This window comes from Nicotiana tabacum, chromosome 8 (assembly GCF_000715075.1).
Source record: "Nicotiana tabacum cultivar K326 chromosome 8, ASM71507v2, whole genome shotgun sequence".
In the NCBI taxonomy this organism is placed as follows: Eukaryota; Viridiplantae; Streptophyta; class Magnoliopsida; order Solanales; family Solanaceae; genus Nicotiana; species Nicotiana tabacum.
This window is the reverse complement of record NC_134087.1, coordinates 190,952,611-191,024,699: the sequence shown is the minus strand read 5'-3', so window position 1 is coordinate 191,024,699 and position 72,089 is coordinate 190,952,611. Positions and strand designations below refer to the sequence as shown.

The window sequence follows — 72,089 nt, the reverse complement described above, 5'->3', positions numbered from 1 at the left end:
TCTCGCCAACCTAAAGAAAGGAATGGCATTTTAAAGTTGTTGTTGAAGTCAGGAGCCCCCCTGAAGAACAGAATGGCGATTTATTGGTTGAAGTCAGGAGCCCCCCTGAAGAATAGAATGGCGATTTATTGGTTGAAGTCAGGAGCGCCCCTGAAGAACAGAAGTTGAAGTATCGCCAATCAGGAGCCCACCTGGAGAATAAGGGAATACAATTCAAATTTTAAGAAGTCAGGAACCCGCCTGAAGAAAGGAAAGACGTTTTATTTTTAAAAGTTGTTGAAATCTCGCCAACCTAAAGAAAGGAATGACATTTTTAAAGTTGTTGTTGAAGTCAGGAGCCCCCCTGAAGAACAGAATGGCGATTTATTGGTTGAAGTCAGGAGCCCCCCTGAAGAACAGAATGACGATTTATTGGTTGAAGTCAGGAGCCCCCCTGAAGAACAGAATGGCGATTTATTGGTTGAAGTCAGGAGCCCGCCTGAAGAAAGGAAATAGCAATCAGGCGTCCACCTAGAGAACAAGGATGAAGAATTGAAATGGAAGTCAGGCGCCCACCTGGAGAATAAGGGATACATTTCAGTCTTTATATTTCAAGCATTGAAGTTGGGAGCCCGCCCAGATAACAGAGACATACATTTCAGTCTTTACATTTCAAGCATTGAAGTTGGGAGCCCGCCCAGATAACAGAGGCATACATTTCAGTCTTTATATTTCAAGCGTTGAAGTTGGGAGCCCACCCAGATAACAGAGGCATACATTTCAGTCTTTAATTTTCAAGTATTGAAGTTGGGAGCCCGCCCATACAACAGAGGCATACATTTCAAGATCAAGTCAGAGGACAATAAAACAGAGGGTTACAATAGGAATCCCCAGCAGGAAACAATAAAAATCCCCAGCACCGGGAAGCAGAAGGTTGCAACAAGAGGTCCCAGCACAAACTCAAGTGCATGTGTCAAAAAGAAGAAAAACACCAGAAAAAATGCAAGCAGACAAGAAAGCAAGGCAACAAGAACAAATTGCAGTCTAGACTAGCTTCTTATTTTCTTTTAAGCACGGTGTAACAAGGAGATCGGTAAGCAGTGGTAATAGCATGCAACAATAGTAACATTGCAGTCCCACGGTAGTCCCAACTACCAAAACTTCCCAAACTACATTGACCTGATTCCTGTTTAGCCCAGGATATGTAGGAAACCTTTGAAGCAAAGGTTCGGTCAAATCTTTTACAAAAAAATGCTTCACATGTAGTACTCGGATGGGCAAAAATCGCTCGCTTTATCTTTGCACGAAAACCCTTCGTGTCTTCGCGCAAAGAGGGGCAGCTGTAAGCACGTGATTTTTGCCCTATATGAGAATTACTCCCAAAAAATTCAAAAATAAAATAATTTTTTTTGGTGTGCAATTTTGTGATATTTTTGAATAATTATTTGTATTTATCTGTGCATGTTTATTTGTTAAATTAATAAAAATATAAAAATATGTCGCATTTTGCATGTAGGATTTAATTCTACAATTGTTATTAATTAAGTTTGTTTTACAAAAAATAAAAATTACAAAAATAGGCATCGTTTGCATTTTTAGCATTTAATGTCCAAATATACAATTTTATGCTTAATTATTACTTAATTGTGCGTTAATTGTTATTGGGAGTTAATTTGCGCTTTAATAACTTAATTTAGTTCTTAATAATAAGTTAAGTATTTTTATAATTTAGTTTTAGAAAAATAAAAGAAGAAAAGAGAGCAAAAATATAAAGAAAGTCAGAATTGGGCCTCTTCTTCGATTTCAAGCCACAGGCCCAAAAAATGACCCAATCTTCCCAAACGACCCAGTCCATTTCGAACTGGGTCGACCCAGTCCAATACCAACAACCCAACTCCCCCTCTTCATTTTTATTTTTCATTTTTACAAAAAAAAAAAACAAAACAAAAAAAAGAAGATGAAGAAAACCCTAGACTTAAGCCATCTGCCCCCACCCCCCCTCCTATCTTCTTCTTCTTCTTCCTCAAGCTTCTCCACCTCCCATGGCTGCCCTTCCTCACGCCTCCACCACCTCAACACACACACACACACACACGACATTCTCCATCGTCCCATCGACCCCAACACGAGCATCCATGGCTGCCCCCCCCCCCCCCCCGTTTCCCGTTGTCGAAACCAAACGACCATTGGAGTAGCTTCACGTCCGCCATTGTTGCTGCATTTTCTTCCAGTCGTTGCAGCTGCTACTGCTGTTCCTTCGTCATCCATGGAGGTTCTTCTGCTTCCATCTTCTCAACCTCAAGTCCAAACGACCAAGCTGCTCCGTTCTCCAAAACGCAGCAATGAGAGCTGCTCGAAACCAGCCCAAAAACGAGCTCACATCGCTGCCTTGTCGCTGCTGCCTTCCTCCTCGCGTCCAGCCATTGCTTCTACTGTTCACGCAGCTGTGCCTGCATCGTCACTTCATCTTCTGCGCGAAAACCCTCCCAAATGCACCCCATCTATTCTGTCTCATCGTTCAGCTGCGTCAACTGCGTATGCTTCAGCTTTCTGCTTCATACTCCTTCATCTTCTTCGTGCTTCGTCGTTGTTTTGAACCGGTTAGTTGGTTTTGAGTCTATTTCATTTTTATATTTTTCGAAGTAAAAGTCGATAAATGTTCGATCCTTGCTTTGTTCATGTCTATCGTTTGAATTAATTTTTAGTTTGTTCATGTGTTTTGATTGAATTAATTTTCAGATTTCAAATGGAAAGTTAATTAGTGGTTTTTCATGTTTATTTCATGTTTGTTTTATTGTTTAGGTAAGATTTTGTTAGTTTGATGTTTGTTAGATTCGAATTGAAATTTAATTGATTATTTCTTCAATTTGTTTCATGTTGTTATATATTTTCCAGAAATTATTAATGTTGTTTGAGTCATTTAATCTGTCATGTTTGTTGTTTTAAAAAATGGATTCATTCGTGTTCATACTTTGTTTGGTTGATCTTGAATCCGAAATTTGTATAGTTTGATTTCTTGTTTATCATTTATGATTATTTCTTGAATTTGTCTCATAATCTTGTTTAAGTTTAATATAGGAATTGTTGGTTGTAATGTTGTTAGAGTTAATTTTAAGTTCAATATTATTGAATTTAGAAATCTAAATATATTTGTTTGTTGTTATTATTGTTGAATCTGAAAATAGGTTGTTTGTTGCTAAAAATATTGTTCAATCAAATTTTATTTGTTGTTGAAATGTTGTTGAAATCATGTTCATGTGATTTGTTGTTGAAATGTTGAAGAAATCATGTTCATGAAATTTATTGTTTGAACATTGTTAGAAATTAATCATATTGTCTATATTTTGGTTAAGTTTGATTAATTATTTGTTATAGCTGATGGGGTAGTTTGGTAATTTGTAGTACGTTCAGGGGTAAAATAGTAATTGCAATAAGGTCGGAGGGGTAGTTTGGTAATTGAACATTTTGTAATTCTTTATGTTAAGCATGTGGGACAAAATATAATGGGGTGAGTTTTTGATATAGTTGTTTAATATAAAGGGGGGACAAGACAAAATTTAGTGGGGAGGAATCTTGTATTTGTTTAGTGAAGCATGGGGGACAAAAGATAATGGGGTGGTGATGATATATTTATTTAATGTAATGGGGATGAGTGGGAAGAATAATGGGTTTGGTAGGAAAAAGTATTGATTTTAATTGATTGAAAGATTTATGGGATGGGATATATATAGAAGTCTTGAATCTGATTTAAAAAAGACACAGACAGAGAATAAGAACGAGAGAGAGAAACGAATCTGAAAATAAGAGAGAGAAAAAGGGCTGAACATTTAAGAGAGAGAAAATTCCGAAAAATATTTAAACTTTCAAAAAAAAAACTAAAAAAAATCTTCTGCTTTCTTTCATTGTTTGAAATCAGAATTAATTGTTGTTTCATCAAAGCTTGAAGCTTTTGTTTTTTTTTTTTGGGATTACTGCTCCACTGGTTTGCAAACTCTGTTCCTGGGTTGTTATTGTTACTGGGCTCTTGTTGCTGTGTGGTACTTTTATTACTGCTGCTGATTCTCATTTTCATTTTCTTTTGCTTCCAATATCAGGTACACAACTGAAAAGCTGGTTATTGTAATCCGAATATGAAGCATGAATACGAAAAATGAAGAGTTGAAATTCTGAATTAGCTTTAATTATATTCTAATTTTTTATTTGTATGTACAAATTATTTAGCTTGCAAAAAATCAGAATCATGTAGCTATTTAATACATATAGTGGAACATTCGACGATAGCTTAACAGTTGAACTATTTGCATATATTGCTTAAATAAATAAATGGTGTAGTAACTTCGTCAAGTCAAAAATCAAACGAATAGGCCATCTAGTAGGAACTTGGTAGAAATATTGTTTAGATTAAATATTATTAGTTAATTTCAGCATGTAAATAAATTAAGACATTTTTTTTATTTTATTTTTGTAGAGACAGATTTAATAGAAAATAATGTAGGCATTTTAGGATTATCTTTTAAAAATAAATGAGATGAGCCTCGCCCAATAAAATGCACCAATTGCGGGGCCCTCAATAAATGTTTAATTGAGTATTTAGAATTCGGGATGGACTGTTTAGTGAATTCCACGGTCTTACCCATAAATAATAATACGTTAATCGCTTTAGGCACGATGTTAATAATAATACATTCTTAAACACGGGTGCACATTTTTGCGACCCAAATCCAAATCCCAAAACATTGAGTAAAATGTGTTCCGGATTGCGGGTGCATTTCATGTGACGTAATCCAAAGACATGTTTTAAACAATGTTCACATTCTTGTAAAAAATAATAATAATAATTATGAAAGCGGTAAGAAGATAAAACTTGCACATGAGTTCATATTTGTATAAAATCAGATAATCAAGCCAAAAATAACAGTTGAGCGACCGTGCAAGAACCACGGAACTCGGGAATGCCTAATACCTTCTCCCAGGTTAACAGAATTCCTTATCCGGATTTCTGGTTCGCGGACTGTAATACAGAGTCATTCTTTTCCTCGATTCGGGATTAAAATAGGTGACTTGGGATGCCCTAAACCTCCCAAGTGGCGACTCTGAAATAAATAAATAAATCCCGTTTCGATTGTCCTTTAATTGGAAAAACTCCCTTGCACCCCTCTCGGGGGCGGAAAAAGGAGGTGTGACAATTGTTAAAGCACAATGGGTGATGCCGTGTATGATATTTGTGGGAGAGTGTTAATGCGCGCACCACACGATGTACCATTCTGTGCCTTTATATGAGTGAAAATGCACGAAGGATCATTCCGTGTCATAATTATGTGAGGTAAAAACACGAAGGTTGATGTCATGTCGTTTATATTGATTTTATAGTGAGGACGAGAGTAAAAGCATGAAGGGTGATGCCGTGCACTTGTCTTTGATTTCCTGACTTTCACTGATAGTTGGGTTATGGTGTTCTTTACATTTAACTGTTGTTTCCAGTTGTTACCGGTTATTTCCCTGCAGCATGATCTCCCCTTCCTATCTTTAATTGTATAATTTTGCCTTTATTTTCCGCTGTATTTGATTTAACTACATAGGTTTATTTGGTAGTCTGGTCCTAGCCTCGTCACTACTTCACCGAGGTTAGGCTAGGCACTTACCAGCACATGGGGTCGGTTGTGTTGATACTACACTCTGCACTGTGTGCAGATACCGGTACTGGAGCATACAGACCATAGCTTTGGGTTGCTACCTTCAGTCCATTCGGAGATCCGAGGTAGTCCTGCAGGCGTCCGCAGGCCTAGGCGTCTCGTTTTATCCTTTCATTCTGTTTCTTTTATGTATTTCACAGACAGTGTTGTAATAAATCTTTCAGACCTTTATCTGTAGTATTCCTAGACAGTCTATGGAATTGTAGAAACCTGTTCTAGGTAGTTTATGTATGGATTGGTATTGGCATCTTTATTAAAATATTACATTTCAGTCTTCCGCTTACTAAATTCTGCTGTTTTATTTAATGTTGGTTATTAATTGTTCAAGGATTAAAATGGGAAAAAGGTAAATAATTCAAATGGTTAGCTTGCCTAGCTTCCACTAGTAGGTGCCATCACGACTCCCGAGGATGGAAAAACCGGGTCGTGACATGAAAAGTTGAAAGTAAATCCCTTTATCCAGGAGGGTCCTGAGAACTTGAAATTAAATCCCACTATCTAGGAGGGTCCTAAAAACTTTGAAATTAGATCCCATTGTCCAGAAGGGTCCTGAAAACTTTGAAATTAGATCCCAATATCTAGGAGGGTCCTGAGAACTTTGAAATTAAATCCCGTTATCCAGGAGGGTCCTGAAAACTTTAAAACTAAATCCCATTATCCAGGAGGGTCCTGAAAACTTGAAATTAAATTCCATTTCCAGGAGGGTCTTGAGAACTTGAAATTAAATCCCATTATCCAGGAAGATCCTGAAAACTTTGAAATTAAATCCTATTATCCAGGAGGGTCCTGAAAACTTTAAAACTAAATCCCATTATCTAGGAGGGTCCTGGAAACTTGAAATTAAATCCCATTATCCAGGAGGGTCGTGAAAATTTGAAATTAAATCCCATTATCCAGGAGGGTCCTGAAAACTTGAACTTAAATTCCATTATCCAGGAGGGTCCTGAAAGCTTAAATACAAACTTATTTGTAACATGCCTTCCTTAGGAAGGATTCATGCGGAGCAAACAGAATTTCGTGCCCCTATTTCAATCAAAGAAAATCTTGTCAGTTTGAAAGTGTGGTTAGTTTGTTGCATCCTTGCTGAAGGTGTCTGCTTTTGCCATTGCCATGCTTCATTCCAATTAGCTGCTTTGGACTATCAAAGAATTGTTTGACCTTCTGATCGAACCTTAACCACAAAACCCGGAATGACCCGAGTAGCTTACACTCAACTTGTTGTAGGACAACTCTATACTGACAATTGTTGAACCTTTGTATTTCCTAAAAATTCACGAATCACTTGACTACTTGAACTCCCATTAACACTTATTGCTCATTCTGAATCATGCCACTTGTGATGTGCTCTGGCCGAACTTTGCTTTGTGCAACTAAAAGCTGGTAATAGGCTTTGAAATCCTTTCTTTCTTGCTTAACAAGGCTAACATTGAAAAAGACTTAGAGAAGTAGACCTAAAAGACACGAAGCAAAGTGACTTCGAAAATTAGGTATAAAGAGGAAAATTTTGAACAAAGATGACAATTTGAAGATGAATGGAAAAGAGACTTATCTGAGTGAAGCGGCTGGCTCCAATGAACATGACATGCATTTCGGATTGATCAGCCCAAACCATTCAACTAATTATATTTCAGTTTATGCCCCGCCTTCATACTTCAAAAACCGGGATTTTCATAATCCAATCTCTATACAAAGTCACGAACCTCATTCGGCTTGTAGTGCCCCGAAGGGTTTTCACCAGCAAACCTCTCTCATTTGTTCATCTCGCAACTCACCGTCACCTTGCGGTGCCCGCGAGGGTTTTTACCAATAAGACTATCTTATTTTAATTTTTTTCTCAACTTTCCATCGCCTTACGGTGCCCGTGAGGGTTTTCACCAATAAGACTCTCTCATTTTATTCATCTTTCCTTGTGCTTATGAACAAAGTGTTACCCTGATGTGAATCATACATCTATCTCTCTTGACTTGTCACTCCTCAAATATTGATCGGAAGGTCTTTCTTTGGATCGTAGTGTAGGCTTTTTAACAGGGTTAGAAAGAAAAAGCGGCATGCAGGCTCAAAACAACTTAAAATAAAAAGGTACAAAATTACAACTTTTGAAATAAGATCTTTTACAAAACCAAAACTTCTGCCCCCATTTCTTTGGGTCTGGGGAATTTTGAATTTTTATTTTAATAGGACCGAACTGTGTAAGACTACCTGCGTATACTTAAAAGGAATCAGGTCAAACGTAGTTCAAGGAATAAGAGTTGATTTGTTTTTGTTACTTTTTCTTTTGCTTTTCTTTTTCTTCTTCTTTTCTTTTCTCTTTTCTTCCTTTTTCTTTTTTTTTCTTTTCTTTTCTTTTTTTATTTCCAAACTCTACTTCTGATTCTAAAAGAGGGGTATAAAAGAAAATAAATAAGGCTCAAAAAGGTTAACAAAGGATAAAAGTGTTTAGATAGCAGAATAAAATGCCTTCGTCATTCCAATCTTTGAAACATGCCAAATACAAATAATGCAATTGAAGACAAACAAAGAAATCATACATAATATCTCTTAACTGCATCAGAATTTATAGTCATATCTATACATTTGCCTTCTATATCTGCTAAATATAAAGCACCATTGGGCAACATTCTTGTCACAATGAACGGCTCCTGCCAGTTTGGGGCAAACTTGCCTTTAGCTTCAGCCTGATGTGGAAGGATGCGTTTCAACACCTACTGACCCACTTCAAATTTCCGGGGACTCACCTTCTTGTTGTATTCTCTTGCCATTCTCTTCTGATACAATTGCCTATGACATACTGCTGCCAATCGTTTCTTATCAGTCAAACTCAACTGCTCTAATCGGGTTTTGACCCATTCATCATCATCAATTTCAGCTTCAGCAACGATCTGAAGGGATGAAATCTCAACTTCCGCAGGTATAATTGCCTCAGTTCCATATACCAGCAAATAAGAAGTTGCACCTACTGAAGTGCGAACAGTAGTGCGATAACCCAATAAAGCAAAAGGCAACTTTTCATGCCATTGCCGAGAACCTTGCACCATCTTATGAAGTATCTTCTTTATGTTGTTTTAGCCGCCTCAACAACTTCAATTTCTTTGGAGCGATATGGAGTGGAATTTCGATGCATAATCTTGAACTGTTGGCATACCTCTTTCATCAAATGATTGTTGAGATTAGCAGCATTGTCTGTGATGATTAGCTTGGGGATTCTGAACCGGTAAATGATATTTGAATGAACAAAATTCACCACTGCCTTCTTAGTCACAGATTTGAAAGTTATAGGTTCGACCCACTTGGTGAAATAATCAATGGCCACCAGAATAAACCTATGCATGTTCGATGCTGTTGGCTCAATTGGTTCAATGACATCCATGCCCCAAGCAACAAAGGGCCAAGGTGCAGACATTGTGTGAACTTAGATGGCGGAGAATAAATTAAATTACCATGCACCTGGCATTGATGACATTTGCGGACAAAGCGTATGCAATCTTGTTCCATGGTGAGCCAATAATAACCTACTCGAAGAATTTTCTTTGCCAAGACATATCCGCTCATATGTAGCCTGCAAACTCCGAAATGCACTTCGGCCATGATAGTCGAAGCTTGTTTAGCATCTATGTACCTTAGTAGTCCAAGATCTGGAGTTCTCATATATAAAATTCCACGCTCAAGAAAAATACACTAGCCAGACGTTGAATTGTTCTCTTTTAATCACCTGTGGCATGTACCGGATATACCCCCAACTTGATGTACTCCTTGATACCATGGAACCGAGGTTCACTATCAAGTTCCTCTTCAACCACATTGCAATAGGTATGTTGATCACGAACTTGAATATGCAAAGGGTCGACATAAGTCTTATCCGGATGGTTAGCATTGATTCCAGAGTAGCCAAGGTGCCAGCAACCTCATTATGGATCCTAGGAATATACGTGAATTCTACTGATCAGAATCATTGACAAAGATCATGCAGACATTGTCGATATGGTATTAACTTCAAATCCCGTGTCTCCCATTCTCCCTGAATCTGGTGAACCAACAGATCCGAATCTCAATATTTCCTGAACTCTCATGTCTACAGCTAGACTAAAACCCAGAATGTATGCCTCGTACTCAGCCATGTTGTTGGTGCAATAAAATCGAAGCTGAGCTGTTATGGGGAAGTGATGCCCTGTTTCAGAAATGAGTATAGCCCATATTCCAACACCTTTCATGTTAGCAGCTGCGTCAAAGAAGAGTTTCCAACTTGGCTTCTCATCCACCGGATTCTCGGCCAAGTGACCAGCCAAGGCTTGGGCTTTCATCGCGGTCCGAGTCACATAGATGATGTCAAACTCTATGAGTAAAATCTGCCACTTTGCAAGTCTTCCTGTGGGAATAAGCTTTTGAAAGATATATTTTAGAGGATCCATGCGAGAAATGAGTTAAGTAGTGTAGGACGGCAGATAATGCTTCAACTTTTGTGCTACCCAAGTCACGGCGCAACATGTCCTTTCTAGAAGAGTATACTTAACCTCAAGTGAACTTCTTGCTGATATAATAAATGGCTTGCTCCTTCTTGCACGTGATGTCATGTTGGCCCAACACACAACCAAATAAATTATCCAAGACCGTCAAATAAAGAATTAGAGGTCTCCCAGGTTCCGGCGGGACCAGTAGAGGTGGGTTTGACAAGTGCCTCTTGATCTTATCAAATGCTTCTTGACACTCATCAATCCACTTGACCGCATCATTCTTCTTCAGCAACTTAAAAATGGGCTCACAAGTTGTCATGAGTTGAGCAATAAACCTGCTAATGTAGTTTAACCGTCCGAGCATGCTCATCACCTTAGTTTTATTCTTTGGCGGTGGAAATACTTGGATGGCTTTGATCTTTGACGGATCCAGCTCAATACCTCATCGACTGACTATGAATCCCAACAATTTTCAAGACGGGACACCAAATGCATATTTTGCAGGGTTGAGCTTGAGGTTGTATGTGCGGAGCCTTTAGAAAAACTTTCTCAAGTCTTCCACATGGTTGGAATGCTTTCTTGACTTTATAATCACATCATCTACATAAACCACAATCTCATTGTGTATCATATCATGAAATATGGTAGTCATTGCCCTCATGTAAGTTGCCCATCGTTCTTCAAACCAAATAACATTACCCGGTAGCAATATGTTCCCCACAACGTGATGAATGCTATCTTTTCTGCATTTTCCTCATCCATCAGGACCTGGTGATAGCCCGCGTAACAATCCACAAAAGACCTGATCTCGTGCTTGGCACAATTGTCAATCAGAATATGGATGTTCGGCAATGGAAAGTTATCCTTTGGACTTGCCTTGTTGAGATCACGATAATCAACACATACCCTGGTCTTACCATCCTTCTTTGGTACTAGCACAATATTAGCTAACCAAGTGGGATATTGAGTGACCCGAATGACTTTTGCCCCAAGTTGCTTTGTGATTTCTTCTTTAATCTTCACACTCATGTCAGTCTTGAACTTTCTTAACTTTTGTTTGATATGAGGGAATGGGAGATCAATTGGCAATTTATGAATGACCAAATTAGTGCTCAATCCCGGCATAGCATCATACGACCATGCAAAAACATCTTTGTAATCAAACAGTGCTTTGATTATTTCTTCTTTGATATGCATTCCAGATGCACACTTATCTTGGTTCCCTGACATTATCCTCGTCTCCTAAATTGATTGTTTCAGTTTCAGTCAAATTAGGCTTGGGTTTCTCTTTAAAGTGTTTTAGTTCTTTACTAATTTCCTCAAATGTCGTTTCTTCATCATATTTTGTTTCATCATCGCACTCTACTTCTTGGATTATTATTTCAGAGTTAGATTGGCTTTTAAGACTTGGCTGAAAATTCCTCATGCATGTCATGTCATTGAAACTAGCATAAAAAGAATTGTACAAAGAAAAACAAAAATGAGACACTATTAGGAATAAAGGAAAATGGGTAATTGTATTTCATTGAAAATAAAGGATAGAAGGGTTTGTACATCAAAACAAGCAGAAAATAAAAATTTAGATTACAACCCTGGAATAACCCAAATAACAGAAAGAAAAACAAAGCAAACTACCAAAACTCCTTCCAGGTGGGGAGAAGAGTAGCTTTCCAATTGCTAAGCTTCACATTTGGCCCAACAAGCTGCACATCTATGTTACTGGAAAGTTCTCCAATTTCTACCATATTAACCTCATCAAATAAACTTTGGAACCTCTTAATCAACTCTTCATCAAAGTCGACCATAGGTTTTGGGACCGCTGATATTGGGCGCTTTACGACCCCTAGCTTGACAAAGGACCTGGAGATGTATGGAACAGGCTTAGGGAATGACCATGCCTTCCTTTTCAACCTTTTATCCCTCTTCACATACTCCCATATGGGCTTGAATCCCAGATCAAATTTACCAAGACTTTAATGTAGACACACTAGATGCACGATACCTTGTAGAGATGAACCCAGACCTTTGCCCAATACAAAACTATTCTTCAGTATTTCATTTGCTACCATGACAGATGCGGAGGTTAGCTTTGGACCTGGAATGCATTCCCCCTCTAGAATCTTCTCAACTGACATAGTTTCGAATGTTTGGTAGACCCAAGGCCCTTTATCATCTTCAGCTTCAATAAATAGGATGCATGCATCATTGTAAGCACAAAAGTTCTCGTCACCGTGCACAACTATTTCCTTCCTGTCCCACTCGAATTTTACCATTTGGTGCAGAGAAGACGGGACTGCTTTGGCAGCATATATCCAGGGCCTACCTAATAATAAATTGTAGGAGACGGTCAGATCTAATACTTGGAACTCCATAGTGAATTCAACTGGTCCTACTATCAATTCAAGCACTATATCGCCAACAGAATCCTTCCCCTTTCCGTCAAAACCTCAAAAACATATACTGTTCATGTGGATCCTTTCAGTACCGATTTTCAACTTTTGCAGAGTGGAAAGAGGGCAAATATTTGCACTAGAATAATTATCAACTAGTACCCTCGAGACCACAGAATCCTCGCATTTCACTGTGAGATAAAGAGCTAGATTGTGTTCTGTACCCTCTAGGGAAAGTTTGTCATCCAAGAAAGTAATCCTGTTTGACTCAAATATCTTATTAGCAATATTCTCCAAATGGTTCACTGTGATATTATCAGGGACATGGGCCTCACTCAAAATCTTCATGAGGGTCTGGCGGTGTTCGTCTGAATGTATTAGTAATGATAAAAGAGAAATTTGAGTTGGTGTTTTCCTTAACTGTTCCATGATGGAGTAGTCCTGCACCTTTATTTTTCTCAAGAATTCTTCCGCCTCCTCTTCGGTAACTGGCTTCTTTACTAGTATTGGGCTATCTTTGAACGACTTCGCTTTCCTCAATTCTTCTGGGGTAAAGCATCTCCCCGAACGAGTCAGCCCTCCGGTTTCATTAACTTCCTCCTCCCCTTCTTTCCCTTTATAAGTTATTATCACTTGCTTGTAATTCCACGGAACAACCTTGATATTATCTACTGGCAGCTGAGTCACTGGTTTAATAATAACAGGGGCAATGCGAGCCCCTTTCACGATTATGATAGGCTTACTTGCTACTCCTGGCATGACCACTCTTGGCTTTTCTTGCTTTGATCTAACATCATCCGGGAACCCTTTCACGAATAATACAAGCGGCTTAATATTGGGAGTGTTTAGCTTATATGTTAACACTTCAGCTGTCGAGGGTGTTGCATTTGTAGAAACTGGAGTTTTAACTGAAGTACTTTCGCTGGCACGAATCATCATGACAGACTTTGAAGACTTCTCGGGCTCCCCATCCTTATGCGCTATTTCAATCATATGTATCTCGGCATGGGCCGACAAAGGATTTTGGTTGATATTTGGCGCCTCTGGGCTCTAGACCTTAATTTGATTTGTATCAATAAGCTTTTGGATTTCTATCTTCAAATTCCAACACTCTTTTGTGTCATGCCCTAGGGCATCAGAATAATATGCGCATCTGAGGGAATAACCGAGGTTATTTGGAGGGGGATTTGGTAACTTTAACTCAATCGGCCTCAATACGTCTAACTACCTCAACCTTTGAAACAAACTGGTATAGGACTCTCTAAGCAGGGTGAACATTTGTTTCTGCTGCCTTTCATTTCTATACTCTAGCCTCGGTCTAAATCTTAGACTAGTTGGGTTTCAGTATGGTTGTGGGGGTGGATAAGGATTTTGTGGAGTTGGAGCATGCCATTGCGGGTAAGGAGGGGGTTGAGCATATGACTGTGCATGGTGGACATGATATTGGGGTGGTCTGACTGAATATTGAGATTCTTGTGGTCAGAAATAGTGTTGGGGTGGATTATATGAAGCTTGGGTGTAGGCTTAAGGTTGGGGTCGAGGCTGGGTGTACTAGTGAGGTGAACCCCTTGGGACATGCTATGATCCTGAGACAACCATAGCGACATCCTCTTTCTTCTTTTTGCCTAACACGCCTCCGGTGCCACCTTGGATCGCCTGTGTGGTTGGTTTTATGGCGGAGTAACTCATGATCTTGCTTGATTTGAGTCCTTCTTCCACCATTCCTCCCATCTTTACCACTTCATTGAAAGACTTACCTATAGTCGCGATCAAATGGCCAAAGTAAGTAGGCTCCAGGGCTTGAAGAAAAAACTCTATTATTTCATCTTCTTCCATTTGAGGGTTGACCCGTGTAGCCCTCTCCATCGGACACCATACTCTCTGAAGCTCTCACTGGGCTTTTTCTCTATCTTGGTCAAGGATAGGCGATCTAGAACAATGTCTACGTTGTACTAAAAATATCGAGCAAAAGCCTGAGCCAAGTCATCCCAAGTGTACCACCTACTACTGTCCTGGAAGATGTACCATTCCAACACTGCACCACTCATGCTTTGACTAAAATATGTCATCAACAACTCATCTTTCCCACCAGCACCCCTCATCTTGCTACAAAACCCTCTTAAGTGGGCCACGGGATCTCCATGCCCATCATTCAAGTCAAATTTGGGAATCTTGAACCCAGTGGGCAATTGGACATCAGGAAACAAGCACAAATCCTTATAAGCCATGCTCACTTGGCTTCCTAACCTTTGCATATTCCTCAATGACTGTTCCAGACTCTTTACTTTTATAAATATCTCCTCTTGCTCTGCGTTCTTGGGTGGTTTCTCAGCTTCAACATGAGGCTCAAAGTAAGGAGTGTAGGAATAAGGATACAAAACTTTGAAAGTGGGTTCTGGAGCATAAAATTAGGTTTTTAGAGCTTGGAATGCCGGTTCACTAGAAGATCAATGGAGGGTAGCTCACGGAGGGGCTACAAAATAGGAGTAGATGTCAGAGTGGGGTATGCGATTGTTTTAGCTAGTGGATCATGGAAATTTTGGGTTGAAGTGCCGGGGTAGTGGTGGTAAGGGGTAAAGCCCGGTGCATGCTGAGGGGAAAGATCAACGATAATGGGATCTTGGGCTTGTGACAGTAGTTGGATGAAAGCAGGATTTTCTGTATAGTTGGCAGGGAATGACGGCGGAGGATGCCCCCTGATCCATGCTTGATACATTTCTGTCATCTGATGCTTCAACCTATGGACCTCTTTTTTCAACCCAGACCCAGATTCCACCATCTCTCTCGGTGGGTTAACAACACTTGTGTCCAATTCTTTTCTAGCCATGAGTGCCTTGCATTTTGACCTGGTGTTATATGGATGACTTTCCAGAATTCCAAACAAACTAACCACCTTCCTAAGCTAAAGCAGCAGCAAACGTGTTAGTTTCAAGAGTTTAACAGATAGGAAATCGCACGTTTGGGATGCAATGCACCTAAATAGTTAAACGCTTCTATCATGTGTTTGAACGGTTGCATGTTTCATCCCGGCCTTAACTAATCCTTTTCACTTTGCACTTATTTCCTTTCGCTCCTGCCTCCCTTTAATCACTCTTGATTTCTCGCTTTGTTCTTTTGTTTTGCTACTCTTTTTTTTCCAGTCAATTCTCTTTTCTCTCTTTTATTTTATTTTATGGCTATGATCGAATCCTATGGGGATTGTCTACGTATCATGACGTTGCATGAATCAAATCATTACGTAGTTCAAGAGATAAATGCGAAATAAAAGAAAGAAAATTTTTGGGTTTTCAATATTTCATTAAATAAAATCTTTTTGGGTTTTTCTATTACAAGGACTCTAGCATACATACTTAAAAAATAGAAAAACAAAACAAACTTGGAAAAAACTACAAACTAGGAATAATAAAATACAGACTCAAAAGCAAAAGAAAGTCAAGAATACATAAGAGCCTCTAATACCTACTTCAGGGGCTTGCAGGACATTAGTCGGTCTCGACGCGGGCCTGTGTGCAATATCTTCTTGGAGATGGTCTAAGCCATCCATCACCTGACGGACAAAGGTCATCACAGCAGCGAAGAACATGGACATGATCATATCATCGCATTCATGGCACTTCATTATGACAGAATCATCAATTTCTTTAATCATCCTTCTAATGACACCTTTTTCTTGGAGTAGGCATCCAATTTGCTGAGACCGGGCCTCCAACACCTATGTGGCCGTATGTTTTGCTCTTGCAATCACTGCATGTATTCTTCCAGTCGGGAAACCAACATATAGCAATGCTCTCTTTCTGCATTGAAATTCTTTGTTTGCTGGGCCATTTCATTTTCAAGAGTAGTCAGTTTCTTCTTTAAAAATGTGACTCCTCTGTCATACTTTTCCCTTAGCTGCTGAGCAAACCTCGTCCGTTCTTCTACATTCTTTGCCAACTTTGACCGGGCTTTTGCCAATTCATCCTCGACCTTTTCCAAGTCAGCTCCATAATCACACACTTTTCGTCTAAGACTGTTTATGAGTTTTTCATCTTTTCTGCTTCTGGCCGGGTTTTCAGCAGTTATTTTCATCTTCTAGATCTGAGCTCAGAGGGCTTCATTTTCTCAAGCCAACCTTTTCTTTTCTCCTTCATCCTCGGCAACCTGCAAACCACTATCAGATTTGATGTTTCTCATTGCCCTTCTAGTTTGCTAATGGTAGCCCTATAGTCATTCTCTTTGGCTAACCAAGCCCATTGTTCATGCGATGCGTCGACAAATTCTTGGATATGATCCCTTTTAGTCATCCTTTTAGATTCATCATTCGTTGTGACTCTCTTTCCGTACCAAGCAAGTTAACCGGGAAAAACCTCGCCCCTGGATAAATCGCGTACTCGAGTGTTTGCCCCCAAATACTAGCATTCACTCCAGATTTGGCAAACCACTGCTTCAGGAAATTAGCCATCGGAGCGGATCTCGCCTACATAAATACTAAGATCTACATTTCTAGGAACTATCTGGCATCTCCCAAGTTGTCAAAACTCGGTACGGGGCATAGGGCTAGATGCTTCGGAGACCCATTAGAAGGAAGTAGGGTGTCACGACCCGGATTTCCCACCATCGGGAGTCGTGATGGCGCCTACTCGTAGAAGCTAGGCAAGCCATGAACTTAGAAATCATTAACTCCTTTATTTTAAAACTTCTTACCAATTATAATAACAAGGAAATAAATCGTTAAATAATAGCGGAGTATGAATTTAGCGAAAGTCTTAAATAAATAGAAAATGAAAATGTCTCAAAGACCATCACGTGCCTCTAACCAGAACCTGGTGTCACAACATCCACGGACTACTAAGAGTACTAAATACAACCGTTTGAAAGAAATATAACAGTGTTTGTCTCGAATACATGAGATAACAGAATATGAAATAAGATAGAGGAGACGCTGGGCCTGCGGACACCTGCAAGGCTACCTCGGTGTCTCGGTGGACTGAAGGCTGGCTCCCGAGCTACTGCTACTGACCAAAGGCTACTCCGATATCTGCACAAAGTGCAGAGTGTAGTATCAGCACAACCGACCCTATATGCTGGTAAGTGCCTCGCCTAACCCCGATGAGGTAGTGACGAGGCTAGGACCAGACTCCAGATAAACCTATGCAGTTATATAATATACAATGAAAATATAAATAGGTAATAACGGTTTAAAAGGGAGGGGGAAACATGCTTCGGGGAAGCATACCAATTCTATCAGAAACTTAATAAAGTATGAAAGAACACTCGATGTCTACAATCAATACGATAACAATACTGTTGCGGCATGCAACTCGATCCCTTATCATTTAACATTGTTGTGGCATGCAACCCAATCCACATAAATAACTATTGCGACGTGCAACCCGATCCAATATAATATCGGTTGTGGCGTGCAACCTGATCCACGTATATAACTATTGCAACATGCAACTCGATCGAATATAAAATCTGTTACGGCATGCAACCCGATCCACAAATATAACTGTTGCGGCGTGCAACCCGATCCATTATATACAGTCAACAATAATCATAACTAACCGTCCCGGCAAGGGAGAAACAGCCATAACCAAAACTTGTTCCAACATCTAACTATCTCCACTATAACTCAACTAGTTTCAACATCTAACACGAAGAATCATCAACTTAAGTGTCCGTAATATCAATTCAGAACACAATGCAAGGGAACCTCAACTCAACAATAGCCCGACAAGGGAGCAAAAAAAAAATCTCTTCTCTTTCTCACGTTTACTTCACAATTCACTGCACAACTCGAGCCAATGCTCTAAGGTTTCGATTATCACTTATACTTTCACAATTCGTTATACAACCGGAGCCAACGCTCCTCAATGTTCATAGGTCACAATTCTTTCCACAACTTTACACAATAAATAGAAATCTTCACCAAGGCATGAATAATACAACGAGATCATGATAATCACAAGATAAGACTCACAGTCATATTTGACACCAACGTATAGATACTTGTCACCATGCCTATACGTCGTACTCCACAAGAAGAAAATAGCAAATAGGACACAACTCCTAATCCCTCAATCTAAGGTTAGACCAAACACTTATCTCGATGCCACGAACACAACTCAAGCTTCAATTATAGCTTCACCCCTCAATTCCTCCGCCAATTCGCTCGTACATAGCTACAAGTTACTTAATTACATCAATAAACGCTAAATGAATCAATTTGAATGCATGAAAATGAGTTTTCCAAAGTTTTATCCAAAAAGTCAAAATCGCCCCCGACCTACGTGGTCAAAACCCAAGTTTCGAACCAAAACCCGATTACCCATTCCCCCACGAGCCCAAATATGTAATTTATTTTGAAATCGGACATCAAATAGAGGTCCAAATCTCCAATTTTTTAAAACCCTAGGTTCTACCCAAAACACCCAATTTCCCCCATGAAAATCATGGATTTGCAGTTCAAAGCATGTTAAAATATGTTAATAATTGAAGAAAACTAGTTTAAAACGGCTTACAATTGATTTGGAGAAGTAAGTTTGTTTGAAAAATCGCCTCTTATGTTTTAGGGTTTTTTAAAGTGAAAAATAACTGGAAAGTCCGTTTAAATATACTCCTCTCAGGCCCTCTCCGCGGACCGCAAAAAAAGGACTGCGGGCGCGGAGCACCACCGTGGACCGCATAAAAAGGACTGCGGCTGCGGAGCTCCACCACGGACCATAAGAAATCGAGCGCGACCGCGAAGGCTTGGCCTTTCTCACCGCAGACCGCACAATTCCCACCGCGGTTGCAGAGCCCCCACCGCGGCGGCGAAGCTTCCACCATGGACCGCGAAGCCTGGCTTCAGAGACCTGCAACTTCTCTGAATCTGCAATTTGTTTTCCTAAGTGTAAAAACATCCCGAAACTCACCCGAGCCCTCGGGGCTCCAAACTAAATTTCATACTAACTAAAAAAATATCATATGGACTTACTCGTGTATCAAATCATCAAAATAACCTCATGAACATCAAATTAAATCTCGAGATCGATGAAATTTTCTCTAAACTTCTTTAAACATAAATTTTGCAATTTAAGTCCGAATCACGTCACATGACATCCATTTTTCACCAAATTCCACAGAAATATCTTAAATCCTATATAAGACCTGTACTGGGCGCCGGAACCAAAATACGGGCCCGATACCATCATGTTCTAATCAAATTTCATTTCAAATTTCTTTAAACAGTTTCAGAAAACAATTTTCTTTGAAAATTCATTTCTCGGGCTTGGGACCTCGGAATTCGATTTCGGGCATACGCCCAAGTCCCATATTTTCCTACGGACCCTCTAGGACCGTCAAATCACGGGTTCGGGTCCGTTTACCCAAAACGTTGACCGAAGTCAAATTAGCTCATTTTATAATCAAAACTTATCATTTTCACAGATTATCATATTTAAGCTTTCCGGCTATGTGCCAGAACTGCGCACACAAATCAAGGTGACTCTAAATGAGGTTTTGAAGGCCTCGGAACATGGAAGTTTCATTTTAAAACAAGTGATGACCTTTTGGGTCATCACATTCTCCACCTCTAAAACAACCATTCGTCCTCGAACGGATAGAAGAAGGAAGTACCTGAGTCGGGGAAAAGATGGGGATAACGGCTCCGCATATCGGACTCGAACTCCCAGGTCAATGCCTCAGGAGGCTGACCTCTTCACTGAACACGAACAGAAGGAAAACTCTTCGACCTCAACTGATGAACTTGCCGGTCTAGAATTGCTACCGGCTCCTCCTCATAAGACAAGTCCTTGTCCAACTGGACAGTGCTGAAATCTAACATGTGTGATGGATCGTTGTGATATTTCCGAAGCATGGACACATGAAATACTGGATGCACGGCTGATAAGCTTGGCGGCAATGCAAGTCTATAGGCCACCTCTCCCACTCGATCAAGAATTTCAAACGGACCAATGAACCTAGGGCTAAGCTTGCCCTTCTTCCTAAATCGCATCACACCCTTCATAGGCAACACTCAGAGCAACACCTGCTCACCAACCATAAAAGCCACATCTAGAACCTTGCGGTCTGCATAACGTTTTTGCCTGGACTGAGCTGTACGAAGTCTATCCTGAATAATCCTAACCTCGTCCAAGTCCTCCTGAACCAGATCCGTACCCAATAACCGAGCCTCCCCCGGTTCAAACCATCCAACCGGAGATCGACATCGCCTACCATATAAAGCCTCATAAGGAGCCATCTGGATACTCAATTGGTAGCTATTGTTGTAGGCAAACTTTGCTAAAGGCAAGAACTGATCCCACGAACCTCCAAAATCGATGACACAAGCTCAGAGCATATCCTCCAAAATCTGAATAGTTCGCTCGGACTGCCCGTCCGTTTGAGGATGAAATGTTGTACTCAACTCAACCTAGGTTCCCAACTCTCCTGAACTGCTCTCCAGAAATGCGAGGTAAACTACGTACCTTGGTCCGAAATGATATATACAGGCACACCATGAAGACGAACAATCTCCCGGATATAGATCACAGCTAACCTCTCGGATGAATAGGAGACTGCTACAGGAATGAAATGCGCTGACTTGGTCAGCCCATCAACAATGACCAATATTGCATTGAACTTCCTCCGAGTCTGCGGGAGTCCAACAACAAAATCCATAGTGATCCGCTCCCACTTCCACTTGGGAAGCTCAATCCTCTGAAATAAACCACAGGCCTCTGATGCTCATACTTAACCTGCTAAAAATTCAAACACTAAGCTACATATGCAATGATATCCTTCTTCATTCTCGACCACCAATAATGCTGCCGCAAATCCTGATACATCTTCGCGACGCCCGGATAAATAGAGTACCAGAACTATGGGCCTCCTCTAAAATCAACTCTCGTAGCCCATCCATATTTGGCACACACACTCGACCCTGCAATCTCAAAACTCCATCATCATCTAGGGTAACCTGCTTGGCACCCCCGCGCTGCACCGTGTCTCTAAGTCTCTAAGGATGCACAAATGGGGATCATCATACTGCCAATCACGGATATGCTCCAATAAATAAGAACGAGCAACCGTCCAAGCTAATAACCGACTAGGCTCAGAAATATCCAACCTCACGAACCGATTGGCCAAGGCCTGAACATCCAAAGCAAGCGGCCTCTCACCGACCGGAATGTAAGCAAGACTACCCATACTGGCTGACTTCCTACTCAAGGCATCGACCACCACATTGGCTTTTCTTGGGTGATATAAGATAGTGATATCATAATCCTTCAACAACTCCAACCACCTCCTCTGCCTCAAATTCAGCTCCTTTTGGTTGAACAAATACTGAAGACTCTTGTGATCCGTGTACACCTCACATGCCACGCCATACAGATAATGCCTCCAAACCTTCAATGCGTGAACTATGGCTGCCAACTCTAAATCATAAACTGCATAGTTCTTCTCATGAATTTTCAACTGCCGCAAAGCATAGGCAATGACCTTACCATCCTGCATCAACACTGCACCAAGCCCAACACAAGAAGCATAACAATAAACTGTATAAGGCCCTGAACATGTGGGCAAAACCAACACCCGTGCCGTAGTTAGAGCTGTCTTGAGCTTCTGAAAGCTCGCCTCACACTCGTCCGACCATCTGAACTAGGCACCCTTCTGGGTCAACCTGGTCATCGGGGCTGTGATAGATGAAAATCCCTCCACCAACGGGCGATAGTAACCTACCAATCCCAAGAAACTCCAAATCTTTGTAGCTGATGTTGGTCTAGGCCAGTTCTTGACTGCCTCAATCTTCTTTGGATCCACCTAAATACCCTCTACTGATACAACATGACCCAGGAATGCAACTGAACTCAACCAGAACTCACACTTCGAGAATTTAGCATATAACTGACTATCCCTCAAGGTCTGAAGAACTACTCTAAGATGCTGCTCGTGCTCCTCCCGGCTGTGGGAATATACCAAAATATCATCAATAAAGACCATCACGAACGAATCCAAATAAGGTTTGAACACCTAGTTCATCAAATCCATAAAAGTTGTTGGAGCATTTGTCAACCCGAACGACATAACCAATAACTCATAATGCCTGTACCAAGTGCGGAAAGCTGTCTTAGGGACATCGGATGCCCTAATCCTTAACTGATGGTAGCTAGATCTCAAATCAATCTTTGAAAACACCTTGGCACCCTGAAGCTGATCAAACAAATCATCAATCCTCGGCAATGGATACTTATTCTTGTTTGTAACCTTGTTCAGCTACAGGTAATCAATACACATTCTCATCGATCCGTCCTTCTTCTTAACAAACAACACCGGCGCACCCCAAGGCGAAACACTAGGCCTAATGAATCCCTTCTCAAACAAGTTTTGCAACTGCTCCATCAACTATTTCAACTCAGGCGGGGCCATACGGTACGGTGGGATAGAAATGGGCTGAGTGACAGGAGCCAAATCAATGCAAAAATCAATATCCCTGTCGGGTGGCATACCCGACAAGTTTGAAGAGAATACCTCAGGAAACTCACGAACAATGGGCACAGAATCAATAGAGGGAACCTCAGTACTAGAATCACAAACATATGCCAAATAGGCCAAACACCCCTTCTTGACCATGCACCGAGCCTTCACGTAAGAGATAACACTACGGGTAGAATAACCAGGAGGACCTCTCCACTCTAAAACAAGGCATACCCGGTAAAGCTAAGGTCACAATCTTGGCGTGAGAGTCCAAGATAGCGTGGTAAGGTGATAGCTAGTCCATCCTCAATATGACATCAAAATCGACCATGTCTAAAAGCAACAAATCTGCACGAGTCTCAAGACCCCCAATCACCACAATACAAGAACGATGGACTCGATCAACTACAATAGAATCACCCACCGGTGTAGATACATAGACTGGAACACTCAATGAATCACTAGGCATAACCAGATACGGTGCAAAATAAGATGACACAAACGAGTAGGTGGACCCTGGATCAAATAACACTGAAGCATCTCTATCACAAACTAGAACTGTACCTGTAATAACTGCATCTGAAGCCTCAGCCTCGAGCCTGGCTGGAAGAGACTAACATTGGGGTTGGGCCCCACCACCCTAGGCTCCATCTCTGGGATGGCCTGCAGCTGGCTGGCCTCCACCTTTAGCGGCCTAAGCTCCACCTCTAAATCCTCTACCTTCACCTCTAGCACCTCTACCCCCACCCCTAGCTGGCTGGGCGGTCTGTGGAACACCCGGTGCTTGGACCATAGCACGAGAACCCTGCTGCTGCGACTGAGTACCCACCAACCTCGGACAAGTCCTCCTGATATGACCATACTTACCATACTCAAAACACCCACCTGAGTGCTGTGGCTGAGGAAACTGAGACTGACTCTGGCGACCCGAATGACCACCCCGAAAACTCTAGAGCGGCGGTGAACTGATAGGAGCTGGTAGTGCACTATAGGACTGCTGATCGAAATACCACATCTGTAGTCCACGGCTACCCGAAGCGTCGTGGGAGACCGGAAAAGCTGACTGAAAGGGCCTAGAAGGATGACCTCTACCATATGAATCCCTACCTCCAAATGAGACACCACTGAATCTACCTGAATGATGGGGCCTCTTATCCAACCCATGACCACCTCCCTACGATATGACCATCTCCACTCTACGGGCCACATTGGTCGCCTCTTGAAAAGTGATCTCACTCCCAGCCTCCCTCGCCATCTAAAGGCGAATCGGCTGAATAAGACCATCAATAAACCTCCTCACCCTCTCTTTCGGTAGGAAGTATGACAAGAGCATGGCGAGCTAAGTCGATGAACCTGGTCTCATACTGGGTAACTGTCATGGAACCCTGCTGGAGGCACTCAAACTGCCTCCAATAAGCCTCTCGCTGAGTAATTGGGAGAAACTTCTCCAGAAATAGCTGTGTGAACTGCTCCCAAGTCAAGGCTGGCGATCCGTCTGGTCTAGCTAAGCAATAATCCCTCAACCAAGTCTTGGCAGATCCAGACAGGCGAAATGTAGCAAAATCGACCCCATTGGTCTCGACAATACCCATGTTCCTAAGAGCCTCGTGACAGCTGTCTAGATAATCCTGGGGATCCTCAGTATATACTATCACACCTCCTTTTTACTTTACACCCCAGAGAAGGGTATAAAATATAAGGGAGTTTTTCCAATTAAAGGACAATCAAAACGAGATTATTTACATTAAATTCAGAGTCGCCACTTGGGAGATTTAGGGTGTCCCAAGTCACCGGTTTCAAATCCCGAATCGAGGAACGGTTGACTCTGTAATACAGTCCGCGAACCAGAAATCCGGATAAAGAATTCTGTTAACCAAGGAGAAGGTGTTAGGCACTCCCGAATTCCGTGGTTCTAGCAAGGTCGCTTAACAATTTATACTTGGCTTAAATTATTTAATTACCGATGATTGATTTATTAAGATAATACCTAAAAGCATACTATCAATTTGGTTTTGATGTAAATATGTGAAAGCAAGATTTTCATGGATCAACAGTGAGCTTTTCTCATTCTCGCATTTTAGGATTAAAATTTCAAAACATTAACTACTTGCATTCTTAAGAACTATGTTAATAGAAAACAAAATATTACCACACAAAGCAATAAATTTTGCTAATATAGAAAATTGAGCAAAACAAAAAAAATGAAACTTTATAGTCTTTTGATATTAAAACAAAACTCCAAACAAGCTACCTAAAATACTTTATGAATTATATATCTTAAGCACACAATCTTTCTCCAGAACATAATCTTTCTTCTCCCCTTTTTTTTTAAAAATAAAATATTCCTACCAAATTAATACTTAGAAATTTCCAACTTTCATGGCTAGGCAGTTAATAATTATAAACGTTTATTCAGAGAAAAAAAAACTTTTCTTTATGCAAAAGAAACTTACTATAATCTTATAAAGAAAATTTATTATAGTGTATGGTCTATTCACAAGAATGATTAGAAAAAAAAAACCGATTTATGACTTAGGGATACTATATAATTATTTTGTCCATTAACGATGCTCTATTATTATGAAAGTTTAACCGAAGTTACGCGAATGTATACTCTGATTTATTTTTAAAGAAATCATAATCGTGTCACGCGGACGTGCCCACAATCACGATAATATTTTAAACGGCCTTAAAGGTTTCTCTACGAATATTTATTTTATATCTACATTAATACGAGGGCCATCGGAATTCGCTAAGTGGCGCGCCTCGATTTCCAAAGAATTAAGATTCATCAAATGATGGCCATAGGTTATATGATTCAAATGTGTGAATGGCATGCCTCAAAACTATTCAACTAGAAGAATTAAGGAGATACGTAATTAAAACTAATTTGAAATTAAATATCACAACCACACCGCGAAAATAGTACCCTTGATTTAATTATGTGCCTAAAGCTTGATCACCATTCCATAAGTTGTTTGTTCTCTTCCTATGCTTGAGACTAATTGTATGTGTTTAAAACTTGCAAAATAATTTATGCGTAAAGTTGGGAGAAACTTTAGCTGATATGCATACCATTTGTTTTATGAAATAACCATCACTCCACCCAGAGCAAACTCAACTTTGTATACCAGGCTAGAAGTATTGAAACTGATTCAACAAGAGGAAATTCTGATTTTTTATATAATTAGACACCTACATGATTTCTGATTCAACCAGTCCTTCACTTATCAAATTCAAAATTAATTTTCGCATATTTTCCCATGAACCTTAACCTTAAAATCAGGTGGGGTCGCACTTACATTTTTATTTGCCAACAAAAACTAAAATCACAAGCAAGCCTGAAGAATTCATGCTCATACAGACCATCTAGATAGTAACTTCTGATTAATTATCACAGTACAAATCCTAACTGTATAATAGACAGTGCTTCACCGTAGAAACTTCTAATTTTAGGTTACAGAAAAACCAATCAATATACTGAAACAATCTATCCTTACAGCATGTTTTAAATAGTCCATTCATGCAACTAGAGTCCAAACAATATTGTAACACCCAATATTCTGAAATTATACATTGAATCTAAGCAAACTAAATGAACCAGCACTGAACACAAACCAAAAATTATACCAAACGAAATGATACACCTAATTGTACATAATGGTAAAGATTAACAGTAACTACATCAGAAATTTAAGATGTCTTATTCAAATTTCGACTTGAACTTCTAAATCTTCATACATGCTAGTAAATACTCAATTCCATGACAAGTTTCGACAATGTACCTGGAGTAAGGAGAAACAAAAGAGATGAGGAAGCATTAATCCATAGCAAAAGTAGCAACAACACAACCCAGATTTAGTAAACGAAACCAGAAAATCGATTCAAAATCTAATGGAACAATGGTCTTCAACACAGCTTGATAAAAAAAAACCTTCCAAAAAACTAATATAAAACCAATTCAAATCCCTTTACTGAACACTATTGTTTGCAGAACTTAAACGAATCAAGAATTATTGAAGTAATGGAATAGCAGAGGATATCTATTTTTTTTTTTGTATTTTTCTGGACTCTATCTCTACAACTCTCTTTCTGTATCTATTTCTGTCTGTTTTTCAGTCTGTTCAGCTCTTTTAAATAGACAATTAGCTTAGTGCCTTCTCCATTACCAATTCACTTTTTCATTTCTTAATTGTCCACTGATTCAGTGCTTTTAATTAATTCGGTAATGCAATTTCTATCCTACCACTATTAGAAGTTTCTCAATTAGTGACCACTTGCATAAATCAGTCAATTATTATACACATTTAACCAAACTCAAGATAATCTTTAATTTAACCGACTAAGTTATTAGACGAGATATAATTTCCAGATTCTAAACAAACTGACCACACAAACCTATGAAACCTAAGAACAAATTCACCAACATTCTGAAAAACAAAACAACGAACAGAAGATAGTTTATGCTAGAAGATTGGTCGAGTTTTCAATTGAAATCGACCAGAGAAAAGAAAAAGAGATGAGGAAAGACGAACATCAGAATAATACCAATTAAACTATAAATATAGAAAATAGGACAGAATAACTCACTGGTCAGTAGTAACTGAAGAAAACCTTCGAATCTTCAATTTTTAAACCAAATTTTGACTTTAACTGTGTGTTCTTATCAAGAATACACAGATAAAGTCAAAATTAGCTTAGATGTTCGATGAATCTTGACTTTGCAGTTTTAGGTTTGAAGCTTAGATTCATTATTCGACAAGTTCTGGTTTGATTCGAATGTAACGGATCGTGGATTAGGGAAGATGAGGTTGTGGTGGTCAAGGGGTGTTAGTTTGGGGTTGATTGGAGGTGGCGCCGCCATCGGAAGGCGAGGGTAAATGGTGGCGGCTACTAGGGTTCATAGCCTAAAATCAAGATTCAAACCGTTTTAAGGGTGTTCGAAGTAAACTAACTATGGATTATGAAAGAGGGGATCAAGGGGGTTCTGGGGTGTGAGTTTGGTGGCGAACGGAACTGGCGCCGCCGGCGACAACCGGTGGAAATTTGGGCGACGGGTCTATAGGGTTTGGGGAATTTGAGAGAGACGAGGGTGATTGAGGGGGGGTCTGAGGGGTTTGGGTATATTACAAATGGGATTATTAATTTGAGCCGTTGGATGATTGAAATCCAACGGCTGGTATTGAATCCTTAATCGAAACGGGGTCATTTTAATTAAGGGGGGCTGGACCGGATCGGTTCTGGAAGCGGGTCGGGGTCGGGTAATGGTTAAGAATCTGGACCGTTCGATGTAGATGAATGGATGGGTGAAATTTGTTGAAATCGAAATGATGTACTTCTGTCCCTATACTACGTCGTTTTGATGATCTCAGAGACTGGAAGTTTGGACCGGGTATGGGGCGTGTTTTTGGGCCTGGAAATTTGGGTTTAAAGAACAGTCCAAACTTTGATTTTTATTTTTTTACTTTTCAAATTAATTCCTTCTTTTCCTTATTTATTTTTTTCAAAATTAAAATCCTAAATTAAGTTATAACATCAAAATTAATATTAAAAATACTAATCCTCTCTAAATTATAATTATCATGAATAATTAAATATTAAATTAAAAGAAAAGCACACAATTTGACTAAAAATGTGTTATTATATATTTTCTTCTTCTTCTTCTTTTTCATTTTTGTAAAACACCTAATTATTAATTTATCCAAAAATGTAAGATGAAATCCTAAATGCAAATGCTATATTTTTGTATTTTTAATGCATTAATAAAATTAAACATGCACACAAATATATGCAAACAATCAGGAAAATCACACAATAATTCCTAAAATAACACATAATTAAAGCCAAGACCTAATTTTGGGAATTATTTTGGAGTAATTCGTATGAGGCAAAAATCACGTGCTCACAGCTGCCCCTCTTTGTCCGGAAACACGAAAAGTTTTCGTGCAAAGATAAAGTGAGCGGATACGAGTGATTTTTGCCTATTTGAACACTCTGTGGGAAGCATTTTTGAAAGATTTGACCGAACCTCTGCTTCAAAGGTTTCCTACATATGCTTGGCTATAAAGGAATCAGGTCAATGTAGTTCGAGAAGTTTTGGTAGTTGGGACTACCATGAAGCTGCGGTTTTACTGTTACTGTTGTTGCTGCTGCTGATACTGCCTACTGACCTCCTTATTACCCCATGACAAAAATGAAGAAGCTAGACTAAGCTATAATCTATGCTTTACAAAGATTTATTTTCAAACTTGATCTTGTGACTGATGTTGCCTCGTTGACTTGTATTTTCCTCAGAAGTTCCTTTGTGGCTGACTTGAATGGTATTCTTTGAAATGCTTTCCCTTCTTCTCCAGGCGGGCACCTGATTGCTGACCCTTTAAATGTCTTCCTTTGACTATTGTTTCCTTTCTTCTGTTCTTCATGCGGTCTCCTGATTATTCGAAATTTGAATTGCTTCTTCCCTTCGTTCTCCAGGCGGGCTCCTGACTACTTGAAATTTGAATTGTATTCTGATCATGCCCAACTATGCCATATAAAAAGGACCCTGCGGACGTTGCAAATATAACCTGAGTATTCTGCCCAGAGTTGAATCCACAGAGAGTTAACCTATCAATCACTATCTTTAGACCCACTAAACTCTTGAGAACCAATTTCCCCAAACGTTTGAATCGCAGTTGATGGTGTCTTTAATAACTAAAATTGCAAGTAAATAAACAGTTGTAAACTAAGGATGCTAAGGTTGTAAACAGTAATGAGAAAACGCTAAGGTAATGACTTCCCCTATTGATGGAATCCCTTCTGTTTATGCTTCATACAAATTGACCAACACCTTTCTATCAATCATGAACACTCATCTTACCGTAAATCTCTCCCGAGTAATCACAGTAATATACTCAATGCACTCTCCCGAGATACACTAGCTAGCTCCAATTAACACGGTTCACTTTAGATTGCACTCAAGGCTTCGTTATCCCTAGTCCCGCCTTTAAACCCGCAGTTATAGATCCCTCTTATACTTTGGGAGTGGTGTTGTTCAACAATAACCTAAATATGCACTCTTTCCCGAGTTATGCACACTAAATAGGCACGCTAATTGAGGATCCTGTCAATTAACTATAGCATGCACAAAGTTGAACAAAAAAAGATTGAGACTAGCAATTTGTATTTACATAAACAAGAAGTTCATCCCCCAATAGGTTCCATCAAAACCTTAGACAAAAGATTTAGCTACTCATAACTATGGGTAAACAAACTAAAACAATATTCATCATAAAACTTGCAAGAAAAATAAAAGAAAAGAAGAAAGATGTTTTGGGTGATCTCTCACAATTGTTTTTCCTTGCCAAAATACTCTCCAAATCAATACACGCCTCTCTTGGGCGAAGTCTAGTGTTTAAAATAGGGTTTTGGGCTAAAAATCCCGTGTTTTGCACTTTAGTCCCTGAAGTTCTCCGCCTCCGTCGCGGTTCTGCCGTGGTCGCGGTCAAATCGCGGCCAAACATGCTCTGTGATTCTCACTTTGTTTGCAGCCATCTTCTACCGCGGTTCTGCCGCGGTTGCTGTGGAACAGTGGCAGTACTCTTTCAGTTCTGACTTAAGCTATTTCGCGTGGTTTACTTGACAGAATTTTACGATCGGCCTCTTTTTCTCCATATTTGATCCCAAAAGTACTCCATAGCCTTCTCTGGTCATATATAACCTACAAAGCATGAAAAACACTAATAAGAGCATTTTTTAATCACTTTTATCATCCAAACTATACAAGAAAGTGGTTATTTAGGGCCTAATTATAGTTAAATTCACCTATTATCAACACCCCACATTTAAACCTTTGCTCGTCCTCGAGCAAGTTAAACCACACTTCTAGGCCTAATCGTTCGATGCATTACCCAATTTTTTTATGCCACACCCGCCATTATGAAGGAACAACCTAAGCAGTGCAACAGTCACGCCTCAGATGAAAACTCTAACACCATGACACACTCATGCTCACTCTAGTTACTCTAACAGAGGTGAAAACTCACTTTTTCTTCATGAGTCACATGCCCTCACATCATAATTATGAGAGAAGTTCCACACACACAAAATTCAAGCAACAAGGAACCAAAGATAGGCAGAATTCACTCACTCTCAGCAAAGAACATTCACATGCCACACAAACACACCATAAGCTTGCCCCTAGTGTAGTACTCTACTAATCGAGCTATTCAGTCAAAGCTCAAGAGGTCTTTATTTGGTTGTAATGTAGGCTAAGAGACGGGTAGGATATATTTGAATATAGTGACTAACCTCCCTAAGCACTTTTAATACACACTTCCTTTTATTTCAATTTCCATGCTCAGCCCACTCGTTCTTCCATATTTTAGTTCATAGGTGACCCCCACTTTTCTTTAGGTGCAACTGTTTTGTTTTCTTCATTTTTTTCTTTTTTTTTCTTTCTTTTACAAATCCATTGCACCATTCGAGTATTTCTTTCCTGATTCCCCTTTTTCCTACTTCCTCACCACCCCACACATTGACTTTTGTATGTTCTTTAGTAATTCAAGTACTTCTAGGAGGTACAGGTTCAAACGGTCAAACTATTCAAACACAGGGATATAGGTCATTATATGGTTATCAAAGAACAGGCTTCAGGCTCAAAGGGGTTAACTATGACAATATATACAGGTGGATTCACAAATATACAGGCTACACAAAGAAATGCCTCAATCATCTCTAAAACCAAACAACTTCTATTTTGCTTTGCAAACACACAGGGCAAGTTCTAGGTATCACATGCAAGCACAGAACACAAGTAATAGCTCACACACACTTGGCATGTAACTCATTCCGAATCAGTTTATCAACACACTCATACGAGCGTTCAAGCAAGATAGGATGTGCAAAATTAAGGCATAGATTTACGAGTCTACAAACGAGCCTAAACGTCACACCCTCATGTTTGTTTTTGTTATTCTCAGGTGTGTACATCAAGGGTTGCATTCTAGCCTTCACCCATTTTGGTCCTAAAACTACAAACGAAAAATCTACCTAACCCGGTTCAAGAAAAGCCCTTGGAAAAGAACCGTGATCAAAAGAAAAACCAAGGGAAAATTACTACACTACCTAAAAAAGAAAAAATAAAATAAAATAAAGAAACTACATGGACTACTTCCCTCAAGAGTACTGTCCTAGTGGTCCGTCCTCAGGAAGAGTCTTCTATATTTTTTTTAAATCCGACTTTGACCCTCAAGAGACCCGTCGACAAGTGTCCGTCGTTGGGCCAAGTCAGTTACTTCTAATGTGAGTACAGTCAATTATACACAACAACACCAATCAAATACTACAACATACACCATGTCTATATACACTACAATACATTACCCGAGCAAGTCTCCCACCCACACTTAAAAATTATGGCATGTCCCCATGTCATATAAAAAATAATGAGTAGAAGGGTAAGAAGACTTCCCTGAGCCTCAATCAGAGTCGGAGACGGTGTTGGGGTCCACATGGCAAGCTCTCCCCAAAGAATGGAACCCGGACATAAACCGGCTCTCAGACCTGCATGCCGCTGAGACACGCATCCATACGCGTGTGTAGGCCCTCCACCAAGGTGCGAAGATCCGTGACCTCTTCCTCCATAGTACGCAACATAGGCTGGGTGGACTGTGATCTGGATAAGCCTGCCCCAGCATGGGGGCACCCAGAGGGTCTGGCACCGTCATAGGATCTCCTGGATGGTGCCATGGGAACCGGGTCATCATCCTCATCATCGTTCTGAATGGTGGTGCGTGTACCCCTGCCCAATCTGATGCCTGAAGCTTTGAAAGCTGCTTTAGGGGGCAACTCTCTATCAATAGGATTGGTGGGGACATTCTTCAGCAGGCACAATGTAGTCACCACGTCAAGAGGGCTCTTTGGAAGTTCACGTCAGTCATGTTGCCTGAGGGCAAGAACCGGATGCAAATGACAGTGAGCCAACACTTAGCCAAATGGGTGAATGAATTGGAGTTCAGGATGATATGGTCACGTATCCAGATTGGTTTTCCCCCCTGCGCAGAGTGCATCAGTCATAATATCCCAAGTGACGCCTGGTGCGTCCTGGTAATACTCGACGTCACCAGTAAACCGGGCCAGCCGCAATACCTGTTGAATAGTTTCAACTGAGGCATCTACCCATTTTCCCCGCACAGTCACCTCCCGCAACGTTTGTGATGGGCAGTTCGCATAGAACTCTCTTACAAGCATCATGTTCACCGTTTCAGGTTCATCAAATAAGAACTCCATTTCTCTCCATCGGATTTCCTCATACATCTCCTACTTTTCTGCACGGAGGGCTGCTCTGTCAATCGGAATCTCAGGGATGAAGCTTTCTGAGGCCTTGGCATGAAAGTTGCCCTCTGCCAATTCTGATTAGAACCTTGAGGCATCATATGTAGGTTGTTGGGATGTGCCTGCCGATCTCTTTTGCTTCTTACGAGCCATATGACCTGCAAAGAATACAACCATCAAATATATCCTACATGTGCCAGCCGGAAGGTTACTCAGACTTCACCACCTGATGGCACCAAATAATATCCCCCATTTATTCCATGCATACACTATGCCAAACTAGTGAGGTGTTCCAGGTTACAACCTCCACAATGGCCCCACAACTTTCTTACAAATGCTGGCATACAACACCCCACACTTACTCCCTCAAGTGATTCACGTGAAATATAACACCACCATTCACCAAATACAACACCACCACAACCTAGGATAGGCACAGAATGCCTCAAAATAGCACCACAAGCCCCAAATTTTCGGCCAAAAAGGGCTCTCCACCAAACTACACCGCAAAAATTATTTCTAGGTCTCCAAATCATCTAAACAACCCCCACAATCGAAGTATAAGAAAGACCAACCATTTTAGCACCAAACAAATCCACAAGAAGCAAATACAACAATAAAAAACAGAGAAGAAGCAAAAATTGAAAGAAAATCTACACTATTCCTACCTAGGGTTTAACTAAACTAGTTTAGACTAAATTACACTAATTAGAAGAAGAAATAGTATAAAAAAGAAGAGAACACTTACTTGATGAAGGTTGGAAAGGGTGGGTAGTGGTGAGAGGAGGTGTGGAGAAGATGACAATAGCGGTTTTTGAGAGTGAGGGAGGGATTTGAGAGAGAAAGAGAAGAGAGGATTTGGGTTTTTTTTTTTGGGGGGGGGGGGGGGGTTCTATTTTTGAATAGGGAGGGGGAATAATTGTGTTGGGGTGGGTGCAGGGTTAGGTGAATTAGAAAGGGGGGTGAATTAAAAAATTTTTGCATACTTGGGCCCGACGGGGTCTGCCGCGGTTCTGCCGCGGTCGTGGTTGAACCGCGGTAGACGAAGTTCAGAGAGGGGTTCCCACCGCGGTTCTACTGCGGTCGCGGTGGAAACGCGGTGAACGAAGTTCAGAGGGGTTCTCTGACCGCAATTTGACCACGGTCGCGGTGGAACCGCAGTCTGGGCAGTTGTCTGATTTTTTTGATTTTTTTTCATATAATGTGTTACACTTACAACAGTTTCGTCTGATTTCTGATTTAACATCGCGGCACAACGCAGGATGAGCGCATTTAAGGCTCGCTCAACCTCTGTGGTTCAGTTAGGTGCAGCTCAGACACTTCCTTTTTATCGCTCATGCCCACATATGGCTTCAATCTTTGACCATTGACTCTGAATGTATGAGAGTCATTCTCTGTGGCAATCTCAACAGCTCCTGAAGGGAAAACTTCAACTACTCGAAATGGTCCAGACCATCGTGACTTAAGTTTACCTGCGAACAGACGTAGTCTTGAGTTGTATAGCAATACCATGTCCCCGGGTTTGAAATTTCTCTCATCAATGTTCTGGTCGTGCAACCTCTTCATTCTCTTCTTGTACAATTTTGTGCTCTCAAAAGCAAGATATCTGAACTCCTCGAGCTCATGCAATTCAGTGACTCTTGACGTGCCCGCAACTTCCATGTCTAAGTTCAGCTGTTTCAATGCCCACCACGCTTTATGTTCAAGTTCCACTGGCAGGTGGCAGGCCTTCCCAAACACCAACTTGTATGGTGACATACCAATTGGAGTTTTGAAGGCAGTTCTGTAAGCCCAGAGTGCATCATCTAGCTTCCTCGCCTAATTAGTTCTTGTGGCGTTCACAGTTTTGGTTAACACACTCTTGATTTCTCTATTGGACACTTCAACCTGTCCACTAGTTTGCGGGTGGTAAGGAGTAGCCACCTTGTGGCGCACATCGTACTTAGCAAGAAACTTTTCAAAGGCCCTGTTGCAGAAATGAGTGCCTCCATCACTGATAATTACTCGTGGTGTCCCAAAGCGGGTGAATATGTTCTTCTTTAGAAATCCCACCACCACTTTTGCATCATTGGTGGGTAACGCCGCAGCTTCCACCCATTTGGACACATAGTCTACAGCAACAATAATGTACTTATTGCCATAGGAGCTGACGAAGGGACCCATGAAGTCAATTCCCCAGACGTCAAACACTTCCACCTCTTGAATTGGGTTCATGGGCATCTCGTGGCGTCGGGAAATGTTCCCGGTCCGCTGAAATTCTTTGCTTCCCTTCACCCAAAGGTGTGCATCTTTAAACACTGTCGGCTAGAAGAATCCAGCCTCTAGCACCTTTGTTGCTATCCTAACCCCTCCAAAGTGTCCACCATATGCCGATGCGTGACAAGCCTGCAAAACATAAAATTTCTCTATCTCGGGGACGCATCTCCGTATCATATTATCAAGGCATATTGTAAACAGATAAGGTTCATCCCAGTAATACTGGCGGCTTTCACGAAAAAATCTTTTCCTTTGAACCGATGAAAGGTCGTGAGGAACTATACCACTGGCCAGGTAATTAGCAAAGTCTGCATACCATGGCGCTTCTTGATGAGTGGTGGCGAGCAGCTGCTTGTATGGAAAAGTTTCCAGTATTTCCTCAACCTCAACTACATTTTCAGCTCCCTCAAGTCGTGATATATGATCAGCGACTTGATTCTCAGTGCCCTTACGGTCACGAATCTCAAGATCGAACTCTTGCAATAGCAACACCCAACGAATCCGGTGTGGCTTAGATTCTTTCTTTTCTATTAAGTACCTGAGAGCTGCATGGTCAGTATATACAATTACCTTGGACCCTATCAGGTAGGATCGGAACTTGTCAAACGCAAACACTACAGCCAACATCTCCTTTTCAGTCACAGTGTAGTTCAACTGGGCTCCACTCAGCGTTATACTAGCATAGTAGATTGGGTGCATCAGTTTGTCTACCCGCTGGCCCAGCACTGCTCCCACTGCATAGTCACTGGCATCACACATTAGTTCGAACGGTTGCTCCCAGTTGGGGGCAACAATGATGGGTGTTGTGACCAGTCTCTTTTTCAACTCCTCAAATGCTACCCTGCAATCATCAGAAAACAAAAACGTGTGATCTTTTTCTAACAACTTACAGAGAGGGTTGGCGATTTTGGAGAAATCTTTTATGAACCTCCGGTAAAAACCAACATGTCCAAGGAAGCTTTTGATGGCTTTGACTGAAGTTGGTGGAGGTAGCTTTGATATTACATCAACTTTCACGCGATCCACCTCTACTCCCTTGCTTGACACCCGGTTCCCCAAGACTATGCCTTCTTGTACCATGAAATGGCACTTCTCCCAGTTCAGAACCAAGCTAGTCTCGATGCACCGTTTCAGCACACGCGTCTGATTTATCAGGCACTCATCAAATGAATTCCCCACCACTGAGAAGTCATCCATGAAAACCTCTATTATGTCCTCACCCATGTTAGTGAATATGGCCATCATGCACCATTGGAATGTGGCAGGTGCGTTGCATAAGCCAAAGGGCATCCGTCTAAAGGCATAAATGTCATACGGGCATGTGAAGGAGGTCTTCTCTTTGTCCTCCGGTGTAATGGAGATTTGATTGTACCCTGAGTACCCATCCAGAAAACAGAAGTGTGACCTCCCTGCCAATCTGTCCAACATCTGATCAATGAAGGGAAGTGGGAAGTGGTCTTTCCGGGTGGCTAGATTCAACTTTCGATAGTCCATACAAATTCTCCAGCCTGTGACGGTTCTTGTTGAGATCAATTCATTGTTGTCATTTGTCACAACCGTCATGCCACCCTTTTTAGGAACACATTGCACTGGGCTCACCCAGCTGCTGTCAGAGATTGGGAAAATAATTCCCGCATCCAACCACTTTATCACCTCCTTCTTCACCACTTCCTTCATGTTGGGGTTCAGCCTCCTCTGATGTTCCCTGGAAGGTTTGTGCCCCTCTTCCAGCAGAATCTTGTGCATGCAGTAGGCGGGGCTGATCCCCCTGATGTCTGCCATGGTCCACCCCATGGCAGTTTTGCACTCCTTTAGTACCTGTAAAAGGTTTTGAACCTGCACATCTAACAAACTAGATGAGATAATAACAGGTAATGTGGAGTCAGGTCCCAGAAATTCATACCTGAGGTGGGCTGGCAATGGCTTTAACTCCAGCTTTGGTGGTTCTTTAATGGATGGCTTAGCTGGAGGAGTTTCTCTCTTTTCTAAGTGCAAGGGCTCAAACTCTAGATTTCTCTCCCAGAACCCTCTACCTTCCAATGCCAACACCCATTCCGCCAAATCCTCCCCATTCACTTCATCTAAGTTCATCAAACATGCAGCAAGGGGGTCCTCAATTGTCAACATCTCATCATCAGACTCTACAATTACATCCACGGCATCAATAAGAGAGCAATTGACGAACTCACTTGGTCGCCTCACAGACTTCTGCACATTGAATGTTATTTCCTCATCATTGAGTCTCATTTTGAGCTCCCCAGTCTCACAGTCAATCAGAGCTCTCCCCGTGGCCAAGATTGGTCTTCCTAAGATTATAGGAATCTCTTCATCCACTTTGCAATCCAAGATCACAAAATCTGCAGGGAACACAAATTCCCCACCTGAATAAGCACATCATCAAGGATACCGAATGGACGCTTCACAGTCCTGTCGGCCAGCTGCAACAACATGGAGGTGGGTCTATCTCTCCCAATGCCCAACCTCTTATAGATAGCCAGGGGCATAAGATTAATGCTGGCCCCTGAATCACAGAGCGCCTTAGCAAAGGCAAAATTCCCAATAATGCATAGAATTGTAAAGCTACCTGGATCAGACAGTTTTTCAGCAATAGGTCTCGTCACCACTGCACTACAGGTCTGAGTAAGTGTAACCGAAGCCAAGTCTTGAAAATCAAATTTCCGGGACATCAAGTCCTTCATCATTTTTGCATACCCAGGCATCTCCTTTAAAGCTTCAATTAGTGGAATATTTACCTGGATTTGTTTGAGCATTTCAAAGAACTTTTTATACTGCTCCTCCTTTTGATGTTTGGCCAGCCTCTGTGGAAAGGGTGCAGGAGGTCTCTTCTTCCCAATCACTTGGGACTTATCTTTATTAGCTACTATTTCAACTACTGGCTCTTCAACTGGCTCAGCTAGTTTCTCGGTCTCCTGCTGAATGTTCTTTTCTTCCTGAGCAGGCTAGACTGTCACCTCTATTAGTATCGTAGACTCATCCAGCTCAATGGGCACCGGAATGAATGTCTCAGCCTGTATATTTTCTCGAGCTCTCTCTTGTTCTACATCTAGATCCCTGCCATTACGGAGACTCACCGCCATCAACTGCTTTGGGCCCTGATCTTTTGGATTAATCTGGGTATCTGCAGGTAATGTCCCCTGAGGACGATTGTTCAGAGACATTGAAATTTGGCCCAATTGCAATTTGATATTTTTGATTGCTGCGTCATGTGCATCTACTCTTTCATTTATTTTTGCATTGGACCTAATAACCTGCTGCATCATTGCTTCAAGTCTCGTGAACCCATCTTCTTGCCTTCCACCATGCTATTGCTGAGGTAGGGGATACCCTTGCTGCTGATTGTTGTACCCCTGTGGCCTTGGATAAGGTTCCATATTGTTGGGAGGTCTCATACCCCCCATGCTTCCAGCGTTGTACTGTGGCTGAGGTGGTCTGTATGGCTACTGAGTTTGCTGACCCCAGTTCTGATTGCCCTCTCTCTGGCCTCCATAGTTTGACACATAGTTCATGTCTTCAGGGTGCTGATGATGATGATCATGTTCTGCATTCCAAGGATTACCAACTGGCTGACTAATGCAAGATGTGCACAAGCCCCCATTGGTAGTATCTACAATGTGCACTTGTTGTTTCTGCCCTGATTCCTCCACCTTTTTGGTGAGTATGCTCATCTCTGTCAAGAGGGTCGCCATATTTTCAGCCATGGAATTTGATGGGTCAAAAGGCACTGAGTGCACCACTAGAGTGATAGGTGAATTCCTCGTCGTCCACCCCGAATTCTGAGACATTTTGTCAAGCAGACTCTGACCTTCTCTCCAAGTTTTGCTCAAAAATGCCCCACCAGCTGAGGCATCTACAATGTTCTTCATGCTATCTGACAGTCCCATGTAAAACCGTTGTCCCAACATCTGATCTGGAATACCATGGTGTGGACATATAACCAACATTCCTTTAAACCGGCTCCATGTCTCATGCAGTGTCTCCATTGGTTTTTGTTTAAAGCTCACGATCTCATCAATTTGTTGAGCTATTTTGTTGGGGGGGTGGAACTTGATGTGAAATTGCTTGACTAACTCATCCCAAGTTTCTATAGAGTTTATGGGGAGTGAGTTTAACCAGACCTGAGCAGCTCCTGTCACCGAGAATGGAAATAATAACAGCCTGATTGCTTCCAGAGTTACGTTGGGTTGCCTTTGAGTTTTGCAAATCGACAGGAAGTTCTTCAAGTGCTGCTGAGGATCTTCGGCTGGTGTCCCAGAAAATAGTCCCTTATTTTGCAACAAGTGCAGCATGTTGTTCGTGATCTGGAATGATTCAGCTTGTATCGCGAGCACAACAATGGCAGTGGATAGATTGTCAGCTGTGGGTTGTGCCCAGTCATATAGTGCAGCCTCAGGCATAGGAGGTGCCATATCTCTGACATTTTCGTTGACGTTGTCTACGTTACCCATGTTAATTTCGAGTTTGTGTGTTTGATGAGGTTGTTGAAGTCTTTTGTTGGCACGGTTCAATATCCGAAATGTTTTCTCGGGGTCTGAGAGTCCTTCAAGTAGTTCTCCAGTCCTCGTAGAGTTTCTAGGCATACACCTGTGCAACTACGTCAACACCCGTAAAAAATTTCAATCAAAAATTTGGTGTAGAGAAAACTGACTACACTAAGAATTTTTGTATTTCTATCAATGGTAATTGATAATTCCGTTAACTCCCCGGCAACGGCGCCAAAATTTGATCACGCCCAACTATGCCTTATAAAAAGGACCCTGCGGACGTTGCAAATATAACCTGAGTATTCTGCCCAAAGTCGAATCCACAGAGAGTTAACCTATCAATCACTATCTTTAGACCCACTAAACTCTTGAGAACCAATTTCCCCAAACGTTTGAATCACAGTTGATGGTCTCTTTAATAATTAAAATTGCAAGTAAATAAACAGCTGTAAACTAAGGATGCTAAGGTTGTAAACAATAATGAGAAAACGCTAAAGTAATAACTTCCCCTATTTATGGAATCCCTTCTGTTTATGCTTCATACAAATTGGCCAACACATCTCTATCAATCATGAACACTCATCTTACCGTAAATCTCTCCCAAGTAATCATAGTAATATACTCAATGCACTCTCCCGAGATACACTAGCTAGCTCCAATTAACACGGTTCACTTTAGATTGCACTCAAGGCTTCGTTATCCCTAATACCGCCTTTAAACCCGCAGTTATACATCCCTCTTATATTTTGGGAGTGGTGTTGTTCAACAATAACATAAATAGACACTCTCTCCCGAGTTATGCACACTAAATAGGCATAACTAATTGAGGATCCTGTCAAATAACTATAACATGCACAAAGTTGAACAAATAAAGATTGAGACTAGCAATTTCTATTCACATAAACAAGAAGTTCATCCCCCAATAGGTTCCATCAAAACCTTAGACAAAGGATTTAACTACTCATAACTATGGGTAAATAAACTAAAACAATATTCATCATAAAACTTGCAAGAAAAATCAAAGAAAAGAAGAAAGATGTTTTGGGTGATCTCTCACAATTGTTTTTCCTTGCCAAAATACTCTCCAAATCAATACATGCCTCTCTTGGGCGAAGTCTAGTGTTTAAAATAGGGTTTTGGGCTAAAAATCCCGTGTTTTGCACTTTAGTCCCTGAAGTTCTCTGCCTCCGTCGCGGTTCTGCCATGGTCGCGGTCAAACCGCGGCCAAACATGCTCTCTGATTCTCACTTTGTCTGCAACCATCTTCTACCACGGTTCTGCCGTGGTCGTGGTGGAACCGCGGCAGTACTCTTTCAGTTCTGACTTGAGCTGTTTCGCGTGGTTTACTTGACGAAATTTTACGATCGGCCTCTTTTTCTCCATATTTGGTCCCAAAAGTAGTCCATAGCCTTCTCTGGTCATATATAACCTGCAAAGCATGAAAAACACTAATAAGAGCATTTTGTTATCACTTTTATCATCCAAACTATACAAGAAGGTGGTTATTTAGGGCCTAATTATTGTTAAATTCACCTATTATCATATTTTCTTGTTCTCCGGGTGGGCTCCTGATTGCTGAGACTCGAATTGTATTCCCTTGTTCTCCAGGTGGGCTCCTAATTACTGAATCTTCAACAGCTTTTCCTTGTTCTCCAGGTGGATGCCTGATTGCTGATACTTCATCTGTTCTTCCTTGTTCTCCAGGTGGACGCCTGACTTCAACAAAAATAGATAAAACAAATGAAACTTTTCTGTCCCAGTTTGGTAGCTGGGCACATCTGTGAGTGTTAAACTGAAGCATATTACCAAATATTAATAAGAATTTGAAAGCTAGGTCCGATTATCCAGGGGGTCCTGACAACTCTTAACTAAACGACAATTTTAAATCTAAGCTATATCTTTTAAAGGAATGACTTCTGCTAAATCTTGTTATCTAAACCAGTTTTAAACTATGTCCCATTATCCAGGAGGGTCCTGACAACTCTTATGCGAACTTTGAAACCAACTTATATTCCTTGGGGTACATTTATGCTAGATTTTGCTACTTATGATTGTTTCGAATACGATCAAACATGCATGGTACTTGCTTCCCTCACAGGGTGCTTCCTGAAACAAATGCCATCTTTGCCTCTGTTTTCAACTCAAAGAAAATCTTGTCAGTTTAAAACGTGCTAGTTAGTTGTGGCATTCTTGCTGGGGAGGGTTCTCTTTGCCCTACTTTGCTTCAACAGACTGAATTGAACCGGTCGAAAGGATTGTTTTGACCTCATGATTGATCCATAACTGCAGGATCCACAACTGTTGTTTTTCACTTCCGACCCTTTTATTCGTAACCATACATCTCTCATGACATTACTGAACCATTCCACCGATTTAACCTTTGCTTACACCCTAGGTCCCACTTTTCATCATATTATCTCCAGCATGTCCTAGCCGTATTTTGCTTTGTGCAATTTTGAATCTTGGTAGTATACTTTGACATTCCTTCTTATTTGTTGGAACAAGGCTAACCTTGGAAGAGCTTTAGAGGAGTAAAAATTAACAGCAATGAAATGCGACGATTTTGAGAATTAAGAATAAAGAAGAAAATCCAGATTTGGATGACTGATGGAGATAGGAAAAAGGAACTTATCTGAGTGGAGTCACTGGTACCAATGATCATAGTATGCATTTTGGATTAATCAGCCCAGTCTATTTAATCAATCTCCTTTCCAATTGCTTTACTTTGTTCTCCAAGATTTCCACAACCCAATTTTACTTTCCGCCAACTTATGGACCTTGATCGACTTGCAGTGCCCTGAAGGGTTTTCACCGACAAACCTCTCTCATTTGTTTGTTCCTCAATTCTTTGTCGCCTTATGGTGACCGCGAAGGTTTTCACCGATAAAACTCTCTCATTTTTACTTTCTCTCAGCTTTCGTCGCCTCATGGTGCCTATGGAGGTTTTCACCAATAAGACTCTCTCATTTTTACTTTCTCTCAGCTTTTGTCGCCTCATGGTGCCCATGAGGGTTTTCACCAATAAGACTCTCTCATTTTTACTCTCTCAGCTTTTGTCGCCTCATGGTGCCCATGAGGGTTTTCACCGATAAGACTCTCCCATTTTTACTTTCTCACAGCTTTCGTCGCCTCATGGTGCCCATGAGGGTTTTTACTAATAAGATTTTCTCATTTTCATTACTTTTCCTGCTTGGACCAGAGTGTTATCCTGGTATGAATCAACTCTATTTGCTCAACTTGGCATCTCTCGAAAACTGATCGGAAGGTCTTTCTTTGGACCGTAATATGGGCTTTGGATGGGGTTAGAAAGAAAGGGTATCAAAGGCTCAAAATAATTTGACATGGGTTTAAAATTACAACTCTTGTAATCATATTTCTTATTACAAGTACAACTTCTACCCCAATTTCTTGCTTGGGGATCTTTTGATATTTTATTTTACTATGACCGAGCCGTGAGGCTGCCTACGTATCCTTAACAGGAATCAGGTCAAACGTAGTTCACACCTGAATTTCCTTGTTGCTATACTTTCTCTTTTCACTTCTTTTCTTTTCTCTTTTCTCTTTTTCTTTCTTTTCTCTCTTTTTCGTTATTGATTCCAAAAGAGGGGTATGAAAGAAATAGATAAAGCTCAAAAAAGGGGAAACAAAGGGTAAAGTGTTTAGATAGCAGAACAAATTGCCTTCATCATTTCAATCTTCGAAATAATGTCAAATACAAACAATCAACAATTATACCAAAGAAATCATACATAATATCTCTTTACTGCATCAGAATTGATAGTCATGTCTATGCATTTTCCTTCGATATTTGTCAAACATAAAGCACCATTGGACAATACTCTGGTGACAATAAATGGATCTTTCCAATTTGGGACGAACTTGCCTTTTTGCTTCAACCTGATGTGGAAGGATACGTTTCAGCACTTGCTGACCCACTTCAAACTTTCGGGGATGCACCCTTTTGTTGTATGCTCTTGCCATTCTCTTTTGATATAACTGGCCATGACATATTGCTGCCAATCTTTTTTCGTCAATCAAGTTCAATTGCTCCAAATGGGTTTTGACCCACTCATCATCATTAATCTTAGCCTTAGCGACAATCTGAATGGAAGAGATTTCAACTTCTACAGGTATTACTGCTTCAGTGCCATATACCAACAAATAAGGAGTTGCACCTACCGAAGTACGGACAGTAGTGCGATATCCCAACAACACAAATGGTAATTTTTCGTGCCATTGCCTCGAACCTTCTATCATTTTCTGAAGTATCTTCTTTATGTTTTTGTTGGCTGCCTCGACTGCTCCATTCGCCTTGGGACGATATGGGGTAGAATTGCGATGTGTAATCTTAAACTGTTGACATACCTCTTCCATCAAGTTACTGTTAAGATTGGCACCATTATATGTGACGATCACCTTTGGGATTCCGAATCTACAAATGATATTTGAGTGAACAAAATCGACCACTGCTTTCTTGGTCACTGATTTGAAAGTTTTGGCCTCAACCCACTTGGTGAAATAATCAATTGCTACCAGAATGAACCTGTGCCCGTTGGATGCTGCTGGTCAATTGGTCCAATGACATCCATGCCCCAAGCAACGAAGGGCCATGGTGCAGACATTGTGTGCAATTCTGATGGTGGAGAATGAATCAAATCTCCGTGTATCTGGCACTGATGGCATTTGCGCACAAAATTGATACAATCTCGCTCCATGGTAAGCCAATAATAGCCTGCTCGGAGAATTTTCTTTGCCAACACATATCCGCTCATATGTGGTCCGAAGACTCCTGAATGTACTTCGGACATGACAGCCGTAGCTTGTCTGGCATCTATGTATCTTAATAATCCAAGGTCTGGTGTTCTCTTATACAAAACTCTTCTACTTAAGAAGAATCCATTTGCCAACCGTCGAATCATTCTCTTTTGATCCCCCGTGGCTTGCACTGGATATATTCCCATTCTGATGTACTCTTTGATATCGTAGAACCATGGTTCGCCATCAAGTTCTTCTTCAAGCATGTTACAGTAAGCATGCTGATCTTGGATTGAATATGCAGTGGATCGACATAAGCTTTGTTCGGATGGTGCAACATTGATGCCAGGGTAGCCAAAGCATCGACGACCTCATTATGGACCCTTGGAATATGCTTGAACTTCACTAATCGAAACCGTTGACAAAGATCATGTAAACATTGTCGGTACGGTATGAGTTTCAAATCTCGCGTTTCCCATTCTCATTGAATTTGATGTACCAGAAGATCCGAGTCTCCCAAGACCAAGACTTCCTGGATATCCATGTCTGCAGCTAGCCTTAGACCCAAAATACAGGCTTCATACTCAGCCATATTGTTGGTGCAATAAAACCGAAGCTGAGCCATAACAGGATAGTGATGCCCTGTTTCAAAAATAAGCACAGCTCCTATTCCGACTCCTTTCATGTTGGCAGTCCATTCAAAGAAGAGTTTCCAGCCTGTTTTTTTAATTTGCTCCAGTTCATCGATATGCATCACTTCTTCATCGGGAAAATAAGTTCTCAATGGCTCGTAATCTTTATCGACCGGGTTTTCGGCCAATGTTTGGGCTTTCATCGTAGTCCGAGTGACATAGATGATGTCAAACTCTGTGAGCAATATCTGCCACTTCGCATGTCTCCCTGTCGGTATAGGCTTTTGAAAGATATACTTCAACGGATCCAAACGCGAAATGAGGTAAGTAGTGTAGGATGACAAATAATATTTCAATTTCTGAGCCACCCAAGTTAGGGCACAAGATGTCCTTTCCAGATGAGTGTACTTAACCTCATAAGCCGTGAACTTCTTGATAAGATAGTAGATGGACTGTTCCTTTCTGCCGGTGATGTCATGCTGCCCCAGTACACAACCAAATTAATTTTCCAAGACTGTCAAGTAAAGAATCAAAGGTCTTCCTGGTTCTGGCGGAACCAGTACAGGTGGGTTTGACAAGAATCCTTTTATCTTATCAAATGCTTCTTGACACTCATCAGTCCACTTGACCACAACATCCTTCTTCAGCAATTTGAAAATAGGCTCGCAAGTTGTCGTGAGCTGAGCAATAAACCTACGGATGTAGTTCAACCTCCCTAACAAACTCATCACTTCAGTCTTGTTCCTCGGAGGTGGCAATTCTTGGATGGCTCTGATCTTTGATGGGTCCAACTCGATGCCTCACCAGCTGACTATGAATCCTAACAGCTTTCCGGATGAACACCAAATACGCACTTGGTAGGGTTAAGCTTGAGGTTGTACCTGCGAAGTTTCAAGAAGATTTTCCTCAAATCCCCAACGTGGTCAGCCTAATGCTTTGATTTTATGATTACATCATCCACGTATACCTCAATCTCCTTATGTATTATATCATGAAACACCGTAGTCATTGCTCTCATGTAAGTTGCCCGGCGTTCTTCAAACCAAATGGCATTACCCGGTAGCAATAAATTCCCCACGGCGTGATGAATGTCGTCTTTTCTGCATCTTCTTCATCCATTAGAATCTGATGATACCCGGCATAGTAATCCACAAAAGATCCTATCTCATGCTTGGAAAAATTATCGATCAAAATATGGATATTGGGTAATGGGAAGTTATCCTTCGGACTTGCTTTGTTGAGATTGCGGTAATCGACGCATACTCTGATCTTGCCGTCGTTCTTTGGCACAGGCACGACATTAGCCAATCAAACAGGATATTGAGTGACCCGAATGACCTTTGCATCCAACTGTTTGGTGATTTCTTCTTTAATTTTCACACTCATATCAGTTTTGAATTTCCTCAACTTTTGCTTGACGGGAGGAACCCTTGAATCAGTGGGCAATTTGTGGACCGCTAAATCAGTGCTCAAACCCGGCATGTCGTCATATGACCATGCAAAAACATCTTTGAATTCGATGAGTGCTTTAATTAACTCTTCCCAGATCTTTGGCTCGAGGTGGACACTTATTTTAGTCTCTCGAATATTATCTGTGTCTCCTAAATTGACGACTTCTGTATCATTCAGGTTGGGTTTGGGTTTTTCTTCGAAGTGAATTAACTCCATACTAATCTCTTTGAAGGCCTCATCCTCATCGTATTCTGATTCGTAATCACAATCTACTTCTTGAACTATTATTTCGGAATTAGATTGATTTTTAAGACTGGGCTGAGGATTGCTTATGCATGCTATATCACTAGAGCCAGCGTAAAAAGAACTGTACAGAAAAGAAAAGAAAAACAAAAGAAAAACTATCAGGAATGATAAAGAAAGGGAAATTGCATTTCATTGAATGATGAAAGATAACAAGGTTTGCACACTTCAAACAGACTGAAAGATAAAAATCTGGATTACAACCCTAGAATAACCCAAACAAACTGAAGGAAAATCAAAATAAACTACCAAGACTTCTTTCGAATGGGGAGAGGAGTGGCTTTCCAATTATTAAGCTTTGTTTCTGGCCCAACGAATTGAATTTCTGCGTTGCTAGGACCTTCACCATTTTCCACCATGTTCACACCGCCAAACAACTTTTCAAATCTTTCAATTAACTCCTCGTCAGGATTAATCATAGAATTAGGAATTGTTGTTAATGGGAGACTTTTGGTACCAAACTTGACAAAAGATTTGGAAAGACGTGGGACTGGCTTTGGAAGGACCCATGCCTTCTGTTTTAGCTTTCTGGCCTTTCTTATGTCTGCGGTAGTGGGCTTGAATCCCAAACCAAATGTTCCCAAGTTTTCGTGAAGAGACACCGGCTGTATGATGCCTTGCAAAGATGAGCCCAATCCTTTACCGAGTACAAAACCATTCTTCAACATCTCATAGGCTACCATGACTGATGCGGCGGTTATCTTTGGATTTGGAATGTATTTCCCCTCCGGAACTTTCTCTACCAACATCGTGTCAGAAACCTAGTAGACCCATGGTCCCTGGTCATCTTCCACCCCAATGACTGGTACAATGGCATTGCTGCGAGCACATAAACTGTCTTCCCCATGCACAACTATTTCTTGTCTATCCCATTCAAATTTGACTACCTGGTGTAGTGTTAATGGGACTGCTTTAGCGGCATGGATCCAGGGTCGACCCAACAGTAAGTTATAGGAAACAGCTATATCCAGCTCTTGAAACTCCATTGTGAACTCGACTGGCCCTATCATCAGCTCCAGCACTATGTCCCCAACTGAATATTTACCTCCGCCGTTAAATCCCCGCACGCAAATACTATTCTTATAGATCTTCTCATCTTCTATTTTCAACTTGCTTAGAGTGGAGAGAGGACAGATGTTTGCGCTTGATCCATTGTCAATCAATACCTGGGTCACCACAGAGTTCTCACATTTTAATGTGAGGTAAAGAGCTTTGTTGTGCTCAGTACCTTCTATAGGCAATTCATCATCGGAAAATGTGACTTTGTTTACTTCGAAGATTTTGTTGGCTATTTTTTCCAAGTGGTTCACGGAGATCTTATCGGGAACGTGCGCCTCATTCAAGATCTTCATTAAGGCTTGACGGTGCTCATCCGAATGGATCAATAATGACAATAGGAAAATTTGAGCATGCGTCTTTCTTAATTGTTCCACGATAGAGTAGTCATGCAGCTTCATTTTCCTCAAGAATTCTTCTGCTTCTTCTTCAGTTACGGCTTTCTTTATTAGTGCTAGATTATTTTTAGCTCTTCTTAACTCCTCGGGAATAAAACACCATCCCGAGCGAGTTAAACCCTGTACTTCACAGATTTCTTCTTTGACTTCCTTCCCTTTGTACATCACCGTTACCCGTTCGTAATTCCATGGAATAGCCTTGCTATTGATTGTTGGTAATTGGGTTACTGGCTTGATAATAACCCGATCTGCGCGGGTTACTTCTATTATTATGATGGGTTTGCTGGACGCTCCTGGTACAATCACCTTTACCCCTTCCTGTTTCGTTGCAACTCTGCTTAAAGACCCCTTTTCTACTGCCATAGATGGCTCAACACTCTTTTTGCTCTAATTGAGCACCAACTTCTCATCTGCTGATTGGTCATCTGTCTTGAATCCACTGGACTGAATCATCATGACGGTCTGTGATGGCTTCTTGGGTTCCCCCTCCGCATGCACTATTTCAATCATATTTGCCTCCTGATGTGCTGGCATCGAATTCCTGTTGATATTGGGTGCTTCGGGAGCTTGAATTTCAATTCTATTGGTATTAATAAGCTCATGTATCGCACTTTTCAAGTGCCAGCACTTTTCTGTATCATAATTCGGAGTACCAGAACAATACTCACAACTAACAGTATAGTCAAGATTCTTTGGAGGAGGATTTGGCAGTTTGGACTGTATCGGCCTTAGCATATCTAGCTGTTTTAGCATGTGGAACAGACTGGTGTATGATTTTCCCAATGGAGTAAAGCCTTGTTGTTGATTGTTGATAATTGGGTTATTGGCATAATAACCAGATCTACACGGGCTCCTTCCATGATTATGATGGGTTTGTTGGACGCTCCTAGTACAATCACCTTTACCCCTTCCTGTTTCATTGCAACTCTGCTTAAAGACCCCTTCTCTACTGCCATAGATGGCTCAACACTCTTTTTGCTCTGATTGAGCACCAACTTCTCATCTGCTGATTGTTCATCTGTCTTGACTCCACTGGACCGAATCATCATGACGGTCTGTGATGGCTTCTTAGGTTCCCCCTCCGCATGCACTATTTCGATCATATTTTCCTCCTGATGGGCTGGCATCAGATTCCTGTTGATATTGGGTGCTTCGGGAGCTTGAACTTCAATTCTATTGGTATCAATAAGCTCTTATATCGCACTTTTCAAGTGCCAGCACTTTTTTGTATCATGACCCGGAGTACCAGAACAATACCCATAGCTGACAGTATAAACAAGATTCTTTGGAGGAGGATTTGGCAGTTTGGACTGTATCGGCCTTATCATATCTAGCTGTTTTAGCCTGTGGAACAGACTGGTGTATGATTCTCCCAACGGAGTAAAGGTTTTTTTTTCTACAACCTTTCACCCTTGAGTGCTTGACTAGGCCTGAAACTTGGTCCGGGAGTGTTTTGATAGGCTCGTGGATGTGGATAAGTATTTGGTAGGACAGGAGCACGCCATTGAGCATGGGCAGGAGGTTGGTTGTATGCTTGTGCATGGTGGACGGAAAAATGAGATTCTGGTGGGGGATAGTAGTGTTGGGGTGGATTGTGGTGATAAGTTTGTTGGTGGGGTCGAGGTTGATTGTAGTGATAAGGTGAACCTCTGGATCCGGACCATGTTCCTGAATCAACCATTGCTGCTTCCTCTCTTTTCTTCTTCCCAATCCCTCCTATGCCGCCCTGAATAGCCTGAGTAGTCGCTTTGATAGCCGAATAGCTCATGATTTTATTCGACTTGAGGCCTTCTTCTACCATGCCCCCCATCTTTACTACTTCGTTGAATGACTTTCCCATAGCTGAGACCAAATGGCCATAGTAAGTAGGTTCCAAAGCCTGTAGGAAGTAATCTACCATCTCACTTTCCTTCATTAGGGGATCTACTCTTGTTGCTTGCCCCTCCATCGGAAACTATATTCTCTAAAGCTTTCACTGTGCTTCTTCTCAAGTTTAGTCAAGGACAGTCGATCTGGAATGATCTCAAGATTGTATTGGAAGTGACAAGCAAATGCTTGCGCCATATCATCCCATGTGTACCATCTCCTATGGTCTTGGCGGGTGTACCATTCCAGTGCTGATCCACTCAAACTCTGACTGAAGTAAGCCATTAACAATTCATTATTTTCCTCCAGCTCCCCTCATCTTGCTGCAAAAACCCCTCAAGTGGGCTATAGGATCGCCGTGCCCATTGTATAGATCGAACTTGGGCATCTTGAAACCTGCCAGTAATTGCACATTTGGGAACAGACATAGGTCCTTGTAGGCCACGCTGACTTTCCCTCTTAACCCCGCATGTCTCTGAATGATTGTTCTAAGCTTTTAACTTTCCTGAACATCTCCTCCTGTTCGGCATTTTTGACTGGTTTATCAGCTTCTATGAGGAGGTCAAAGTGAGGAGTATAGGAATGGGTTTCTGGAGCTTTGAAAGTGGGTTTCGAGGGGTAGTATTGGTTATCCTGGGCCTGGAACATAGGCTCGCTAGGAGATTTGTGGAGTGTAGCTGGTGGAGGTGTTACGAAGACAGGAGTTATTGGTGGAGAAGGGTATGGAATTGGTTTAGGGGGTGGAGATTGTGGTGTATGAGAAGTGGTGCCCCGGTAGTGTTGGTAAATGGGAAAGCTCGGGGATAGATCGATGGCAGAATGATCCTGAGTTTGAGCCGGTGGTCGGGTGAAAGCAGGGTTAGCAGGGTAAGCTGGGGGTGATTGTCCTTTAGACCAGGCCTGATACATCTCGGTCATCTGTTGCTTAAGTTTGAGCATCTCCTCTTTCATTTTACTGACGTCCAACTCCTTTACCTCAACACTTGTGTCGACATCCGGGATAGACATGATTTCTGGTATTGGTCCTTTTGATCTGGTTTGGTAATGATAATGTGCCAGTATGCTCTAGATAAACTAACTGCTTGAATTCTGGAAAACAACAAACTTGTTAGTTTTTAGAGTTTAACACATATGCAATTACAGGTTGGGATGCAATGCACCTAGGCAATTAACCATTTTCTATCATGTATTGCTCAGTTTCTCGTGTCATCCCAGCTTTTCCTGACCTTTCCCTTTTATTGTCACTCATGCCTATCTTTTATTTCCCTCCCCTTTTCATTTTATTCTTTTCTTTTGGTCGTGGTTGAATCTTATGAAGATTTCTTACGTATATGACCCTGCATGAATCAGACCGAGCGTAGTTCTGGTGGAAACAATTATTAATACTCTTATTTATTTTAACAAACGAAACAATACAAAGACAGAAATGACATTACATTTGGACAACACTTTAAGAAAATGGTTTAAAAGACTCAACATGGACGTAAACTAAAACATGACTATTATATGAAAAGTTCCAACAACTATGACTACGCTTCACTCCACAATCTTTTGCTTTTAATCACTGGAACATCTGCTCACGGTGGGGCTTGACCCGGCTGACCTCCTAGTGTACGGTACATCCTCTCTAACTCTATTGCAAGATGACGGGCAAAAGTAGGTGCATGCTCTAGAAACCTTTCATAATCCATCCCTTGGCAGTTTACGTAACTTTGAGAAGTATAAACAGCCAAATCATGGATTTGTGCTCTGAAATCTTGGAGATTTTGGTCTTGGTTTTGCAATCGTTGTTGGCGAGTGGTAGCTATATCTCTTATGTGGTCTTCGCGATCTAAAGCTGACTCCAATTGAGCTCGAAGTCTGGCCTGATCGAGTCTTGTCTGTGCTCTCTCCCTATCAATATCTGCGTGCTGATGTTCTCTATTGTACCTTCTCATTTCTTCCAACTGTGCATGGAGTTGAGCTTCTGAATGTATCTAATGGTCCTTCTCTCTGTTGAATTGAGCCATTTCTTCTTCACATCTCATTACTTGGCGTTCCTTACTAGATTTGGCCTCCTCATTAACTGTATGATTTTTTCCTTAGCTTTGTCTAACGCCTTCTCAGTCTTTGTCAAGGGGAGTCATAATCTTGCATTTTTTCCATCAGATTGGCAATGATTTTCTGATCTTTCCAACTTCTCACTAGCGCTTCAGAGGCTTTCTTCATCTGTTGAAACTGAGCGCGGAGAGTTTTATTCTCGCTAATCAGACTCTTCTTTTCACCTTCTGCTTCTTCTGCTTGTAAGTCTCTCTCCAAATTGAGGTTCCTCAGGTTTTCTTCTAAGGCATGAATAGTTGCTTTGTACCCCTTTTCCTTTTCTCCCCAAGCCAACCGTTCTTGGATTTTGTCATCAAACGCTTCAACATGCGGTCTTTTTATAGGCCTTCTAGGATCAGGTTCTGGTGCATCATCCACGCGGGATCTTTTCTCAAACCTCCTTGCATAACCCGGATTTATCTCGCCTTTTGAAGGATCTGGAATTTGGGTATCATCTTTTAAGTATCGATAACCATTCCAAATTTGCTGGATTAAAGCCTCAGGGAGAGGGGCTTCGGGGTATAGCTCAATTACTTGCACACTCAAATCTTCATCCTCAGGCACCACTTGGTATCTCCCTAGCTGTCTTAGAACTCTCTGTGGCGCATACAGCTGGACGCTTCTTAAACCCAACAGCAGCAAATAACTCTTCAAGGTTGACATGTGTATCACTTCTCTTACCGGGAGCCATCCTAAAGTCCACTCAATTTGACTCGCCATTAAAGATCTTAAATGGGATATCCAGGCTTCCACCCCATCTAGAGATTTATAGTCTTTTATTCTTTCTTCATAACTCTCAATGAAATTGTCCTTGCTTGGGCCATACTGCATGAACTTGGGGTGATGTCGGAGATGTTCAGTCAACCACATTTGCAACAAAATATTGCAACCTTCGAAGAATTTTGCCCCGGATTTACACAAAGTCAACGCCCGATAAATGTCTGAGAGAATGATCGGGGCAAGAGTGTGATGTTCTTTGGTAGTGAGGACTTGTACGACTCTGGCTATGCGAATATCAATCGTCCGCTCTTTGTTTGGGAAGACCATGATTCCTAGAAAAGCTACCATGAAAGCGAAGCGTCGGTGAATCTGTCAGGTGTCCTTGTTTTGTTTGTTAGTAAGGCCCTTTTCATAAATTTCAAATCCATCCGGCTTTTCAAACCTTGAATATAGGAAGATGAAAGAACAACACCCTTCGATAACATTGCTTTTTCTGATTTGATTACTGATATTCAGAGAATCGGTGTACCGAGGGAGCCATTGGAAAATAAGATTCTGGTTTCTCAAATCTCTGTCAAAACCAGAATATCCAGCTATTTCTTCTAATGTGGGAGTAAGCTCGAAATCATAGAAGCGAAAGACATTGTGAACAGGGCCCCAAAAAGTCACTAGTGCCGTAATCAAATCATCGCGTGGTTTAACATTCATAATATCTGTGAGAGCTCCCAAATACTTAATGACCCATTTCTGACCATCTCCTCCTAACTTACGCCACCACATCTGAAGCCGAAATACAAATCATCTGCATCTATGAACGGTAGGTTTTGGACGATGCTCAATTTGTACCTGTGAGTGATTTTAATTTAAAAAAACCAAAATCAAGACTCATTTTGAAAAAAAATATTAAAAAAACACTTTGATGAAGAAGATTTAAAGATTTTGTTTGATAACCAGCAAAAAAAAACGACCAAAAGCGGCTGTTCTTGCAAAAACAGCCTTCTGGCGCCCTTTTGGGGACATTCCGCATATTTTGGACAAGAATGACATCGCCTTACTTATGACATCACAATGACATTTATGTACCCACATTTTAAATTACTTATTATCTATTTATTATTTTTTTATTTTTGTTTAATAGTTGGGCCCGATGTGGGTTGCCTACGTATCTCACATCCGGCGAGAATCAAACTTACGTAGTTCGTAATAATAAAACAATTTTTTAAAAGAAACACAACATTTTCTTCTTTCAAAATTTCGACAGAATTTCAAAATATTTTGGAAATTATTATTTTTTTCCGAAAAACAACCAATTTTCTTTCTCGGTTCTCACATTGATTTTCCTTTTCTAACTTTTTCCTATAAGCTGGTCAACATGCAAATCCGAAGTCAAATGCACATCATGCAAACAAAAGTTCCTACTAGGGATCCGGCATGAAGCTGAGTTATTCTAAGTGTAAAACCTGGGGTATACTGTTCTAGACCTAGCTTACCCAAGCGGACAGCTTGAGCCGAAAAGGGGGCAACGTACCGGGAGCACGAAAGTCTACCCGGTCTAGTTACTTGGCCCAGTTTTTTTCTATTTGGTATGACTTCTAACAGAAGGGTGGGTCACGCGCACGGTATGACTCAGAAATAGGAAGGGTTTCGTATCAATTTATATATAGTTCACCAATATCAAAACGGTAAATAAACAGCAATTAGCACAAAGGTTTATAAAATACAGTGATATTAACAATAAACAAAGCCAAGTAAATCACATTAACAAGCTCAAATTCTGAACCCTGAACAAGAGATTCTGGGTTCGTTCCCCAGCAGAGTCGCCAGAGCTGTCACACCTTCTTTTTACTTTACACCCCGGAGAAGGGTATAAAATATAAGGGAGTTTTTCCAATTAAAGGACAATCGGAACGAGATTATTTACATTAAATTCAGAGTCGCCACTTGAGAGATTTAGGGTGTCCCAAATCACCGGTTTAAAATTCCGAATCGAGGAACGGTTGACTCTGTAATACAGTCCGCGAACCAGAAATCCGGATAAGGAATTCTGTTGACCCGGGAGATGGTGTTAGGCACTCCCGAATTCCGTGGTTCTAGCACGGTCGCTTAACAATTTATACTTTGCTTAAATTATTTAATTACGTGTTTAGAAACTACATGCATTTTACCTTTACCGTTTTTAATTGTGTGATTTACTCGTACTTAAAATTTCAAAAAATTAACTATTTGCATTCTTAAGAACTATGTTAACAGAAAACAAAATATTTCCACACAAAAAATTAACTATTTGCATTCTTAAGAACTATGTTAACAAATTTTGCTAATATAGAAAACTGACCAAAACAAAAAAAAAATGAAACTTTATAGTCTTTTGATATTAAAACAAAACTCCAAACAAGCTACCTAAAATACTTTATGAATTATATATCTTAAGCACATAATCTTTCTCTAGCACATAATATTTCTTCTCCCCTTTTTTAAAAAAAAAATAAAATATTCCTACCAAATTAACACTTAGAAATTTCCAACTTTCATGGCTAGGCAGTTAATAATTATAACATTTATTCAAAGGAAAAAAAACTTTTCTTTATGTAAAAGAAACTTACTATAATCTTATAAAGAAAATTTATTATAGTTTATGGTCTATTCACAAGAATGATTAGAAAAACAAATTTAACCGATTTATGACTTAGGGATACTATATATTTATTTCGTCCACGATTAACGATGCTCTATTATTATGAAAGTTTAGCTGAAGTTACGCGAACGTATACTTTGATTTATTTTTAAAGAAATCGTAATCGTGTCACGTGTACGTGCCCACAATCACGATAATATTTTAAATGGCCTTAAAGGTTTCTCTACGAATATTTATTTTATATCTACATTAATACGAGGGTCATGGGAATTCGCTAAGTGGCACGCAACGATTTCCAAAGAATTAAGATTCATCAAATGATGGCCATAGGTTATATAATTCAAATGTGTGAATGACACGCCTCAAAACTATTCAACTAGAAGAATTAAGGAGATACGTAATTAAAACTAATTTGAAATTAAATATCACAACCACACCGCGAAAACAGTACCCTTGATTTAATTATGTGTCTAAAGCTTGATCACCATATTCATAAGTTGTTTGTTCTCTTCCTATGCTTGAGACCAATTGTATGTGTTTAAAACTTGCAAAATGGTTTACGTGTAAAGTTGGGAGAAACTTTAGCTGATATGCATACCATTTGTTTTATGAAATAACCATCACTCCACCCAGAGCAAACTCAACTTTGTATACCAGGCTAGAAGTATTGAAACTGATTCAACAAGAGGAAATTCTGATTTTTTATATAATTAGACACCTACATGATTTCTGATTCAACCAGTCCTTCACTTATCAAATTCAAAATCAATTTTCGCATAATTTCCCATGAACCTTAACCTTAAAATCAGGTGGGGTCGCACTTACATTTTTATTTGCCAACAAAAACTAAAATCACAAGCAAGCCTGAAGAATTCATGCTCATACACACCATCTAGATGGTAACTTCTGGTTAATTATCACAGTACAAATCCTAACTGTATAATAGACAGTGCTTCGCCGTAGCAACTCTTAATTTTAGGTTACAGAAAAACCAATCAATATACTCAAACAATCTATCCTTATAGCATGTTTTAAACAGTCCATTCATGCAACTAGAGTCCAAACAATATTGTAACACCCAATATTCTGAAATTATACATTGAATCTAAGCAAACTAAATGAACCAGCACTCAACAAAAACCAGAAATTATACCAAACGAAATGAAACACCTAATCGTACATAATGGTAAAGATTAACAGTAACTACATCAGAAATTTAAGATGTCTTATTCAAATTTCGACTTGAACTTCTAAATCTTCTACATGCTAGTAAATACTCAATTCCATGACAAGTTTCGACAGTGTACCTGGAGTAAGGAGAAACAAAAGAGATGAGGAAGCAGTAATCCGTAGTAAAAGCAGCAACAACACAACCCAGATTTAGTAAACGAAACAAGAAAATCGATTCAAAATCCAATGGAACAATGGTCTTCACCACAGCTTGATCAAAAAAAAAACTTCCAAAAAACTAATATAAAACCAATTCAAATCCCTTTACTGAACACTATTGTTTGCAGAACTTAAACGAATCAAGAATTACTGAACCAATGGAATAGCAGAGGATATCTAGCTTCTTTTTTTTGTATTTTTCTGGACTCTATCTCTTCAGCTCTCTTTGTGTATCTATTTCTGTCTGTTTTTCAGTCTGTTCAACTCTTTTAAATAGACAATTAGCTTAGTGCCTTCTCCATTACCAATTCACTTTTTTATTTCTTAATTGTCCACTGATTCAGTGCTTTTAATTAATTCGGTAATGCAATTTCTACCCTACCACTATTAGAAGTTTCTCAATTAGTGACCACTTGCATAAATCAGTCAATTATTATACACAATTAACCAAACTCAAGATAATCTTTAATTTAACCGACTAAGTTTTTAGACGAGATATGATTTCCAGATTCTAAACAAACTGACCACACAAACCTATGAAACTTAAGAACAAATTCACCAACATTCTGAAAAACAAAACAACGAACAGAAGATAGTTTATGCCAAAAGATTGGTCGAGTTTTCAATTGAAATCGACCAGAGAAAAGAAAAAGAGATGAGGAAAGACGAGCATCGGAATAATACCAATTAAACTATAAATATAGAAAATAGGACAGAAGAACTCACCGGTCAATAGTAACTGAAGAAAACCTTCGAATCTTCAATTTTTAAACCAAATTTTGACTTTAACTGTGTGTTCTTATCAAGAATACACAGATAAAGTCAAAATTAGCTTAGATGTTCGATGAATCTTGACTTTGCAGTTTTAGGTTTGAAGCTTAGATTCATTATTCAACAAGTTCTGGTTTGATTCGAAGGTAACGGATCGTGGATTAGGGAAGATGGGGTTGTGGTGGTCAAGGGTGTTAGTTTGGGGTTTATTGGAGGTGGCGCCACCATCGGAAGGCGAGGGTAAATGGTGGCGGCTACTAGGGTTCATAGCCTAAAATCAAGATTCAAACCGTTTTAAGGGTGTTCGAAGGAAACTAACTATGGATTATGAAAGAGGAGATAAAGGGGGTTCTGGGGTGTGAGATTGGTGGCGAACGAAGCCGGCGCCACCGGCGACAACCGGTGGAAATTAGGGTAGCGGGTCTCTAGGGTTTGGGGAATTTGAAAGAGACGAGGGTGATTGAGGGGGGGTCTGAGGGGTTTAGGTATATTACAAATGGGATTATTAATTTGAGCCGTTGGATGATTGAAATCCAACGACTGGGATTGAATCCTTAATCGAAACGGGGTCGTTTTAATTAAGTGGGGCTGGACCGGATAGGTTCTAAAAGCGGGTCGGGGTCGAGTAATGGTTAGGAATCTGGACCGTTCGATGTAGATGAATGGATGGGTGAGATTTGTTGAAATCGAAATGACGTAGTTCTGTCCCTATACTACGTCATTTTGATGGTCTTAGAGACTAGAAGTTTGGATCGGGTATGGGGCGTGTTTTTGGGCCTGGAAATTTGGGTTTAAAGAATAGCCCAAACTTTGATTTTCATTTTTTTACTTTTCAAATTAATTCCTTCTTTTCCTTGTTTTATTTTTTCAAAATTAAAATCCTAAATTAAGTTATAACACCAAAATTAATATTAAAAATACTAATCCTCTCTAAATTATAATTATCATGAATAATTAAATACTAAATTAAAAGAAAAACACACAATTTGACTAAAAATGTGTTATTATATATTTTCTTCTTCTTCTTCTTTTTATTTTTGTAAAACACCTAATTATTAATTAATACAAAAATTTAAGATCAAATCCTAAATGCAAATGCTATATTTTTGTATTTTTAATGCATTAATAAAATTAAACATGCACACCAATATATGCAAACAATTAGGAAAATCACACAATAATTCCTAAAATAACACATAATTAAAGCCAAGACCTAATTTTGTGAATTATTTTGGAGTAATTCGTATAAGGCAAAAATCATGTGCTCACAGCTACCCCTCTTTATCCGGAAACACAAAGAGTTTTCGTGCAAAGATAAAGTGAGCGGATACGAGCGATTTTTGCCTGTTTGAACACTCCGTGGGAAGCTTTTTTTTGAAAGATTTGACCGAACCTCTGCTTCAAAGGTTTCCTACATATCCTTGGCTATAAAGGAATCATGTCAATGTAGTTCGAGAAGTTTTGGAAGCTGGGACTACCATGAAGCTGCGGTTTTACTGTTATTGTTGTTGCTGCTGCTGATACTGCCTACTGACCTCCTTATTACCCCATGACAAAAATGAAGAAGCTAGACTAAGCTATAATCTATGCTTTACAAAGATTTATTTTCAAATTTGATCTTGCGATTGATGCTGCCTCATTGACTTGTATTTTCCTCAGAAGTTCCTTTGTGGCTGACTTGAATGGTATTTTTGAAATGCTTTCCCTTCTTCTCCAGGCGGGCACCTGATTGTTGAACCCTTTAAATGTCTTCCTTTGACTATTGTTTTATTTCTTCTGTTCTTCAGGCGGGCTCCTGATTATTCAAAATTTGAATTGCTTCTTCCCTTCGTTCTCCAGGAGGGCTCCTGACTACTCGAAATTTGAATTGTATTCCCTTTTTCTCCAGGTGGGCTCCTGATTGCTGAAACTCGAATTGTACTCCCTTGTTCTCCAGGTGGACGCCTGATTGCTGAAACTCGAAATGTATTCCCTTGTTCTCCAGGTGGGCTCCTGATTGCTGAGACTCGAATTGTATTCCCTTGTTCTCCAGTTGGCTCCTGATTATTGAATCTTCAACTGCTTTTCCTTGTTCTCCAGGTGGACGCCTGATTGCTGATACTTCAACTGTTCTTCCTTGTTCTCCAGGTGGACTGACTTCAACAAATATAGACAAAACAAAAGAAATTTTTCTGCCCCTGTTTGGTAGATCGGCGCATATGTGAGTGTTAAACTGAAGCATATTACCAAATATTAATAAGAATTTGAAAGCTAGGTCCGATTATCCAGGGGGTCCTGACAACTCTTAACTAAACGACAATTTTAAATCTAAGCTATATCTTTTAAAGGCATGACTTCTGCTAAATCTTGTTATCTAAACCAGTTTTAAACTATGTCCCATTATCCAGGAGGGTCCTGACAACTCTTATGCGAACTTTGAAACCAACTTATATTCCTTGGGGTACATTTATGCTAGATTTTGCTACTTATGATTGTTTCAATTTTTAAACTATGTCCCATTTTCCAGGAGGGTCCTGAAAATTTATACGATCAAACCTGCATGGTACTTGCTTCCCTCACAGGGTGCTTCCTGAAACAAATGCCATCTTTGCCCCTATTTTTAAATCAAAGAAAATCTTGTAAGTTTAAAATGTGGTAGTTAGTTGTGGCATTCTTGCTGGGGAGGGTTTTCTCTTTGCCCTGCTTTGCTTCAACAGACTGCCTTGAACCGGTCGAAAGGATTGTTTTGACCTCATGATTGATCCTTAACTGCAGGATCCCCAACTGTTTTTTTCATTTCTGACCCTTTTATTCGTAACCATACATCTCTTATGACATTACTGAACCATTCCACCGATTTAACTTTTGCTTACACCCTAGGTCCCACTTTTCATCATACTATCTCCAGCATGTCCTAGCCGTATTTTGCTTTGTGCAATTTTGAATCTTGGTAGTATACTTTGACATTCCTTCTTATTTGTTGGAACAAGGCTAACCTTGGAAGAGCTTTAGAGGAGTAAAAATTAACAGCAATGAAATGCGACGATTTTGAGAATTAAGAATAAAGAAGAAAATCCAAATTTGGATGACTGTTGGAGATAGGAAAAAAGGAACTTATCTGAGTGGAGTCACTGGCACCAATGATCATGGTATACATTTTGGATTAATCAGCCCAGTCTATTTAACCAATCTCCTTTCCAATTGTTTTACTTTGTTCTCCAAGATTTCTACAACCCAATTTTACTTTCTGCCAACTTATGGACCTTGATCGACTTGCAGTGCCCTGAAGGGTTTTCACCAACAAACCTCTCTCATTTGTTTGTTCCTCAATTCCTTGTAGCCTTATGGTGCCCGTGAAGGTTTTCACCGATAAAACTCTCTCATTTTTACTTTCTCTCAGCTTTCGTCGCCTCATGGTGCCCATGAAGGTTTTCACCAATAAGACTCTCTCATTTTTACTTTCTCTCAGCTTTTGTCGACTCATGGCGCCCATGAGGGTTTTCACCAATAAGACTCTCTCATTTTTACTTTATCTCAGTTTTTGTCGCCTCATGGTGCCCATGAGGGTTTTCACCGATAAGACTCTCCCATTTTTACTTTCTCTCAGCTTTCGTCGCCTCATGGTGCCCATGAGGGTTTTTACCAATAAGATTTTCTCATTTTCATTACTTTTCCTGCTTGGACCAGAGTGTTATCCTGGTATGAATCAACTCTATTTGCTCAACTTGGCATATCTCGAAGACTGATCGGAAGGTCTTTGTTTGGACTATAATGTGGGCTTTGGATGGGGTTAGAAATAAAGGGTATCAAAGGCTCAAAACAATTTGACATGGGTTTAAAATTACAACTCTTGGAATCACATTTCTTATTACAAGTACAACTTCTGCCCCAGTTTCTTGTTTGGGGATCTTTTGATATTTTATTTTACTATGACCGAGTCGTGAGGCTGCCTACGTATCCTTAACAGGAATCAGGTCAAGCGTAGTTCACACCTGAATTTCCTTGTTGCTATACTTTCTCTTTTCACTTCTTTTCTTTTCTCTTTTCTCTTTTTCTTTCTTTTCTCTCTTTTTCGTTATTAATTCCAAAAGAGGGGTATGAAATAAATAAATAAAGCTCAAAAAAGGGGAAACAAAGGGTAAAGTATTTAGATAGCAGAACAAATTTCCTTCGTCATTTCAATCTTCGAAATAATGCCAAATACAAACAATCAACAATTATACCAAAGAAATCATACATAATATCTCTTTACTACATCAGAATTGATAGCCATGTCTATGCATTTTCCTTCGATATTTGTCAAACATAAAGCACCATTGGTACTCTGGTGACAATGAATGGCCCTTTCCAATTTGGGGCGAACTTGTCTTTTGCTTCAACCTGATGTGGAAGGATACGTTTCAGCACTTGTCGACCCACTTCAAACTTTCGGGGATGCACCCTTTTGTTGTATGCTCTTGCCATTCTCTTTTGATATAACTGGCCATGACATACTGCTCCCAATCTTTTTTCATCAATCAAGTTCAATTGCTCCAAACGGGTTTTGACCCACTCATCATCATCAATCTTAGCCTCAGCGACAATCCGAAGGGAATGGATTTCAACTTCTGCAGGTATTACTGCTTCAGTGCCATATACCAACAAATAAGGAGTTGCACCTACCGAAGTACGGACAGTAGTGCGATATCCCAACAATGCAAATGGTAATTTTTTGTGGTATTGCCTCGAACCTTCTATCATTTTCCGAAGTATCTTCTTTATGTTTTTGTTGGCTGCCTCGACTGCTCCATTTGCCTTGGGACGATATGGGATAGAATTGCGATGTGTAATCTTAAATTGTTGACATACCTCTTCCATCAAGTTACTATTAAGATTAGCACCATTATCTGTGATGATCACCTTGGGGATTCCGAATCGACAGATGATATTTGAGTGAACAAAATCGACCACTGCTTTCTTGGTCACTGATTTGAAAGTTTTGGCCTCAACCCACTTGGTGAAATAATCAATTGCTACCAGAATGAACCTGTGCCCATTGGATGCTGCTGGATCTATTGGTCCAATGACATCCATGCCCCAAGCAACGAAGGGCCATGGTGCAGATATTGTGTGCAATTCTGATGGTGGAGAATGAATCAAATCTCCGTGTATCTGGCACTGATGACATTTGCGCACAAAATTGATACAATCTCGCTCCATGGTAAGCCAATAATAGCCTGCTCAGAGAATTTTCTTTGCCAACATATATTCGCTCATATGTGGTCCGTAGACTCCTGAATGTACTTCGAACATGACAGTCGTAGCTTGTCTGGCATCTATGCATCTTAATAATCCAAGGTCTGGTGTTCTCTTATACAAAACTCCTCCACTTAAGAAGAATCCATTTGCCAACCGTCGAATCATTCTCTTTTGATCCCCCATGGCTTGCACTGGATATATCCCTATTCTGATGTACTCCTTGATATCGTGGAACCATGGTTCTCCATCAAGTTCTTCTTCAATCATGTTTCAGTAAGCATGCTGATCTCGGACTTGAATATGTAGAGGATCGACATAAGCTTTGTCCGGATGGTGCAAGATTGATGCCAGAGTAGCCAAAGCATCGGCGACCTCATTATGGACCCTTGGATTATGCCTGAACTCCACTGATCGAAACCGTGGACAAAGATCATGCAAACATTGTCGGTAAGGCATGAGTTTCAAATCTCGCGTTTCCCATTCTCCTTGAATTTGATGTACCAGAAGATCCAAGTCTCCCAAGACCAAGACTTCCTGGATATCCTTGTCTGCAGCTAGCCTTAGACCCAAAATACAGGCTTCATACTCAGCCATATTGTGGTGCAATAAAACCGAAGCTGAGTCGTAACAGGATAGTGATGCCCTATTTCAGAAATAAGTACAGCTCCTATTCCGTCTCCTTTCATGTTGCCAGCCCCATCAAAGAAGAGTTTCCAGCCTGTTTTTTCAATTTGCTCCAGTTCATCGATATGCATCACTTCTTCATCGGGAAAATAAGTTCTCAATGGCTCGTAATCTTCATCGACCGGGTTTTCGGCCAAATGATCGGCCAATGCTTGGGCTTTCATCGCAGTACGAGTCACATAGATGATGTCAAACTCTGTGAGCAATATCTACCACTTTGCAAGTCTCCCTGTCGGCATAGGCTTTTGAAAGATATACTTCAACGGATCCAAACGCGAAATGAGGTAAGTAGTGTAAGATGACAAATAATGTTTCAATTTCTGAGCCACCCAAGTTAGGGCGCAACATGTCCTTTCCAGATGAGTGTACTTAACCTCATAAGCCGTGATCTTCTTGCTAAGATAGTAGATAGCCTGTTCCTTTCTGCCGGTGATGTCATGCTGCCCCAGTACACAACCAAATGAATTTTCCAAGACTGTCAAGTAAAGAATCAAAGGTCTTCTTAGTTCTGGCGGAACCAGTACGGGTGGGTTTGACAAGTATCCTTTTATCTTATCAAATGCTTCTTGACACTCATCAGTCCACTTGACTGTAGCATCCTTCTTCAAAAATTTGAAAATAGGCTCGCAAGTTGTCGTGAGCTGAGCAATAAACCTGCTGATGTAGTTCAACCTCCCTAACAGAATCATCACTTCAGTCTTGTTCCTCGGAGGTGGAAATTCTTGGATGGCTCTGATCTTTGATGGGTCCAACTCGATGCCTCGCCGGCTGACTATGAATCCCAACAGCTTTCCGGATGGAACACCAAATGCGCACTTGGTAGGGTTAAGCTTGAGGTTGTACCTGTGAAGTCTCAAAAAGAATTTCCTCAAATCCCCAACGTGGTCAACCTGATGCTTTGATTTTAGGATTACATCATCCACGTATACCTCAATCTCCTTATGTATCATATCATGAAACACCGTAGTCATTGCTCTCATGTAAGTTGCCCCGGCGTTCTTCAAACCAAATGGCATTACTCGGTAGCAATAAGTTCCCCACGGCGTGATGAATGCCGTCTTTTCTGCATCTTCTTCATCTATTAGAATCTGATGATACCCGGCATAGCAATCCACAAAAGATCCTATCTCATGCTTGGCACAATTATCGATCAAAATATGGATATTGTGTAATGGGAAGTTATCCTTCGGACTTGCTTTGTTGAGATTGCAGTAATCGACGCATACTCTGATCTTGTCGTCTTTCTTTGGTACAGGCACGACATTAGCCAACCAAACAGGATATCGAGTGACCTGAATGACCTTTGCATCCGACTGTTTGGTGATTTCTTATTTAATTTTCACACTCATATCAGTTTTGAATTTCCTCAACTTTTGCTTGATGGGAGGAACCATTGGATCAGTGGGCAATTTGTGGACCACTAAATCAGTGCTCAAACCCGGCATGTCGTCGTATGACCATGCAAAAACATCTTTGAATTCGATGAGTACTTTGATTAACTCTTCCCGGATCTTTGGCTCGATGTGGACACTTATTTTAGTCTCTCGGATATTATCTATGTCTCCTAAATTGACGACTTCTGTATCATTCAGGTTGGGTTTGGGTTTTTCTTTGAAGTGAATTAACTCCTTACTAATCTCTTCGAAGGCCTCATCCTTATCATATTCTGATTCGTAATCACAATCTACTTCTTGAACTATTATTTCGGAATCAGATTGATTTTTAAGACTGGGCTGAGGATTGCTTATGCATGCCATATCACTAGAGCCAGTGTAAAAAGAACTGTACAGAAAAGAAAAGAAAAACAAAAGAAAAACTATCAGGAATGATAAAGAAAGGGAAATTGCATTTCATTGAATGATGAAAGATAACAAAGTTTGCACACTTCAAGCAGACTGAAAGATAAAAATCTGGATTACAACCCTGGAATAGCCCAAACAAACTGAAGGAAAATCAAAATAAACTACCAAGACTCCTTTCGAATGGGGAGAGGAGTTGCTTTCCAATTATTAAGCTTTGTTTCTGGCCCAAGGAATTGAATTTCTGCGTTGCTAGGACCTTCACCATTTTCCACCATGTTCACATCGCAAAACAACTTTTCAAATCTTTCAATTAACTCCTCGTCAGGATTAATCATAGAATTAGGAATTGTTGTTACTGGGCGACTTTTGGTAACGGACTTGACAAAAGATTTGGAAAGACGTGGGACTGGCTTTGGAAGGACCCATGCCTTTTGTTTTAGCTTTCTAGCCTTTCTTATGTCTGTGGCAGTGGGCTTGAATCCCAAACCACATGTGCCCAAGTTTTCGGGAAGAGACACCGGTTGTATGATGCCTTGAGCCTAAACCTTTACCAAGTACAAAACTATTCTTCAACATCTCATAGGCTACCATGACTGATGCGGCGATTATCTTTGGATTTGGAATGTATTTCCCCTCCGGAACTTTCTCTACCAACATCGTGTCAGAAACCTGGTAGACCCATGGTCCCTGGTCATCTTCCACCTCAATGACTGGTACAATGGCATTGCTGCGAGCACATAAACTGTCTTCCCCATGCACAACTATTTCTTGTCTATCCCATTCAAATTTGACTACCTGGTGTAGTGTTGATGGGACTGCTTTAGCGGCATGGATCCAGGGTCGACCCAATAGTAAGTTATAGGAAACAGCTATATCCGGCACCTGAAACTCCATTGTGAACTCGATTGGCCCTATCGTCAGCTCTAGCACTATGTCCCCAACTAAATCTTTACCTCCGCCGTCAAATCCCCGCACGCAAATACTGTTCTTATGGATCCTCTCATCTTTTATTTTCAACTTGCTTAGAGTGGAGAGAGGACAGATATTTGCGCTTGATCCGTTGTAAACCAATACCCGGGGCACACCTTCCCGAGCGAGTTAAACCCTGTACTTCACAGATTTCTTCTTTGACTTCCTTCCCTTTGTACATCACCGTTACCCGTTCGTAATTCTATGGAATAGCCTTGTTGTTGATTATTGGTAATTGGGTTACTGGCTTGATAATAACCCGATCTGCGCGGGCTCCTTCCATGATTATGATGGGTTTGCTGGCCGCTCCTGGTACAATCACCTTTACTCCTTCCTGTTTCGTTGCAACTCTGCTTAAAGACCCCTTCTCTACTGCCATAGATGGCTCAACACTCTTTTTGCTCTGCTTGAGCACCAACTTCTCATCTGCTGATTATTCATCTGTCTTGACTCCACTGGACAGAATCATCATGACGATCTGTGATGGCTTCTTGGGTTCCCCCTCCGAATGCACTATTTTGATCATATTTGCCTCCTGATGGGCTGGCATCGGATTTCTGTTGATATTGGGTGCTTCGGGAGCTTGAACTTCAATTCTATTTGTATCAATAAGCTCTTGTATCGCACCTGTCAAGTTCCAGCACTTTTCTATATCATGACCCGGAGTACTTGAACAATACTCACAGCTGACAGTATAGTCAAGATTCTTTAGAGGAGGATTTGGTAGTTTGGACTGTATCGGCCTTAGCATATCTAGCTGGTTTAGCCTGTGGAATAGACTGGTGTATGATTCTCCCAATAGAGTAAAGGTTTTCTTTTTCTACAACCTTTCACCCTTGAGTACTTGACTAGGCCTGAAACTTGTCCCGGGAGTGTTTTGGTAGGCTCGTAGATGTGGATAAGTATTTGGTAAGACAGGAGCACTCCATTGAGCGTGGGCAGGAGGTTGGTTGTATGCTTGTGCATGGTGGACGAAAAAATGAGGTTCTGGTGGGGGATAGTAGTGTTGGGGTGGATTGTGGTGATAAGTTTGTTGGTGGGGTTGAGGTTGATTGTAGTGGTAAGGTGAACCTCTGGATCTGGACCAAGTTCCTGAATCAACCATTGCTGCTTCCTCTCTTTTCTTCTTCCCAAGCCCTCCTATGCCGCCCTGAATAGCTTGAGTAGTCGCTTTGATAGCCGAATAGCTCATGATTTTATTCGACTTGAGGCCTTCTTCTACCATGCCCCCCATCTTTACTACTTCGTTGAATGACTTTCCCACAGCTGAGACCAAATGGCCATAGTAAGTAGGTTCCAAAGCCTATAGGAAGTAATCTACCATCTCACTTTCCTTCATTGGGGGATCTACTCTTGCTGCTTGCTCCCTCCATCGGAAACTATATTCTCTGAAGCTTTCACTGTGCTTCTTCTCAAGTTTAGTCAAGGACAGTCGATCTGGAATGATCTCAAGATTGTATTGGAAGTGACAAGCAAATGCTTGCGCCAGATCATCCCATGTGTACCATCTCCCATGGTCTTGGCGGGTATACCATTCCAATGCTGATCCACTCAAACTCTGACTGAAGTAAGCCATTAACAATTCATCTTTTCCTCCAGCTCCCCTCATCTTGCTGCAAAAACCCCTCAAGTGGGCTACTGGATCGTCGTGCCCGTTGTATAGATCGAACTTGGGCATCTTGAAACCTACCGGTAATTGCACATTTGGGAACAGACATAGGTCGCCACACTGACTTGCCCTCCTAACCCCCGCATGTCTCTGAATGATTGTTCTAAGCTTTTAACTTTCCTGAACATCTCCTCATGTTCGGTATTTTTGACTGGTTTATCAGCTTTTATCGGGAGGTCAAAGTGAGGAGTATAGGAATGGGTTTCTAGAGCTTTGAAAGTGGGTTCCGAGGGGTATTATTGGTTGTCCTGGGCCTAGAACATAGGCTCTCTAGGAGATTTTTGGAGTGTAGCTGGTGGAGGTGCTACGAAGACAGGAGTTACTCGTGGAGGAGGGTATGGAATTGGTTTAGGGGTGGAGATTGTGGTGTATGAGAAGTGGTGCCCCGGTAGTGTTGGTAAATGGGAAAGCTCGGGGATAGATCGGTGGTAGGATGATTCTGAGTTTGAGCCGGTGGTAGGGTGGAAGCAGGGTTAGCAGGGTAAGCTGGGGGTGATTGTCCTTTAGACTAGGCCTGATACATCTCGGCCATCTGTTGCTTAAGTTTGAGCATCTCCTCTTTCATTTTACTGACGTCCAACTCCTCTACCTCAACACTTGTGTCGACATCCGGGATAGACATGATTTCTGGTATTGGTCCTTTTGATCTGGTTTGGTAATGATAATGTGCTAGTATGCTCTAGATAAACTAACTGCTTGAATTCTGGAAAACAACAAACTTGTTAGTTTTTAGAGTTTAACACATATGCAATTACACGTTGGGATGCAATGCACCTAGGAAATTAACCATTTTCTATCATGTATTTGCTCGGTTGCTCATTTCATCCCAGCTTTTCCTGACCTTTCCCTTTTATTGTCACTCACGCCTATCATTTATTTCCCTCCCCTTTTCATTCTATTCTTTTCTTTTGGTCGTGGTCGAATCTTATGAAGATTGCCTACGTATCATGACCCTGCATGAATCAGACTGAGCATAGTTCTGGTGGAAACAATTATTAATACTTTTATTTATTTTAACAAATGACACAATACAAAGACAAAAATGACATTACATTTGGACAACACTTTAAGAAAATGGTTTAAAAGATTCAACATGGACTTAAACTAAAACATGACTATTATATGAAAAGTTCCAACAACTATGACTACGCTTCACTCCATAATCTTTTGCTTTTAATCACTGGAACATCTGCTCACGGTGGGGCTTGACCCGGCTGACCTCCTAGTGTACGGTACATCCTCTCTAACTCTATTGTAAGATGATGGGCAAAAGTACGTGCATGCTCTAGAAACCTTTCATAATACATCCCTTGGCAGTTTACGTAACTTTGAGAAGTATAAACGGCCAAATCATGGATTTGTGCTCTGAAATCTTGGAGATTTTGGTCTTGGTTTTGCAATCGTTGTTGGCGAGTGGTGGCTATATCTCTTATGTAGTCTTCGCGATCTAAAGCTGACTCCAATTGAGCTCGAAGTCTGGCTTGATCGAGTCTTGCATGTGCTCTCTCCCTATCAATATCTGCGTGCTGATGTTCTCTATTGTACCTTCTCATTTCTTCCAACTGTGCATGGAGTTGAGCTTCTGAATGTATCCAATGGTCCTTCTCTGTTGAATTGAGCCATTTCTTCTTCACATCTCATTACTTGGCGTTCCTTACTAGATTTGGCCTCCTCATTTAACTGTATGATTTTTTCCTTATCTTTGTCTAACGCTTTCTCAGTCTTTGTCAAGAGGGAGTCATAATCTTGCATTTTTTCCATCAGATTGGCAATTATTTTCTGATCTTTCCAACTTCTCACTAGTGCTTCAGAGGCTTTCTTCATCTGTTGAAACTGAGCGCGAAGAGTTTTATTCTCGCTAATCAGACTCTTCTTTTCACCTTCTGTTTCTTGTGCTTGTAAGTCTCTCTCAAAATTGAGGTTCCTCAGGCTTTCTTCTAAGGCATGAATAGTTGCTTTTTACCCCTTTTCCTTTTCTCCCCAAGCCAACCGTTCTTGGATTTTGTCATCAAAGGCTTGAACATGCGGTCTTTTTATGGGCCTTCTAGGATCAGGTTCTGGTGCATCACCCACGCGGGATCTTTTCTCAAACCACCTAGCATAACCCCGATTTATCTTGCCTTTTGCAGGATCTGGAATTTGGGTATCATCTTTCAAGTATCGACAACCATTCCAAATCTGCTGGATTAAAGCCTCAGGGAGAGGGGCTTCGGGGTGTAGCTCAATCACTTGCACACTCAAATCTTCATCCTCAGGCACCACTTGGTATCTCCCTAGCTGTCTTAGAACTCTCTGTGGCGCATACAGCTGGACGCTTCTTAAACCCAACAGCAGCAAATAACTCTTCAAGGTTGACATGTGTATCACTTCTCTTACCGGGAGCCATCCTAAAGTCCACTCAATTTGACTCACCATTAAAGATCTTAAATGGGATATTCAGGCTTCCACCCCTTCTGGAGATTTATAGTCTTTTATTCTTTCTTCATAACTCTCGATGAAATTGTTCTTGCTTGGACCATACTACATGAACTTGGGGTGATGTCGGAGATGTTCAGTCAACCACATTTGCAACAAAATATTGCAACCTTCGAAGAATTTTGCCCCGGATTTACACAAAGTCAACGCCCGATAAATGTATGAGAGAATGATCGGGGCAAGAGTGTGATATTTTTTGGTAGTGCGGACTTGTACGACTCTGGCTATGCGAATATCAATCGTCCGCTCTTTGTTTGGGAAGACCATGATTCCTAGAAAAGCTACCATGAAAGCGAAGCGTCGGTGAATCTGCCAGGTGTCCTTGTTTTGTTTGTTAGTAAGGTCCTTTTCGTGAATTTCAAATCCATCCGGCTTTCTGAACCTTGAATATAGGAAGTTGAAAGAACAACACCTTTCGACAACGTTGCTTTTTCTTATTTGATTACTGATATTCAGAAGACCAAAGAATAGGTGTACCGAGGGAGCCTTTGGGAAAATAAGATTCTGGTTTCTCAAATCTCTGTCAAAACTGGAATATCCAGCTATTTCTTCTAATGTGGGAGTAAGCTCGAAATCAGAGAAGCGAAAGACATTGTGAACAGGGTCTTAAAAAGTCACTAGTGCCGTAATCGAATCATCGCATGGTTTAACTTTCATAATATCTGTGTGAGCTCCCAAATACTTAATGACCCATTTCTGACCATCTCCTCCTAACTCACGCCACCACATCTGAAGCCGAAATAGAAAATCATCTGCATCTATGAACGGTAGGTTTTGGACGGTGCTCATTTTGTACCTGTGAGTGATTTTAATTTAAAAAAACCAAAATCAAGACTCATTTTAAAAATAAAATATTAAAAAAATACTTTGATGAAGAAGATTTAAAGGCTGTGTTTGCTAACCGGCAAAAGTTTTTTTTTTTTCTGAAAAAAAAACGACCAAAGGCGGTTGTTCTTGCAAAAACAGCCTTCCGGCGCCTTTTTTGGGACATTCCGCATATTTTGGACAAGAATGACATCGCCTTACTTATGACATCACAAGGACATTTATGTACCCACATTTTAAATTACTTATTATCTATTTATTATTTATTTTTTAATAGTTGGGCCCGATGTGGGTTGCCTACGTATCTCACATCCGGCGAGAATCAAACTTACGTAGTTCGTAATAATAAAACTATTTTTTAAAAGAAACA

General features: G+C 40.7%; 2 protein-coding genes across 2 annotated transcripts; both read right to left on the bottom strand.

Moving 5' to 3' along the window:
• Positions 1-34,536: 34,536 nt before the first annotated feature.
• Positions 34,537-34,926, bottom strand: LOC142163458 (uncharacterized). Its single transcript, XM_075220744.1, has one exon. It carries the CDS (start codon positions 34,924-34,926, stop codon positions 34,537-34,539), a length of 390 nt encoding a protein of 129 aa, XP_075076845.1.
• Positions 34,927-35,082: 156 nt separating this feature from the next.
• LOC142163457 (uncharacterized) lies at positions 35,083-39,986 on the bottom strand. Its single transcript, XM_075220743.1, has 7 exons — positions 39,657-39,986; positions 39,150-39,584; positions 38,493-38,675; positions 38,274-38,450; positions 37,928-38,156; positions 37,554-37,877; positions 35,083-35,375 (listed from the first exon to the last, which is right to left on the bottom strand). The coding sequence occupies exons 1-7, from the start codon at positions 39,984-39,986 to the stop codon at positions 35,083-35,085; spliced, it is 1,971 nt and encodes a 656-aa protein (XP_075076844.1).
• Positions 39,987-72,089: the final 32,103 nt, after the last annotated feature.

Excerpts from the sequence above, each read along its gene's own strand:
- LOC142163458 (XM_075220744.1), bottom strand. The coding sequence starts at position 34,926 with ATGGAAGTTGCGGGCACGTCAAGAGTCACTGAATTGCATGAGCTCGAG.
- LOC142163457 (XM_075220743.1), bottom strand. The coding sequence starts at position 39,986 with ATGGGTAACGTAGACAACGTCAACGAAAATGTCAGAGATATGGCACCT. Across the intron at positions 38,451-38,492 it reads AGTCTACGATACTAATAGAG|GAGACCGAGAAACTAGCTGA; the intron begins GTGACAGTCTAG and ends AACATTCAGCAG. Across the intron at positions 35,376-37,553 it reads ATGGGTGTTGGCATTGGAAG|ACTATGTGTCCAAATGGGTG; the intron begins GTAGAGGGTTCT and ends TTGTTGCTGTAG.